The sequence below is a fragment of the Caloenas nicobarica genome, chromosome 10 (genome assembly GCF_036013445.1).
Source record: "Caloenas nicobarica isolate bCalNic1 chromosome 10, bCalNic1.hap1, whole genome shotgun sequence".
In the NCBI taxonomy this organism is placed as follows: domain Eukaryota; kingdom Metazoa; phylum Chordata; class Aves; order Columbiformes; family Columbidae; genus Caloenas; species Caloenas nicobarica.
In genome coordinates this window covers 23,004,534-23,056,491 of record NC_088254.1, presented here as the reverse complement: position 1 = coordinate 23,056,491, position 51,958 = coordinate 23,004,534, and the positions used below count along the sequence as shown (strand labels likewise).

General features: G+C 53.5%; 1 long non-coding RNA gene across 1 annotated transcript; it reads left to right on the top strand.

Annotated features, from left to right (window-relative positions):
* The first annotated feature begins 12,315 nt into the window (after positions 1 to 12,315).
* On the top strand, positions 12,316 to 23,203 carry LOC135992779 (uncharacterized). Its single transcript, XR_010606769.1, has 4 exons — positions 12,316 to 12,500; positions 22,754 to 22,810; positions 22,886 to 23,042; positions 23,149 to 23,203. It is a non-coding gene; the product is annotated as an uncharacterized LOC135992779 (long non-coding RNA).
* Positions 23,204 to 51,958: the final 28,755 nt, after the last annotated feature.

Here is a 51,958-nt window from a genome sequence, read left to right as displayed (position 1 = left end):
AAATATCTCTGAATCCTGGAAGGTTTATAGAGATTACTGCTTTTTAAATCTAATGCTTGTATTGCTCTGCCAACTCAGAAAATGAACTTTTAATAGAAAAAACATACATGTAATTCAGTCACAGCTATTAGATCAGATGGATTTTACATTAAGTGAAAAAGATGTTGAGCGTTTAAGGACCATTAAATTGTGAAGCTTTTTACTGTTGCCCTCGTAGCCTTCAAGCCAGCACTCCGCTGTGAAGAATATTTATTTTTACATTTGCAAAGTACGCTAGATGATGGGAAGGGAATACATTTTAAAGGAAAATAAGACATGAAAATGTGATGTTTTTCCACTTTGTGAACAGCCAGTTTTATTTCATAATAATTAGTTTTACACTTCATTAAATGTTGGAGGTTTTGCTTATATGCTCTTAGAATACAGTGGAGAAGACTTTAAAGATTCTCAGCAGGGCATTGAGTTAGAGTTTTATAATCTAATGGGGACATTTCAAAGTAAGATGGGATTTATTTTTTAGAAGTTCTTCATATCTTGAGGGTCATGTGTAGTATAAGAATTATTTTGAGTGCAAAGCTGGTGTCTTGTCTTGCCATACGACTCGCTGGAGTGTCGGCCGTGGAAGATATTGATAAACTTACAAATGATGAGTATAGATGGAGTAAAGCTGTAGTGCGATCTGGTCGTGACAGACTTGGACAAGTGACTCCGTCTTCAAGCACAAAGGGGCTTGGTGGGTAGGAATACTCATGTCTTTGGTTTTTTAAAAGCATAAAAGTTGTCTATAAACATCATGGCTATGAAAAAAGGTGATTTTTCTGGCCATGCAGGTATGCTCCAACCTGCAAATTCCTCTGAAAGAAGTTGGGAAGGGTTTTTCAGGGAAGCAAGGATGGGAGAGGTAAAGGAGATGATCTTTTTGTCAATGAGCAATTCGCTAAGAAAAAGCCAGAAGAGAAACTTGGGGGAAATAAAAAAGTGCCAGTTGTGGGATACCAGGACAAAAATCCTTCCAGAATAAGAAAATGGCTCAAGCTTCAGGGAAACAGCCAAGGCTGGGGGGGTGTGTGGTTGATTGTGTGTTGTGGGGTTTTTTTGGGAGTTGGTTGGTTGGTTTGGGGGGTGTTTGTATAAGAGGCCAAGGACTTACAAGAAGTACTTGCTGCAAGCAAGAATAATGGACAGGGTTTTAAAAGAAAAGGGTTGAGAGATACCCATTGGGTATTTATGGGCCTGACTTGAAATGAAGGAACTGGAGGGTGTTCCAGCAGGTGAGCTGTTACAGGAATGTCCTGGCAGTGGCAGAGTGGGTGGTGAGGGATGAGATTAAAGCTACCAGTGCATGGCCTGAAATCGGAGAGAACATCGTCCTGCAGGCTTGAGAGCCACAGCAAGGAGAGAGCTGCCTGGGGGTGGACGCTTGCGAGTTACGTTTGTTGAAAAGTGTTAATTTTAGCTCAAAGTAACACAAAGGCAGTGGGCGCTTTGTGCTCTGCCCGCTCCCCACGGCGATGCTGATCTCTGGGTGTGTTGGGAGATGCTGACCTGCCAGGGTTTGAGCGGCCGGGAGTCTCAGCCGAGATTTACCTGGTAACACATGAAAAACTACTGAAGTCTTCAGTTTCTTTCGGTAAGCCAGGGAAGTAGAGACACTTTTGCCTCTTATATTTCAAATCTGAAGTGAAAATTACTCCACAATATCTGCTGCTGCTGCTGCTCGGAGGATGCTGACAAGATAAATGCACGAGTGCTTTGTAATGCTGGTATGACACGTATTGAAAACAGCTACAAAGCAGCTGGGTCTGCGTCACGCTGTGTGCTTGGCCGAGCCACAGGGCTGGCGAGCGCCGTTCCTCGAGATGTGCAAAATGACCTTGGCTCCTTCCGGGAATCCTGGACTGCTCAACAGAGTTGTCAAATTCCTATAAATCCCAATAAAAGACAACTGTGTCTACGCATCTCAGCTCTTAAGTCCGACGCTCTCAAGCTGTTGGAGGTTTTTCTCGAAGTGCTGTGTCGGTGTTTTCCACACATGGAGGAGTGGGTGTGATGCTCTTGGAAAACATGGGACCTCTGGTGTTCGTGGATATTTTTGTACAAGAGATCCGTGGCAGAAATCCAGGAACCCTGTTCCAGCAGCTTCTCCCAGCCTTGGGCAGTTCTGTCTCTCACATCCTACTAAAAGGTAAAGAAAATCAGCGGGTGTCGAATAATGACACACTGTGGTAAGAGGGAGCTCTGGTAAAAAGCAAAACCTTGCAGGACGTTGGGTCTGAAAAATGGGTAACGAAGTTCTCTTGGACTTTCATGTTTACCTGGGGAGAATGAGGGAAGTACAAAATACATTAATTTGGGCAGCTTGGAAGAATCCCGGCAGCCTTGTGCTTTTTTTTTTCTCCTCTCTTCTGAATGATGGTATAGGAAGAGCTGAGGGAGGATGATGGTGCAATTCTGTGCACAAAGGGGTTCCTGAGCTTCCTCAGCTGCTCCCTGTGCACCTGTGGGGACGCTGTTGCTGGGAAGGGGGACAAACAGTTGCTCCCCACTCCATGAGGGTCCATAAGGAAGGAGGAACCACACCTGGTGGTTAAAGATTTGCCCCAAATGGAAAGGATGAAGACTTGCTGCTCAGACCCACTTCGGCAGATCCCCAGATTCAGATCGTGCACATCTCTCCTGTTCTGCTTCATGGAGGCTTCCTCTGGGTCTCAGCCCCAGGGGCTGCAGGGTTCACCCTTGTCCTTGCCAGAAATGTCACCTTGGAAAGCCCGAGTGACATTATCTAATGCCCCAGCACCCCCTGTGCCCCCAGTCCCCGCAGCCAGCTCTGGCTGAGGGTTTGCTGGTGGCGTCTGATGGAGCGTGTGATTTAAAAACTTCCCAGGTCACCTTTGCAGTATCTCAAATGCGATTGACGGGGAATCCAGGGACACATTTTGAAGTAAATTACATGGAACAAATAAACCAATCTGCTTCTGAAGTGCTCTTGTGCCTTTGAAAACACTGACTATGCGCTGGGTTTTTTAAGGGTATTTTTATTCATTCTAATTGAGTTGACTTTAAAAAAAGTGATGACAACCAAAACCAAAATACCCTGTGGGGTAGGTGTCTGGTTAGTAGATGTCTGTTTTAATTGCAGACAGCCACAAGGGTCGGGATGTTGCAATTCCTCCCTCACGAGAGGCTCCGCTGTCCCCAGGGCCTGGCTCTCGGTGGCCCTGGGACGCAGGGCCGGGCGCTCGGCCCAGAGCAAGCGCGGAAACGGAAACGTCTCTTCAGAGCCACTTGTGCGGTCGTCCCCGTGCCAGCGGGAGGACGGGCAGCCCACCGGAGCATCCTTGTGCTCAGGGCCACCTCCACCGCTCTTCGTCTTCCTCCTTCTGAACGTGGCCGCGGTCTCGTCCTCCTCGCTCTGCAGAGAGGCCCCACAGCTCGGGGGGTACGTCTGTCATCGGTGCGCGGGGATCAGGCAGAACCCACAGCAATCGCTTTGCGCCGTGGGCCCCGTTCCAAGCGTTTCCAACCGTGGGTTAGCGATCGTTAGCGGCGTGCCTGTGTGCCACCACATCACCTGGCAGGACACATTTGTCTACCTCGAGCGTGACCCTGTCACCGTGTTTGTCGGCCTAGCGGGAGCGGGCAGCGCCGAGCTCCCGCTGGCGGTGCGGGTGTCGTGCCAGCTGCGGGCTGGCACGTGGGGCCGGCTCGGCCACAGCCGCTTCTCTGGCTGGGGACAGAGGTTACCTGGGCTGGCACCGGGCTGCCGGGACAAAGTTAATGTGCCAGCGCTTCTGGAGCGTGTTCGAGCTGGCTCGGGGAGTTCAGACTGGGTCAGCGCTTCTGGGCTGCGTGCTTACGGTGTGTTTTGTCCTGCGTCACACACCTCTGGGCTGAAAAGTGATTAAAACACTTAAAAGAGGGTCTCTAGTGTAGTCCATCTCTGGCTGTTGTGTTGCAAGCTGGTTTTATTTCTGTTCTTGAAGCTGGGCAAGGTTTGGAGATTGTTTTCTCCTAAGCAGGTCTGGCTTTGGCCATGTGTTTTGGTTTTTTTTCCTTCGGCAGTTCTAGCTTTTGAGCATCCTTCCCGGGCACAGAGCGGGCTGGGCACAGAGCGAGGGAAGGCTGGATGGTTCTCTAGGCAAGATGAAGAACCAGGAGGGTCTGTAGACCCTGCCTGGTAAATGACTCTTGGGGGAGAGGAGGCGTCTTGTTTGTCACGTCAAGGTTCCTGTCAGATTTACCTCTGAAAGATGCAGACTTTCCCCTGTTAGTTTCAGATGCATTTAATTTTAACGTACTTAGAGAGCTTCTGCCTGTAGGCTCTGGCAGGGATGATGTTCTGCCCTGTGGCTCCCAGGTTTTTTGTGCCAGCTGACTTTCCTAATTGACAGCGTTCACTCTGCACTGATACAGCAAGTCATCAACTGTGTAACGAGTGTTACGGGGGAGGGAAAATAGGCGAGAGGATTCTGGCTCTACCTTGATACAAAACACTTACCTGGGAATGTGCTTATCTGGTGTCTTCCCATCCCAGGCATGAGATGCTTTTGAATTTCTGTTGCAATAGAGCTGCCCAGGAGAGTTTAAAAATGCTGCAGATGGACTTTATTTGGCTGCAAGAAGGTACGGTGCCACCCATGCCGGCTGGCTTGCCGCATCAGGACAAAATATGTGACTGTCTCCGCTGTCCCCAGATCCTGGGAGTGTGCTCCAGGGGGACAGGAGAAGCAGCCGTGGACACCACAAACAGTCCGGAGCTGGACAGTAAGGCGGAGCTTCAACTTCCGAGCTGGGTCCACGTTTGATGTGTGGTCTTGTGGTGTCACAGGAAGCTCAGACTAGTGCAAGCCTGGCTGTGTGGGCGCTTTCCCAGATTAGCAGCTCCTGAAAAGATCCGCATGGTTCAAAGTCCTTTAAGTGTTACCTAATATGAATATCAGACAAATGCGGAGGTGGCAGGTATTCTGACTGCCACCAGCATCCAGGATGGCCCAACAGGAGCCCAGTGCCGCTGGGCAGCAGCATTGATGCTGGACTGTACGGCATGTTCTGCACCCATGGCCAAAGGGCATGGTGAAGAGACGGTTCTTCTCTGAGTGCTTGTGTGGGCACTTCTTCGAAGCTTCCCGAGCTTGCTATGAAAGAGTTGTGTGGCACAAAGACAAAGAAGCGGAGAGGAAGGGGGAAATACATTCTTTTAAAAGCAGCAAGTGACTTTAGAACTTCTGTCAAAATGAGGATTTCCATAAATAAGTAATTTAGGGAAAGAAGAACTTCTGAATAACTTCTTTTGAACAGTTTCTTCCCCAAAGGGCTGTGGGGCATTGGAACAGGCTGCCCAGGGCAGTGCTGGAGTCACCATCCCTGGAGGGGCTGGACAGACGGACATGAGGTTCTCAGGACACGGGGCAGTGCCAGGGCTGGGGAACGCTTGGACTCGATGATCCTGAGGGGCTTTTCCAACCAAAATGATTCTATGCTGTATAGGCTGGGAAACAGAAATAAGCGATTAATTATTATTATTTTTAAATAAGCAAACCACCCGGATTCTGTAATCTGCTTTGGAACCTGACGAGCAGCAGATGGCTCCGTGCTCTTCGCAAGCATCCATCCACTCCATACCAAGGAATAACTGCATCATGTTGTTCAACAAGCCACAGAAAATAATATTTTAATCCAACCTTGCTTCCCCCTTCTCCCTCCCACCCCCCTGTGGTTTGTTGTTCTCTCGGTAGCTTGCCATACCACATTTCGTCCTGCCCTGATTGGAAACACAAGATGTGGCTTCGTTACAAGGTCCATGGCTTCCCCCTACACTTAACATACCGTACAAATTGTTTGCTCAACTTTGGCATCTTGCCTCAGAGGAATTTTTGTCATTTGAAGGTTTTAAATCAGCTATTTGAGCCACTCATGATGGTAAATAATAGGCTATTAGTTTATAAGAGACACGCTCGCTGGCATTCAAACCTCTCAGAGGGATCACACTGTCTCGGAAACCCTGTAATGCCTATGGAACCGAGCACTGTGAAAGAGAAACCCCAAAACACCGCCCTGGGAAAATTCATTTATAGAAAATAAGTGAAATGAATAGACGTTTTTAGCCACATGTTCCTCATTTTCGTTTTATTGCTTTAACATGTCTTCACTGGAACACGTTGCCGTGGGGCTGCGGTGCCAGCTGTACACCTGGCTCGAGCGGAGCGCGGAGCCGGGCCTTTCATCTCTGCTGCTTTCTGTTATGGTTGGAACCCGCGATTGGCCCCAGATCAGACAAAGGGTGAGCTGAAAACCATCCTCGGAGCCGCTTTCTAGAGGAAGCCTTATAGGGCTGGGCGGGGGGGTTGGGGTTTGGGGTTTTTTTTCGTTTTGGAGCTCTTGTATCAAGTTTATATGCTGGCAGAGGCAGGAAACCATTGTGTACAATATGGCAAACAGAGTGAGCAGGCAGCCAGGCCAAAAGCTGTAAATTATTATTTTAATTTCTTGGTTTATGGTTTCTCATTGACTCCAGATCAATAGGAAAAAGGTGCGTTGAGCCACTTCTTTTAATTAAAGGGCTGCTGTGATTAGGCTTCAGTGAGGGATGGAGACAAGTGTGAAAAAGATGTGCCTGGAAGCAGCTGCTGGTTCCCAGTGCAGAGTGTGCTGGTTCCCAGTGCGGGGGGTGCTGGTTTCCCCTTTGCCAGGTGAGTTGCTCATGTTTTCTGGAGCCGCAGCCCAACTGCGGTGCAGACGCTCCCCCAAGTTTCCTCCCAGCCTGTTCTGTGTTTCCATTCTCACATCCTAAGCCAGGGGACCTTGCTTCCCACCGAATAAAAAAGCAGCGTGTTTTGGTGGAATCTTCTCCTTATTTTAAAACAATTTCATTTCACCCTATACTTGGGACACTTTCCCCGTGGTGCTGAGAAATCATTAGCATTTTGCACCCAACAGGTGCAGGGGGATTTTTCTTTCCGAAGGATTTCCAGAGCGAATTGCACATCTGTAACAAAGCTTGTATTTTTCTGCTCATCGCCCTCAGACATGGCCATAATTAAATGCAGATATTAAAACTGAAGCCTAGTTTATGTTCCATAATTCTTAGGAGAATGACCTATAGTATGATACTTGTTTGAAGTCTTCGTTAACCTTTAATCATTTGATGCTGAGTCTGGCTTTGATTTTGCTGCAGGAAAAAAAAAAAAGTGTATTTTGCAAAATCTTCGGGGAGGAAATATGCCAATCCTGCGGCATTTCTCATTGTGCTGGGAATGTAACGTTTGAAATCTCTTAGGTGATAAAGCCTCTGGAATGAAGGCTTCTTCTATTTCCATACTTGGGCTCTGCCTCTTCTAAGGCCGGTATCCAGCACCGGAATCTTAACTTCGGTGCTGCTGGAGCTGGTATGTGCGATGGAGCCCAGGACAGCTCGGTGCAGGTCTCAGATGCAGAATTTCCTCAATACTAAGCTATGCTGAGGAGATACTTGAGGAAACACAGGTGTTCAGAAAAGCAGAACTAGAAATGTGAACTCTTCAGCACATTCCGCGATAAAATCAGAGCCAAGAGCTCTCAGCAGCACCCCTGTTTGGTTTTGCCGTGCGGGAGGTGCTGGTGACCTGTGCTGAGCCCTCGGATAAGGCAGCGAGGTGCAGAATCCCCCCGCCCGCTCCCGGGGTGGGGGCTGGAGCTGGCGCCTCTTCACGTGAAAAATCCGCTTTGCACGGCGGGTTTGGCTCCGCGCCGGGGAGCTGGGCGGCCCGTCGGAGGTGGAATCCCGGGGCTGTTGTTTCGGTGCTTGTACAAGGTGGGCGAGGAGCCGGGAGCCAGGGTCAGACCAGCCGGGCTGCACCCACCTCCTGAGCAACCCGGGGTTTCCAGCACTCCCCACCTCCCGAGCTCTTCATCCCCATGCCAGTGGTTGCTTCTCACCGCAATTCCTTCCCTATAACTCTCGCAGCTGTTTCCTTCTCCAAAGAATGAGAAACAAAGCCCCTGAGCTCCAGCCAAAACCTGATAACTGCTGGTAAGTGGCTTGTCAGCAGGGCCGGGACCGGCGATGGTGCGAGTGAAACGGTGGCTCGTGGAGGGACAGACGTGCTGGAAACCTCGTCCCCTCCTCGCGCCAGAGGCTGAACCCTGCCGTGCCGTGGGGCAGGTAAAGCTGCCAAGGGGAGCACGGGGGGGCCTGGGACCCCTGGGCCGCGGTGACGTGCTGGGCTCCAGGTGTTGCCCAGAGGTTTGGCCACAGGGTGTGCAGCTGGCGGGCAGATCAAAGGGATCGAGCATCCCCAGAACGTTTTCTTCCTGCCATGTACATGAATACTTGGCCAGTTCACTTGCAGTTTGGACAGAACAGAGAGCGGTATTGAGAGGAGGGGAGGGGAAGAACAGCATTCTGGGCTTGACTGGGGGAATTCAGGCTTTAGAAGCTGGTCCATCCTTTCCTGCTGGTGCTGGTTGAACCTCAGTGGGGCACCTTTCAGCCCTGGCTTACAAACGCTGTCACGGGCCTGCTCTGGCCTGTGAGCACTTCCCCGGAACCCTGGTGAGCGCTGGGCATGTGCCCAAGAGCGTGCGGGATCAGATCTATGGCCCCGTAAGGCTCCTCGAAGCCATCTTAAGCTCTCGTGCTTTGAAAGCGTTTACTCACCCCGTGTGAAGGATCTGCCTGGGCAGTCCTGGCTTCCCTGCCGCAGAGGATTTCTGCAGGGTGAGCGGGGAGCTGGGGGGACGCTGGGCTCTTTGGACTTGCCACAGGCAGGTTTCAGTCTGCTCTCCAAATCTGACTTTGCTTCAGCTTTCTGTCTGCACGCTGATGATAAAAGCCCTGCTGTGTCTCTCCAGGGGCTGGGGAGGATAAACACAGCGGAGATTTGCGAAACATCCAATGTAATAGAAATTGGGACTGGCTAATGCTGAGAAAGCTCTCTGCTGACGTCTCTAAGCACCGCGCTGCCCTCTTCATATATTCTCTTATTAGTTTTCTTTTGCTTCCCTGAATGAACTCGGTGGAGAGATTCTCACGTTAACAGGAGACTTGGGTAAGAGTCTCTCTCACTTTGCAGCATCCTGTGCTGGCGGGCCCGCAGGTACCAGCGGTCTGCTGGGGTCGAACACACAATTCTGAAGATCCTTGTGCTCCCCGTGCCCCCTTGGCTTGTCCCCTGGGGAGGGGGTGCAGGGGCTGCGGGTGGCACTGTCACCCGCGGGTGGCACTGTCACCTGCAGATGGTGCCAGTGCCATGGCCCAGAGCAGGCTGGCTGCTCCCACCGCTCTGCCCGGCGGCACACAGCTAATGCGGAGATAATGCCGGGAAGGAAGGGGAAATCGAGAGGAAGTCTGTACCGACAGTGTTCTGAAGTTCAGGGAAAGCTGTTACAAAACCTGCTGCTTTAGGTGATGGAGAATATTGCCTCGAAGCAGCAGAGGCATTGAAAGCAAGACTGAGGTGTGGAAAGCGTTCTCTACTTCTATAAAAAAAATCCTTTATAGCTTCTTCATTCTTCTGCATGGTGTCTGCTCTAGCACCAGTCAGGTCTGGTCCTGGAGCCTGTTGGTGCAGTGCAAGGTGGTGGACATGAGGGAAGCAGCAAGGTCTGCACATCAGCTGCACGGTGCAGGGTGTCCAAGGGAGCTGCACATCAGCTGCACGGTGCAGGGTGTCCAAGGGAGCTGCACATCAGCTGCACGGTGCAGGGTGTCCAAGGGAGCTGCACATCAGCTGCATGGTGCAGGGTGTCCAAGGGAGCTGCACATCAGCTGCACGGTGCAGGGTGTCCAAGGGAGCTGCACATCAGCTGCACGGTGCAGGGTGTCCAAGGGAGCTGCACATCAGCTGCACGGTGCAGGGTGTCCAAGGGAGCTGCACATCAGCTGCACGGTGCAGGGTGTCCAAGGGAGCTGCACATCAGCTGCACACCAGCTCGCTCACCTGCCCTGCCTGGTGTTTCGGCTGTGCCATGAGCATCTTCCCTGGTTCTGAATACCCTTGAAGATGTTTTCATTAATCTCTCAATCTGAGAGTGTTTAACGCAGTTTTTTAAAAAAACCCTAAGAATAGTCAGGCAGGCTATTGAATTATTCTTTCATTGAGAAAACAAGGCTGTCGGGAGAGCAGCGGTGTATCTGCCATGGTTCATAGCTATCACAAGGCTGAAATACTTGATCTCTTAATTTCCAAAGATGTCAGACTGACTGTTTGTTTCCCTGTTAAAGGCACTTGTAGTTGATAAGAATTTGGGGTCAACTACAGGTTCTAACAAAAGAAATCCCCAGTCCCTCCTGCTAGGGGATGTCTGCTTCCAGCACAAGCCTGGCCTAAGAGCTCTGTTCATACTGGAACCAGTGGATGTGCCCAGCCAAGCAGAGTCTCTCATGGAAGCACTGGCTGTGCAGAGCTGGGATAAATCTTCCTCTTCTGAAGGAGGTGAAGCCTCCTGCAGTGTCCCCAAGACCAGAACCTCTTCCCGCTGATGCCCAGGAGCAGCATCCTCGGAGGATGCTGGGACCAAATGGCTGCTGCACATGGCACTGGGTGAACTGGTTGTGGGTAGTGCCCAACCAGCCTCTGTAGACTTGGCTTTCTTAGTCCAAACCCGCTTGCTGGCCGTGCTCTGCCATGCCCCGTGTGCCCACCACGCCGATCCCTCGGCTGGATCCTCGCTGCTCCGGCCGCGGGTGACAGGGGTGCTGGACACAGTGACTGACTCTCCTCTGGCTTTGCAACAGCCTGTGGACGGAATTTCTTTTTGGTGGCCAACCCAGCTGGCTGCCGAATGGGGCAGCGCGGATGGCATTTTCCTTTTCAAGTTCGGTTTCTGTGGAGACTAGTTTCTTTGTAGGTGATAACTTTACAGGAGAGACTAATGACCACCCGTTGATGAAATACTGCTGGGAGCACATCTGGAGCTGCCCTGCGTCTGCGGGTAACAGCTGGTGAGCAAAGGCAGCAGAGGGAGCTGCCCCAGCAGAAGTGGAAGAGGTTGACCCCTTTTCTCTCTGACAGGCCTGTTAGCTTTTTAGGATCAAAGCTTTTCACATTTGGTCCCTGTACTTGAAGAAGCTCAAGTGTTTCCACTGCAGACATTAGTGATTCTGGCTCTGCTCCCTGCCACCCATCCCCAGATCCACTTTGCAAGCTTTCTCCTTGAAACTGTAGTTTACAAAAATAAAACCTAGATTAAAGCCAGTACAGCTGCCCTGAGGTTTGAATCAGTGCTGGTATGATGTGTTGCCAAAGAGAGAATTACTCAGGAGTGTGGATTAGAGCTGTTTGTCTCCAGGAAGACCTGGTCTTCAAAGCCAGGGAATTTTCCCAGCTATAGCTGGTGTATCTTCAGCTAGGAGGCTCTGGTGCTCTTCTCCATGGGCACTGGCCTGTCAGCTATCTCATTTTTATCTCAGCTTCTTCATCTTCTTTCCTTCTGTCTGGTTCAGTATCCTCCCATGCTCCTACTTGGGCCAGAATTTGCTCGCCAGGACTGCCCTGCAGCCTTCCCGCTGCTGCCTCTCACCAGCTGTAAAAACTTCAATACTTTGAAAAATATTTTTCTTCCTGTTGGGAGAGAGGTTAGGTTTTTTTGTTGTTGTTTGCTTGTTCTAAACAACCCACGCTCCTGCAGCACTGCTGAGGGTCCAGTGCTCAAGGAAGGGTTAGAAACTCCAGTTGTTGGCAGCTGCTGGGGCTGGGGAAGGGATGCCGAGCACTTCAGGAGGCGCCTGGCAGCGCTGGTGCCGCACGGCAGCAGCTCCAGCAGCAGCGCAGGGGCTCGTGTGCCCCCCTGCCCCCTGCGCTGGGCACCGGGGAGGCCAAACCGCGAACCCTGGGGGCAGTTCTGGGCCCTCACGCCAAGAAGGCCCTTGAGGTGCTGGAGCGAGTTGAGAGGAGGGAACGGAGCTGGTGAGGGGCTGGAGCACAAGTGTGATGGGAACGGCTGAGGGAGCTGGGGGTTCAGCTGGAGAACAGGAGCTGAGGGGAGACCTTCTGATCTCTGAGCTGCCTGAAAGGAGCTTGGAGCCAGGGGGGGTCGGGCTCTGCTCCCCAGGAACAAGCGCCAGGACCAGAGGAAACGGCCTCGAGTTGCGCCGGGGGAGGTTGAGGTTGGATCTTGGAACAATTTCTTCCCCCAAGGGCTGTGGGGCATTGGAACAGGCTGCCCAGGGCAGTGCTGGAGTCACCATCCCTGGAGGGGTTGGACAGACGGACATGAGGTTCTCAGCACATGGGGCAGTGCCTGGGGTGGGGGAACGGTTGGACTCAATGAAATTGAAGGTCTCTTCCAACCGAAATGACTCTATGATTCTTTGAATTTTGCAGGTTTGCAGGTGCTCAGCACTGGCCCGGTTGCTCAGTTTTCATGCTCGGCTCCTGGGGCTCGAGCCGAAACCCCGCCTGGAGGTTTGGAGTCCTGCTTTGAACTGAAGCTCGTTGTTGGTGTCTAGTGCTGGGGCACCCGTAGGGCAGAAGTGAAGGCTGGACTTCTGACTGCAGCTTAGGCTGGACTTCTGACTGCAGGTGAGACCAGATGCTGGTAGCAGGAGGGCTCAAGGTCCTCGGAGTGGGCTGGTGGGAATGGTGCAGAGGAAGGGCTGGGGGACTCTCCAGTGTGTTTTCAGAGAAGAAATGATTGAGGCGGCGGTGGGTGTTTTGATGGATTCAGGCTTTATTTATTAATGTTCCATTTTTGGCTTGTTTGCCCCTCTTCTTAACAAGGTCATGGCTGTAAAACAGAAATAGCATCCATGATGGATCTCAATCTTGCCTATTAAATCCCTTTAAAAAATGCAGTCTGGATCTTTAAAAGAAACTCCAGCCTGGCACAAGGGAAGGGTGAGCCACCAGATTCCCCACTGAATGGAGCATTTCTTCCAACAAATGGGGACCTGCTTCCTTATGTGTCAAGACCCCAGGATGCTTTAATTTCTGTGTCAGTGCTAATTGATTGGAAGCAACAATTTTGCCAGACAAAGCTGTAAATTAGTTTCAAATGGGGGAAACAGGCCACCCACTGCCCAAATATCATATTGCAGTAACAACATTAAACACAGAGCAAACCATAACCCAGGGAAGGAAAACCCAAGTGAAACCAGATTTCCACTCATTCCCTTTCCCCAGGAAAGTGGAACCAGATGGTTTGTGGCTTTGATAATAAGAGAGGCTGATTCTTTCAGATACAGCTTAAGCTAAGTATCACACAAAGGGATGGGCTGAGAAGCAAAACCTCACAGGCATGAATTCTGCCTCTGGAGACCATCGGCATGTGAAACCCTCCCAATAAAAACATTACAGAAAATTGTCTTCCTAATTGCAGCTGAGCCCTTCTCGCTTGGACGGCCCCTCTCGTTGCCTCGTGTGAAATACCAGCGCCGCTCCCACAAGTTTCAGCCGCAAATGCAAATCCCTCCTCGCATTTCATGGGTGCCCGCCCTGCCTGGGAGCGTTTGCAGTGTCTGAGCATCGGGGCCAGTGTTGGGGAGAGGCTGGCGATGCTCCCTCAGGCAGCTCTCCCATAACCGGCGCCTGCACCCGACCTCTGCAGCCACAGTTTTGGGCCGAGGAAGGGATGGTCAGGGTGCACGGAGCCATGGAGCTCCCAGGTTGGGCTGCAGCTTGGTGGTGGAGCTGGGCTGACTCATTATCTCAGCTAATTGGAGCTCTGCAGCCCCAGAGCCGTTTCCTGCAGGGCTGCCTGGGTCTGTGTTGGCAGCCCCGGCTCGGGGGGGCTGCGGGGGTTTAACCGCAAGCGCTGCGCTCTCATGAAAACCCACGTGTTCTCGGTTTGCCCGTGTTAAAGGATCAGCTTTGTCAGTCTTGTGGTTGTGTGACTCTCAGGAAACAACCGTCAGGTCCTTCTAGAGACCAGGTGGGCTGAGTTGAGCATCCGCACACCAAAACCCTTATCTGGTCCAGGTCTGGTGCCTTGACATTCAGGAGGTAAAATTTCTTCTGGATAAAGATCTGGTTTGTCTTACCGTCCCCTTGTGAAGCAGAAGGAAGGAGCCCATCATGGTCTTTCTATCATGCCAAAGACATCCCTGCCTGTGTTGCCCTGCCTGCTTTGTCCATATGTCCTTCCCTAACAGGGACACGCTGGCAGCAGCAAATGCTGCCGTGGGTGAGGAAAGTCCCTCCAGGGACGTGAAAGCGTGAGACCTGCTTCCAAGTTTAGTGTAATTATGTAATTATCCACGTATTCCTGTAGCATCTAGTGCCCTGTTCCTGGGGCAGCACACCGATGTGCTGGGGACAGATGAAAAGCCTGAGCCTGGTCTCTGCCCTAATAAAGCTGGTGGCAATTCCTTGTGACTTCCATGGGGTTTGGTTCTGGGCACAGAAAACCTCGTCTCCTCTGGGAAGCCCTTTCTCCAGGCTGGTGCTTCCTGACTGTGCAGCGATCCAAGGGAAAAACTTTCTGCTTTCTTCCCATTGTTTGGTTTTCAAATATTACTTTTCTTTGGGCCAACTGTCCCCGCAGCTGCCTGGGGACCTGCCTTGGTGGGGGCGTTCCCTGTGCTGGACGGGTGCAGGTACGTGGTGGAGCAGAGACAAGGGGCTTCTGTCGGCAGCTTTGCAAGGTCTACAGGCTGCCTGGTGATGGGTTCAGGGGAGCTGTGTGTACCTTGTGCTTGGATAAGGGCTTTGAAAAACCATCCACAAATAATTGCAATTTCCTCTTCACCTTGTGGTAAGGCTAGATCCGAGCCTGAGAAACCGCTGTTGCTTGCTATAATGATACACAAAACAGAAATCTCCACCTAACCCTGTACAAAATGCTGCGCAATCACTTCTAAATCATTGTGGGTTGCTTTAGCCACAGATGCAAAGTCTGACATCCAAATGCACAACAGAAGGTGGGTAGGAAGTGCTACGCAGACCTACATATGTGTGTGTGCTGGTCTCTCCTGGTTGCAGAGGGGTTTTTCTGTCTCTTGTTCACCCAGTGTAGTCAGGGAGAAGTGGAGTTTATTTGTGCATAGATCTGCTGGGCTTTCTGCCGTGCGGTGAGGTGCTGAGCGATGGGCGAGGCGGGAGGAGGGCTGGCTGAGCAGCCCCTCAGAGGGATGGACGGGGTGCTGGAGCCTGGTTTCTGCCCTTGGCTGTGCTCGTGCTGCTCTGTGGCGTCACTTGGGTCCCGTGTGGGTCACAGGCAGGACACGGACCCTGCAGCAGGAGACGGCTCCAGGGCTGCACGTGGGCAGCTTCGAGCAGCAGTGGCTGGAGAGCGGGTGATGCTCTGGCTGTTGCACCTCCTGCATCTCGCACCTCCTGCATCTCGCACCTCCTGCGTCTCGGCCTCTACGCTACAGCCAGGTCATGGAAAGAGCCGCATATGAGTGTGTTTGTCCTCATGGCAGCTGGGGCTGTGCCTGACAGGCGGCAAAGCTGTTTCTCTGTTCCTTTGGCAAAGCACTTGTGAAACACAGGATGACACAGCCGCAGAGATGGGTAGGAAATTCCCATCGCAACTGGAGAATACCCTGTGGTCCTTGAACTTGTGAGGACTAGCAGCTATCATTATGCATGCAGCATCTTCCCCTGGGTGCCTACAGAATTACAATGCTGGGTTCTCCCAGGCTAATCACTGTTTTGAACAACAAGATTGATCGCTTTCTCTTTTAATTATTTGCAGATCACTGAGACTTTGCAAAATGCTCTAGGTGACATAAACCGCAGTTTAGTGTGTTAGCATTTGCCCATCCTGGGGATTTTTCAAGCTTAGCCACCAGCAGTGCTGTGGGAAAGGAGGAGGCAAACATCTCTGTCCTCTAATGACCTGCCTGCATGCATGCATTATCCATGCATTATCCATGCGTTATCGTCTGTCTGCCTTAATGGGAAGCTTTGGGGAGCAGACTGGCTGTCTTGTCCCTGTCCCAGATCCCTTTCTGATTATTGTGGATGAATCCAAGCACTTAACAGCTTTTGGCTGCTAATTTGCAGCTCCAAACCCGTCGGTAGCAGATTAGATTGTGCCCGTTTGTGTGACACCGACAACCTGGATTCAGGCTATTCCGCACCTCCAGCACCATCTGCCTGAGGTTTGGGGTCTTGGCTCGTCCCCGCTCCCCCTGTGTCTCTGTTGGAGGGTCACTCGTCTTCCTTCATCTCTGCTGACCTGGAAATTGTTTCTGCGAGTGCTTTGTACATGAGTTGTCTGGCAGCAGCTCTGCCTGGGAGTCTTTGTGGTGTGCTATTTAAACCTCACAGATCTCTGCCTTCTTAAAAGGTCACAATATCTGCATAGACTTTTACAGCTAAAGCTGCTGGAGGGCTGGGGAAGATATTGTGCTTGTCGAGTCACATTCGGCGGAGAGCAGCTATTCCCGTCGTCACACAGAAATAGCTTTTCTTGTTCTGGGGAGGATGCTTCGCTCTCGGGCTCCTTCGCCTGCCGTGGGGTACAGAGACGCCGAGTCAAAGCGCGGGGCTCATCGGAGGCTTCAAAGTCACGGCAATGTGATCTCCTCCGGAGCTCCTGCTCAACAGCACGGTGGTTATTCAACTGACCCCGTCTCTCCCAGCGTCTCACCTCCATTTTCTGGCTCTAAAGGCTCAGGAAGGGGCTGTGCGGGGACACAGCTGTCTCTGGGGTGGCCCCAGCTCTGTCCAGGGCTGGGTAGGAGGGTGCTGAGTCCCACCTTGCCCACTTGACGGATGATTTTTTGTGCTGAAGAAAGAAATGAGCTGTAAGGAAATGCGTGTCTGCTATATATTTCCAGTTAAAGCACAGCTTGGTGCTGACTAGGTCTAGAAGTTACGTCAAGAAAGGGGAAAAAAGTAAATAAGCAGTATTTTTTTTGTTCCCCTTGTCCTTTTGACAGATGGAGCTGTGCTGATTAGATTATCTGATCTCTTTCTAAAGAACAAATTGTTGATGGGAAGCTATCTTTGTGGGCTCACAGTGCTGACTGCTCCGGGATGACGCTGTGTTTGCTCCCTGCACGTTCTGGGCACCGTCCCCGCACCCGTGTCGGCAGCCGCCGGCCTGGTCTCGGGCTGGCTCCGGCTGCGTGCCCGAGTGAGGGTTTTCTTAAATGAAATCACTTCCTTGGAGTAATTACATCAGCTAATTAGGGACCTAATTGGCTAATTAGAGCGAAGTGACAGTTTCTTCGCTGTGCGTGGAAGGAACACTGTGTAACGGCAGGAAATCTGCAACGCTCCTCGCTGCCAGCACCGAGGTGGTGGGGACCAGGGCTGGAGCAGGTGCTGGGTGATGCTGTCAGCCCGGGCTGCCCTTCATCCTCCTCGGCAGCCTGGTCTGGAGGGACACGAGCTCCAGGAGCTGCCCTTGCAAGCAGGCAGCCTGCTCTGCCCGCCGGGGCTGGGGAATGCAGGCAGGAGCTGTGGGCTGGGGGCAGAAGGTGTCCTGGGGCAGAGGGACGTCGGGTGCGTCGTTGGAGGCACCTCAGTCCGCTGGGCTCGGCTTTGCTGGTCTGCCTCCTGGGCAGAAAGGTTTGGGAAGGACCGAAGGGAAAGGAGGGATTTTACTTTCATTGCTTTTTTGTTTGCTGCAGACAGATGGAGGCACGAGCGCTGCCCGGTCTGTGGTGTGGTTTGGCCGCGTCTTCGGGAAGCCCTTGGATGTGGTTTGGTTGTGGAGGGCCTGGGGTGGGAGCTGCAGACCTGGACGCCGTTCTCTGCCCTGGCACTGGTTTGGTGTGGCCTCGAGCACATTTCTCCACAACGCTGGGCCACTTTTTCTGCTCTTTTGCTAGCCTTGCCTTAGAAGTCGTCTTCTTGGAGCAGAAATGTGTCTGCGTGTATCCACAGCAGAGCTTTGATCTTGTTTGGAGCCATGTACACCCCATCTCAAAATGACCTGGGCATCTAAATACTGCCTTGCTATTTCTATGAGCGTCCAGAGCTGACGTTGAAGTTCTTGTTCATGTGTGATCTAGCAACCAAAGGCTGATAAAGTCTGGGCGGTGTGTGTTTCTGCCAGTGGTGTCCCTGGGCACCGCGATGCCTATTACCTGTTACTCCTACTACATCTGAGTCCTTCGTGTGTTGAATAGCTTGTGTCTGTCTCCATCTTGGGATGCACAGATTAGATGTTTCTCAATCCTCATATCCAGGGACTGTGGTTCAGTAAGATCTAAGAGGGCCAGGGTGGTGGGTACCTTCCTACCCACCGCGGGTGGCAGCACGCACCCGGGCAGGCAGAGGCTGGACGCGCCAGCCTAAGACGCCTCCGGGTTACGCTTTGCATGAAAAATTATACATGACCAAGGCCAGAGACTGGCCCAGCTGTGCGGGGGCAGTGGGGAGCCCTGGCCCCAGCCTGCACCCCAGTGCCTGTTCAGCCTGGCAGGACCTGCTGCTCAGGGTGGGTCCCTCTGCTCAATGCAGCAGATTTTGTGTGCATATGTTCTTCTCCTCGGTGTTGCCCGCAGAGCATGTCGTGGGTCCTGCCTGGTCGCCGCGGGGTGGACGCGGGCAGGAGGCTGTGGTGGAGCCCCGTGTGCTGCGGCAGCAGCAGCTGCCGTCCCTCGGTGTCCCCTGCCCTGTGTTGTGGTGGGAATCACAAGAGCGTGGTTGGTACCTGAGCATCCTCTCGGTGCGGCGGGCGTCTTCCCGCACTGTCCTCTTTGGCAGCACTGAGGATTTTCAGGTTGCATGGTACAACCCCATGTCTTCCCGCATCAATGCATTCTTTCATCTTAAAGCTCTAAACAAGCCAAAATCACAGCCCAGCAAAGCCAGAGGTGCTCCCAAAGTCCATCTTTCCATCCCTCTCGTTTCCTAGAGCTGTCCCGAGCTGCGTTGGTGCCCATTCTCGCCTATTCTCGCTGAGCAGAGGGGAGCTCGGCCGGGGAGCAGGATTGCAAATGGGGGTCTCCTGCTTTCTGGAAGCCCAAAGCCCCAGGCAAGCTTGGTTGCAGCGACTAAATTTCATGTAAAAACACTGCAAAGTGGAATTTCTCACGATCTTCATCCAACGATAAAACCAGCAGGCTGAATTTGCTCACAAACCAGCTCCTGCGCACCCCGTGATGGGTATAACCTGAGATTGCAGTGTGGACTGAGGGCCAACACCAAGAGAATTTTGTATGGGTTTAAGTTTATTGTGAAACATTTCACCAGGTTCTAACATATAGTTACTTGTTCTGGTAACCGCTTATTCGGTATTTAAATTACAGCAAAGGATACTCCCTCTGACGCTGTAACACTGGCTGCAATTTTCCTCTTGCTTTATATATTTACCGCGCAGCAAGGCCATGGCCCTCAGGGGAAAAGTTCAACCTGCTCTGAGATGTTTTTGCAGCTGGAAGAAAAAGGCCTTGTAACGCTTCAGGATAAATTGCTTTCAAAGTATTTTTGTAGCGCATAAAATAATATTTTATATATATAGAACAAAACAGGCAAGGAAAGGATGTTAAATTCCTCCAGTAAATTGCTCAGGGAATTTTTGTTTGGCTCTTGTTTCTACCGGAGGAAAAATCTGACCGCGATCACAGTGTTAAGTGCCAAGTAAATGCCTCGACCGAGAGCCAGGGCTGCCTGTGGTCACCAGGGGCTCAGGGGTGACAATGGTCAGATCTGGGTGCTGCCGTGGGGGGGAGCAGCATCCCTGGGGCAGGCGATGCCCCCTCCGCGCGGTGCAGCCCTTGGACCCACGGGGATGGCCCGGGGGGTTCCCTTCGTCTTCACAGGATGATGGGAATTAGCTCTGGAACCAGCATCTTCCTGGCAGAAAATTTTTTGAATGAAAAAAAAATCTTTCTTAAAAGTGGTTGTTGACACAATTTGGGTTTCCTGGGGAGTTTGCTCAGCTAACCTAGGAGAACGCGGTGCTCCTGAACAAGCCTTTCTTTTATCTCTCTTGCTTGAAATATAATTTTGGTTTCTAAAGTAAAACAACAAAAAAAATCAGTTTCAAATCGATGTTTTGACTTGAAATGTCATTTTGTTTTTAATTGAAGAACCAGAGTGAAATGACATTTTAAGTCAAAATGTTAATGTTTTGTTTAGACATCTCCCATGGGAATTTAAATGTTTCATCAGAGCTGACATTTACCAGTGAAAGAATCCCAAAACCCAGGGTTTTCTCCCAAGAGGGGTGGGGAGGTTTTCCAGGCGGGGTGTTTGAATGATGCGGATGCTGTGCTGGTTAGTGCGGGTGTACAGGGCTGTCCCCGGGTCTCCATCAACCAAACCCGCTCCAGCTGCTCCTCCGAGCAGAGGAGGAGGGGACGAAGGCTCCTTCGGCAGCGGAGAGTGGGTCACCGGGCTAATGCCGTGCTATTAAGCTGCTGCATCTCAGCGAAATCCTCTGGCACTTGAAATAACGAGCTCTGCTAATTCAGTGTGTTTTATACGCCCTTGCTTCGTTGGAGAGATCCCGCCTTTCCTCTGCTCATCGGTCCGAGCAGTTCACCCCCAAACCTGGGGGTTTCACTAATTATGTTTCAAGGAAACGCTCAATTAGTGCAAAGTGAAGGTCTGCGTTGCTGGAGAGCCCCATCGGCAGAAGCACCCACTTGTGCAGCGGCGCGGTGCTCCTCCGGCCGGGCTGCAGCTGGATGTCGTGGCCATTTCCAGGGAGAAAGGAACAGAAAATCAGACACAGTGAAGATGATTTCTTGCCCGCATCACCAGAGTCGTGTCGGTGGTAAGGTTTCTGAATCCTGTCGATCTCCTGTGGCACAAAGGCACGATTTGCTCTTGCTCCGGAGATTCCAGTTTGGAGCTGGAATGGATGCTGCCAGTGCAGAAAAGCACCATTTCCCACCCGTGCTTCCCAGCCTTGCCCCGGCTGCGCTCATGCCTGGCCCTGGCTGCTTCCCAGCACGGCGGGAGCGTCGTTGCCCTCTGCTCTTCCCAAAACACAGGTTTTCCACTTTTCCTGGTTTTGTTTTGTGACACTAAAATCTCTGCACTGCCGCAGAGCTCTGCAAGCAATCCCTGCTGCTACAGACACATCAATCCACCCCGCGATCCGAGGAGATGGTGTGGTACTTGGTCTTCACTGTTTAGTTTTGAGGTGTTTACAAGTACTAAAATGATCTTTAGTTGTTGCTCAAAACCAACCAAACACCATCTCCCGTGCACAGAGAGCCCTGCCGTGCTCGGGCGCTGTGCCGCCGTGCGGCGCGTCCTCGCTGCCAGCGGGACCGAAACCCCGCAGGGGCCACGCGAGGGAGGCTTTGGGCTCGTCACTGTGCTGGGTGGCTTGTCAGGCTGCTCTGCCTGTCTGTTTGCATTCGCCGGGGGTTTCTCTCCCCCTTCCCCATCCCCTCTCGGGGAAGCTCAGAGGAAGGTGTTGGTGTGACAGCGCCAGGCGAGCGCGCAGCCCTGGGAGCAGCGCAGTGTGTGCTGAGCAGAGGGTGAAGCCGAGCGGTTGGTCCTTTTGGCGATAGCACACGTCCCTTCGTGTCACTTGAAGGTCCCTGCGAGCAGGCGCTGGCTGGGGCTGCCGGCACGTGGCCGTCACCTCGTGTTAGCGCGGCGGGGCTCGCCAAGGCTCCGCTCCGCGGGGAGCATCGCGGCTCAGCCTCTGCAGAGCATCCTCTGCGCCCGGGCGAAGGGCGACGTTCCCAGCTTCAGCTGGACATTTCAACTTTCCCATTACCTAGAGAAACCACAGACCCGTCTGTACTTTGGTTTAATTGCTGCTTTTCTGAAACACTTCAAAGAATGTTTCTAACCGCAGTATGTGGCACATATTATTAGATTTGTTTTTAGAATATAATGGTAAACTGTTGCCATTATGGAGGTAGACATAATTATCTGAAATCTATTTTAATCTATTCTGCCTTTTAAATATTCTATGTTCCCTTTTAATAAGAGGTAGCATCCGCCCTTTGATGTTATAGCGGAGGTGTAGAAAGCTCTCCTCTCCTTGCTGCAAATGTTAATTGAATAGCCTCCCTTTCTCTTCATTAGCTGCATTAGCTTGCATTAACACCTTTTAATATCTCTTTAAAATCTTGTTCAATTTACTTTCTTTAATCTTTTCCTTTCCCAGAGTGTTGCATCACTTTGATCCTCATCTTCTTCTTTTCTTTGATGACAACTTTGAGTTTAATTTGTATTTGAATTGAAATGGAAATTTCCTAATTCCTCAGAATTCAGCATGCATTTTACAGGGTTTTGGCATCTGTATTAGCATTTGGTGCTGCCGGGGGAGGGAACAGTGCAACCATCCAGATTGCTGCCCCAAAACACAGCGGCTGCCCTGACGTCCCCTCCTTGCGCTCACACAGAGACGAGCGGCTTTGCTGTCAGGTGCCTTGAGGATCACAGCCGAGGTTCACAAAGGCCTTTCTGCACTGCCCTGTTCTCCAGGGTCTGGCTCCCAGGCTCCAGGCGTTCTTGGTGGTGCCGTGCTGAGCTGTGCTGAGCTGTGCTGCTGCTCAGCACCATACAGAACATTTCCCGGAGGTGCCGGTGCAGGAGCGACCATCTGCTCCCTGCAGAGCACCAGCGCCCGCGAGCCAGACGAGGGCTCCCAGGCACGGGCACAAACCCATCTATCGCTGCCTGCCCTGCAGACACAGCAAGGAGAGGCTTGGTGGAGCCTCCAGTGGGTTTTTGCAGGGCAGCAGCGTGGGTGACGTGGGGCTTTCCCCCCTGCCAGCCCCTTCCATGCTGCTCTCTGGGGCTGGCGGAGGTTTGGGCAGGGGAACCGCTGCAGAGCTGCTGGCAGCACCGCGGATCTCCTGCCTGCACAGAGGCACCTTCATCAGGTGTGGGGGCTTTTGTGGCCTGAGACAAGCAGTGTGACCAAGGGCGCTGGCTTCTCCCCTGTCTCCTTTCCCCAGGCCAAGTCATGGAGCAGGACCTGGGATGCCCTTCAGCCGCCTCAGCCTTGCTCACGAGTGAGTAAAGTCTCCACTTATCTGTCAGTCCTGCACGTGGTGTTGGGGAGCAAGCGGTAGCAACTTCTGTTTCAGTGCTCAGGAACCTTTCTGCGCTGTTCCCCTCATGCCTGGGGATTCACTCCTGGTTCATTCCTGGAACGATGGAGGATCCTATTCATTGCTCAGCACTGGGACCAGCTGGCATCGCTGCATCCCGCCCGTTCTCCGGGGAGGGATGTGTTTGTTCTGGGTATGTTGTAGACTTTCAATAGAGGCATTGGTATCCTTGCTGCAAGTTCTCTTAGCATCGGTTCTTCCCAAATTAATTACAAGCTCTCTCTGCTGTTGATGAGCAGTCTCAGCCTGCGCCTGACGCCCAGATAACGACGTGGTGGTTTCCCACTCCTCCGTGGATCCAGCGCCCGTGAGCCCTGTTCTGCTGAGGTTCGGCCTTGGGAGCTGTGCACAGAACTCGCAGAGACCTCGGCCATCGGTGAGTGTCACTGGGGGCTCGTGGCCACCACAAACTGGCATCTTTCTCCCTCTCCTTCCACCGATGGGTACCCAGAAATGGGCAGCTCCTGCTTGGACCTGGGGGCTGCAGGGAGTCACATGCAGTGATCCTGAGACTCACCTCAGGTTTTTGGTGGTTTTCTTTCTTGTTTTTCCCACAGCCAGTGGTATTTTTTTTTTTAAGACTTAAAGTATAATATAATAAATCAGCTTACTCTCTAGACAGAAATATTAATTTTTTAAAGACTTTGTTCCTGATGCTCTTCATCAGAGCACTTGATACCTATTAAAAACAAATTGGTGTGGATTTTAACAATAATATCGGAGATGAATCACTTTCTTCTGAGTGCTTTGAATAGTACTTGTTGAGTCCAAAAGAAGAGGTTGTTGATTGATACATTATTCACAGGCTTGATTTCTTGATTTTTACAAGAATTTTCTTTCTTTGTGTGCATTCACCCAGTCTTTCAGATGAATAACTTCGATATGGGGAAGCCTGTTGCCGGGGGCTGCCGGATTACACGGCTTGGGTCTTGTTTAACAGCGGGTTGGTTAGTGTGCAAAATTAATAAGGAGCAGAGATGAGTCTGTGATCCTCCCCCAGCCCCAGTGTCAGCAACATGGCCACAGTTTCTGGCAGTGCCAGGCAACGCCGTGTCGCTGTGTTACCCATCCCTGCGATTGCCTTTGACTTGTTAGCAGGGCCTGTCGCGATAGGATGAGGGGTGATGGTTTTAAACTAAAGGAGAGAGATTCAGGCCGGACACAAGGAAGAAATTGTTGCCCTGATGGTGGTGAGAGCCTGGCCCAGGTTCCCAGAGAGGTGGTGGCTGAACCATCCCTGGAGACATCCCAGGCCAGGCTGGACGGGGCTCTGAGCAACCTGAGCTGGTGCAGATGTCCCTGCTCATGGCAGGGGGGGCACTGGGGGGCTGGGGAGGGCCCTCCAACCCAAACCATCTCTGATTGTATAAGGAGGGACCAGCAGCATCCTCAGGACCCTGTCACCGTGTGTGTAATCCCGTAGGTACAACCGCAGGAGCGGTGTGACCCCGAGCTCAGCTGGGTGCTGGACGTGCCCCAGCCCCTCCCTCCAGCCCCGTCATCCACCTTCAGCCTCCCGGCCCTTCCTCGCAGTGTGCTGGGGGGGCTGCTGGACCCCCAGACCCGCGGGGCTCGACACCTCCATCACCGCCACCGGCAGGTCGGAGCACGAGCCCGTGCCAAGCGCTTTCAGCAGAGCTGCAGGGATGCTTGTCAAATGAAGCTGTCTGCCTTCGCGGCGGCTCGACAGCGGGGAGACAACGTTGTCCCTCTTAAAGCTGACAAATGATCTGTGTCTCCCGTATGGAAATGAATTGATCTCAGCTCTCCGGGGAGAAGGCGTCACGGTCGCGGAGGACGGTGCCACACCGTGCTGCCCTTGTCAGACGGCTGCGCGCTCTCGCCTCCGCAGCTCTGCCTCGGAGAGATGGGAATTCATGAGATGTTTTGCATCTTTTTCCGTTTTAATCCCTGTAAAGGAAGCTCTGATTTTTGAAGCATTGCTCTTTTCCTTCTCATCCTTTTCAGGGAAGAGGAGCTTTGCTTGGAGGCTCGCGTTTTGCAGATGCTCCTGGGGAAACGGGAGATTTGTCACTTCCAAATCGCAGCATTTTCCCCCGCTCTGTGTGATCCTCCATTTAAACTAGAGGCAGCATCTAAAAGCACTTCCCAGGCTGGCGGAGAAGAGCTGTGTAAGATGGAAGGATACAGGGAAGTGTCTGGAAGGGATCACAGCTTATTAGCAAGGATAATAAATTCCGTGGCTCGGGAGGTGCCTTGATGTCAGGTTACAGAGCATGACCTTCCCCCAGGCACCTGGCCCTGCCGTGGCAGAGTATGAGCATGTAGCAGATGCGATTGTGAAAGAACAAGACAAACTGTGCCTGAGAGCCAGAACTTCCAGGGTTTTCTGTCCTTTCTCAGCCAGGGACCTGCTCCCGCTCCTCGCCGTACCTGGAGCGCGGGCTCTCCTGGGCACGGGCGGCCTCTCGGGTGAAGCAGTGTGAGATTGTCCCCGTGTCAGGCTGAGGTGTTCTCCCCTCTTGCCTTGATTTTTGGGCTGAGAAGAGCCAGGGGATGTTTCATGCCATTTCATTCTCGAATTTGGAATGAACCCCGTGCGTTCAGTGTGCTTTGGGCCACTGTGGTCCTCTCTGTGGCTCCAGATCCCCGGGAGAGAGAAATAACCTGGAGTGTTGTTGGTTTTCCTCTGTTCTTATATCCTTGGAGAGATCTGTGTGTACTCTGTGCTTGATTGAAGTGGACTTTTATCTTCCTGCTTGTTTTTCCAGTTTCCACCCCACTTGGAAAGCCTCGTGGTAGAAACCTCCAGCTGGAAGCACCAGCACCGGGGGCTGCTTTGTGTGCCCGCTGGAAAAAAAACCCTGCCCAGCGTAGCTTGTGCAACGTCCCGTAACAAATTAGTGCAGATCCAAACCCCAGCCCAGGAGTCTCCCGTTCCAAACACGTCGATGCCTGACCCTGCCCGCCGGGCCCCGGCGCTGCGCCCGCTCTCCCGGGAGCTCTGTGCTGAGGAGACCGCGAAATTCAGAGCAATTTCATGATGAGCGTTAAGTAAAGGTCTGATGGCTCCATGTCGTGAGAAGCTCTCCTTGCAATGTTTACATTGCTGTTGAGACTGTGTTGTGTTTTTACACTCAATGGTATTTCTCTCAAGATTTCCAATTAAAAAAAAAAACCAACACAGAATGTGAAAACCTTCCTAAGTCAGGTTTAATTAGTTTCTAGATTTGAAGAACGAAAAGCTCCGAGGTGTTGAGGACCACACTGAGTCACAGCCTTGCTGGCTGTGGAAGCGATGGCGGGGAGGCGGCGGCCGGGAGGTGCGGGGAGGTGGGGGACAGGAGGTGCGGGGAGGTGGGGGACAGGAGGTGCAGGGAGGCGGACGGGAGGTGCGGGGAGGTGGGGGACGGGAGGTGCGGGGAGGTGGGGGACAGGAGGTGCAGGGAGGCGGACGGGAGGTGCGGGGAGGTGGGGGACAGGAGGTGCGGGGAGGCGGACGGGAGGTGCGGGGAGCTGGACGGGAGGTGCGGGGAGCTGGACGGGAGGTGCGGGGAGGCGGCGGCCGGGAGGTGCGGGGAGGCGGCCGGGAGGTGCGGGGAGGCGGCCGGGAGGTGCGGGGATGCTCTCTGCCTGCAGCGCCTGCCCTGCGCAGTGTCCCCCGACGGGGGGCGACAGCAGCGGATGCTGCCGCCTGGGGACAACAGGGGTTCACAGGCTCCAGAGCCGCCCCCGGCACGGGGGCGATGGTGAGGGCCACCAGCTTATGCATCTCGGTGCTGGTTTGGATTGAAAAACAGAGCAGGATCGTTCTGTGCCCGGGAGATTTTCAGTGCTGGGAGACCCGTGGGCCTCACTGTCCTGGGAAGCCTTTGGGGGAGGCTGGCTTGGGGACCTCTTGAGAAAAGGCTGCAACAAAGCAGCTCCTCAATAGCTTTTAAAAGGGTAATGAAAGGAGATGTGAACATTGCCATGAGATTGTGCCCATGTGAAGGGAAAATAAAGCCAGTATTCCATGTGCTTTGGTCCAAAAGGCAGTGAGCATTCAGCACAAAGTCTGCTTTGCTGGAGAAGGATGTCTTCTACGAGGGTGGTTTTACTTCAGAGGCGTATGCACAAGAATGAGGAATATTTCCCATTATTAAATCCAATTTTATTTGCTTATAACTTTGCAGTTAGCTTGAGGGGGAAAACTTTCTGTGGGCAATGTCTGCTTTAGGGTGAAACTTTGTATTTGGGAAGTTTTGGCGAAAACGATTTAACCACATCTGAGAGCAATGGGAGGGAAGCAGTCTGCTTTGACTTGTTTAAAAGGCAAAATAAAACACACGCAACAGCGCCGCTGACACGCTCGTCTGCACGGGCGGGCGCTTGGCTGCGAGCTCTGGGCTGGGTGGTCGGGGGGGCTCGGCTGCCCTGGCTGGGGTCCCCTCACAGCGGGGACATCCCCGTGTGCCACCCTCGGTGGCTTCACGTGCCCCGGCACGGGACAGAGGGGCTGAGGGGACTGTCCCCGTGCTGGGGGCTGGATGTGGCTGCAGCCGTCCTGTTCAGCATCCACCCTGACAGCGCTGCTGGCCTGGGGAGCCGGGGATCCGCAGTCACAGCGGTTATCGGCTGCTGATACCTGATGGGAAGCTGGGGGTGGAGGTGCTCCGGCTGCATCTAAACAGGAGCAGATCACTGATTCTGAGCTTATTTCAGCTGTCCCAAGCTGCTTTTCCTCCCTCTGCTGCAGCTTGGTCCTCCCATTAAAAGTTGGGCTGGGTTCCTCTGGGCTGCGTCTCTGCAAATGCAGCCCTTGCATTCATCTGAAAGGCTCATTGACCAAGGAACCATTTCCTTCCAGATACTTAAATGGAAATCCAGTAGGGTTATTAAGCAGAGAGCAGTGAATTTATTCTGGTCATTTATTATTGATAGGTAACATGACACTATTTTAATAACGTTCTCTGATCCTGCTGCAGCACAGCGGTGTGGGGATGAGAGTGAGCCCGGGGGGACCAAATCCCTTTCCCGTGTTGCTGCAATGTGCTGGTTCATCTGAGAGCCCGACTGATGCTCCGTGTTGTTCCTTCCAGCTGCCCAGGTCGGGGTGGTTGATGGAGCGAGCAGGGGCTGCTGGCAGAGAGGGTCCTGCCGCCCTGCTGGGCATGGCACATGGCTCAGAGCTCTTGCACAAGAGCCCATGAGATGCTGCAGCCTCCTGGGCCCAATCCTGCCCCAGGGTGCTGGGTGGGAGCTGCAGTGCAGCCCTGGCAGAGGGGCTGGGGAGCTGTGGGCACGGCGCGTGAGTCCCCACGGCTCCGCAGTGCTTCCTCCCGCCCGCCGGTACCCTGCGGACAGGCTTTGTACCGCAACCGCTGCGGTTTGGGCAGAACAGGCAGATAATCCCGCTGTTGGGCTGGGGTCTGGCATGGCTGAGGGGTTGTGTGTGGCCCCGCCAGGGGCAGAGGAAGGAGGAGGTGCCCAGGGTGCTCAGACACAAAGCCTCAGCCCTGACCAAGCGGCGCTAATCAATTTCTTAAGCCTTGCTAAAATAATCAAACCCTCTGTGTCTGAAAGGGCCCCCCGTCCCTGCAGAGCTGGGTGCTGGGCTCGGCCGTGCGTGCAGGCGCTGCAAACCCCGTCCCGGCAGCAGCCAGCCCCGGCTGCAGCCCTTCCTGTGGCAGCCTGGGCAGGGAGAGGCTTTGGCAAGACACCAGTGAGGCCTCATTTGTCCCACGGATTTGCTTCTCCTCCCATTCTGTGGCTGGTTTGCAATTGTCCCTGTGAACAAGCCACAGCCCTTGAAAAGCATCTGCTGCTCCACGGTTTGCATCAGGCTTCCTGGCGAAGCAGGACCCGCTGCTCTGCGAGGATCCCGGAGCCTCTTTTCTGTTTGATCCCCTTATCGGGAAGCATGCTGCCTGGCAGCTGGTGCAGTGGGGTGCAGTGGGGTGCAGCGGGGTGCAGCGGGGTGCAGCAGGGTGCTGCGGGGGGCAGCAGGCACAGGGAGGCACAGGCACCCTCAGCCTTTGCCCCTGCTCCTGGCTACATGCGGAGCTGCTCCCCGTCCCGCTGCCAGCCTGGCTGGCTGCCCCACAGGTGTGTGCTTTGGGGGCAAATCCTTTCGAGATGAACAGAGATACCCCCAGAACTTCTCACAGCTATTTATTCTGAGGCCGAGGTGCAGCGTCACTGTGCAGCTCTGCGCGGAGTTTGCTCTGGGTTATGATGTACAGGGGTCTGGAAATGAAAGGGAATATTTTACCTTTGAAAAGAAGAGGGATCATGTCTGCTCTGTTAAATTCAGAGACCTGGATGTGAAAAAAATGCATGTGCGTGTGATGAAAAGCTTCCTGTGAGTTCATCCCATGTAACTGGGATGAGAGCTCTTGCGTTGTGCAAAATCATGATGTTGGTCGCAGAGGGGATACGCGAGTGGAGGGGCATGCGGAGAGGCAGCCTGGAATGTTGTTTGAACACCGCCTGCAAATCCCAGAATGGGCCATTAGAAATTAAAGAGATGCTGTTAATCTGAGTTGGAAATAAAGCAGGACACACATGAGCTCATCTGGTTGGTCTGGGCTGCTGCTGGTGTCAGCTTCAATTGGAATAAACAAGTGTTGCTCGGCTGTGCCGAGCTACTGGAAGGCAGAGCATTGCTGGGAGCGAGAGGCTGCTCCGCTCCCAGATGAGAACCACTTGCCCAATTTCTGCTCATTTTTAAACACAGGCAGTTGTGAAACCGAGAGGGTACTCAGGGGTACTCATTACCACTTCTTCTTTGCAAGAGTTTTCCTCCAGCGCCCATGAAAACACTTCTCACTCTCACAAGGGATTCCACATCAAATATTCAAGGCAGATTACACCAAGAACCACACAGGAGAAAGGGGAAGGAAAAAAAAGAAGTCTAAACTGTTCAGTTGCTTTAATAAAGGAGCCAAAAAGGTTAACAGAGAGAAAGGGAGGTGGGAGGGTGGGAGGGAGCAGCCCCCGTTCCCTGGGGCAGCTGCCGCTGGATGCTGCGCAGATGGGGTTTTGAAGCGGGTGCTGCTCCTGCTGCGCCAGCTCAGGGCACAGGTTATTCCCCGCAGCCCAGAGCTGGATCCTCGGCAGGGACAGCGCACATGTGGCTGCTCCCAGAACCGCCGCGCGGTGCAGCTTTCATTAAAAAAAAAAAAAAAAAAGGATGGTGGTATTCCTGCCCGGAGGTGCTGGTGGCCTGTTTGAACCGGGGTTGTTTGCTGTTGGTCCGTGCGGAGGGGTTGCGGCTGCCGCTGCTGCGGGGAGGTTTTGCGGGGAAATGTGGGTGTGAGCATGTGTCTGGGCTGGGGGGGTCCTGCCTCGCACCGCTGGTTGCACCGGGGCAGGAGCTGGCCCCGGGGAGCACCAGCCTTGATTTGGGTGGAGCAGGTCAGCAAGCGCCCCAGCCCCAGCCAGCTGGGCCAGGAACCTGCCATGGCTGGTCCTCGCTTCGCCCCGCGAGGTGGGCAGGGGGAGCAGGGCATGGCGGAGATGCTGAGCAGGGGCTGGGGCAGCACGGAGGGTGTTGGGTGACTCTGATTTCCCAGCCGGAGGTGAGGAGAGGCCGTATCTCTGATCGCAGGGCTGTGGCTTCGCCTGGCAGTGTGGGTTTTCCCCTGGTGATGTAGTGCCGCAGTTAAAACATTCAAAACCTGTCAAAGCTCCTGAGAGTACATTTTGCTTCACTGATAACATCTTCCCCCAGAAACATGCTTTGCTGTTTCTCTCGCATGTTTTATCTACCGCATAATTGTTTTTCTCCTCCTAATTGTGCTGCAGAGTGTAACGCCGGCTCGCAGGGTGGAGATGCTGCGCGGTGTGAACCCAGGGCCTGGTTTTGGGGAGGCTGCGCCATCCTGGCTGTCAGCAGGGAGCAGGTGCATGCCTGGGGGTGCATGGGGACGCGTGTCCCCGTGACACTGAGCAGCACCCGGGGGTTATTTTCCCTTCTCACGCAGCCTGGAGGGAGGGTGCGTGGTGCACGTGTTGCCTCTGGGCCTTTCCCACAACAACCACGTGTTCATTAGGGGATGGTTTGCTGTGCCGGTGCTTAGAGCCGGTGTATCTGTGATGCCCAAAGCCACCCAGACCCTCTCCAGGGCTGCCCGTCTGCCTTCAGGGAGATCTCTGGGGAGCGAAAGCTCGGGGCAAAGCCACCAAACCCGCCTGCGGTGCAGAGTTGTTTGCAGCAGATGTGGTTTGGGCATGGTGACGAAGAGATGAGCAGCCCCAGGGGAGTCATTTTGCAGTGTCCCCACAGCCTTCCGCACCACTGGTGCCTCGCAGCATCATCCAGCGGGTGACAAGGGCTGGCCCAGGGCAGGCACGCGATGCTGCACCTGTTTGCTGTTGCATGAGCGTGTCATGGGGGAGCCAGCGGGGATCCCCCGTGCCCTTCCTGGGGCACACGGCACCTCCGTGGGGTCTCGGCTGGCCAACAGTTCCCACCTCTAATTGCTCAGGATTTTCTTTTCCCTCTCCCAGTGCCTGATTGCTGCTCTCTCCCTGCCAGCAGCACCTGTAGAGCTCTGCAGCTCGTGAGTCACAACCCACCCACGTTGAGTGTTGATTCACCCACAGGGGAAAAGCACCAGGCTCCCAGAACGCTGCATTCCAGGAGACCCACCCAGCACCGCTCCAAGGGGTGCCGGGTCCCGCAGCTCCGTGCCAGTGGGGGGACGCGGGTGGCCCCGCTCCGTGCTGCCGGGGCCATCCCTGAGCCGCTGCTGGGGCACAGCTGGAGCTCCGCAGAGACATCGCTCCGTGGTGCTGGGGGGTGATGGACGAGGGAGCCCAACTGCAAGCGGGGGTGCCTTGGGAGGGTAAACCGGGACTGGGGATGGCACCTGACACTGCTGTCCCCTCCCGGGTTGTGGTGATGCAATGGCTGCATCCCTGTAGCCCGGTCTGTGAGGGCTGAGCCCCCTCGCAGCTGGCCCCGAACAGAACAAGGGGTCCCAGCATGGGGGGACACGGGTGGCAGGTCCCAGGGGTCATGGCAGCGTGTCCCCGGGCAGCGCTGCTCTGTGGTGGGGAGAAGTGGGGGGCAGATGGTGGCACACGGTGGCACACGTGGCCCTGAGAAGCAGCATGGTTTGCTGTGGTTTTGCGCTCATCAGCAAATGGATTTGTGGCTTCAGTGGACTGAGTCATAGCTGAGGTGTTACTTGGCAGGTTGAGCTCCCACCCCCAGCACCGCTCTCGTGCGTCCTCGGTGGCGAATAACACATCACGAGCGACAGTTTAAGGCAGGATGTGGCCGTGGTTTCTTTTCCTTTCTGTTTTTTTGGGGGGGTCTTTTTTTTTTTTTTTTTCTACTTCAAGCTGAGATCCCCTCTGAAGAAAACACATCTCTGTGGTCGGCAGCTGGCAGTGGTCCCAGCGTGGCAGCGATGCTCTCGCTGCTGCCGCTCCCTGCCGCGGCCGCAGGTGGGTGCGAGGGCTCCACGGCGATGCTGCTGCTGCGGGAGCAGCAGGTCCCACTTGTCCCATGTGCTGCCAGCTCTGGGGACACAGTGATGGGGACAGGGTGCTCCGCTCCCCCGGGACTGCAGAGTGAGAGGCAACCCGGTCTGCGGCTGCTCAAGGGCTCACTGGAATAAAGCTGGTTTCTGTTGAGTAATTTGAGAAACTCGTCCAGGTGCTGAGACAGCATCATGTCCCACTGGGTGCTTGGTCCTGCCTCTCCTGGGTGACACGGATAAATCAGGGCAGGAGCCACTGGTGATGCTGCTCTGGGACAGCTGGTGGCCGCAGGCTCTGCCCTTTTCCCCGCGGTGCGGGGGTGATGCAGGATGAAGGGCAAAGCTGGGTGTTTAACAGGGTAAAATTTCCTCATTTCACTCCCACCTGTCTGCGCAGGGTTTTGCTGCACCGTTGCATCAGCACGGGAGCGCCGGGCCCACCCCTGCACGTGTGCGACGCAGATGAGGGTTTTGCCGGCACCGCGATGCCGCGTCCCTGCTCCTGGTGGCTGTGGCTTTCAGCAGGAACGTGCTCATCGCGCGCGCTTCACTTCCTTGGTAATTTCTACAGCAGCAAGCTGGACAAACCTGCGGGATTTCTGCCCCGTGCTCTCAGTTTCCTCCAAGCATCCCTCAAGTTCTTCCCCATTCTCTATTGTCTGCTCTAAATTTCCAACCCCAGCTTTTACAACACACCTGTGGTGGAGCGGTTGGGATTTGGGCTTTGCCTCCGCGCGGTGGGAAGGTTTTGCAGCTGGGGAGCGGGGCAGGGAGGAAGGGGAAGGGGAAGGGGAAGAGGAGACAGAGCAGCTGCGGTTTGCAAGGCCAGCAGCTGACAGATCCAGCGAGGTGCGGCACTTCCCTGGCCACAGTGAGCTCTTGTGAAACACTAATTCTGAGTGCAAGTGTCTGGCTGGCTGCGTCTGGGGTGGCCGTGCCGTCCCCTGGCCTCACCCACTCCTCCTGCACCCCAGATCCTGTTTGTATGACCCGAGGGTCTGTTTTTTCAGGGAAAAGCAAAGAGCAGGAGCGGGGTCGGGGGCAGCAGCCGTGGCTCGGGGCTGCCGGCCCAGGGCAGGCGGTCTGTGCTGCTCTGTGCGCCGGGCTCTGTGTGTCCAACAGGCGCTTGGATTGTCCTTTGGAAAACACTTTCATAAACACACTGTCTAGTGATGCAGAATAGCAGTTCTTAGCCTTTTCCCACTTCAGTTTTGCACTGGCTCTTGTAACCACCATTTTAAATAGTAATTGATACAAGGTAAACGCCTTGCACGTTTCTGGAGTAGTAATGCACGTTTCTGGAGTACTAATTCACGTTTTGCTTTGATTTACACTCACGCTGTTTGGATTTGGTTGCCAAGGCTGTGTCTTTTTAGGTAACCTTCTCTATTTTAACATAAACTCTACTGCTCGTGAAGGGCAGGGCTCACTATTTGGAAGGAAGAAGCTGCCCGCTGGCAGCAAAGCCGGGGCTGGAGATGCTCAGCGCCGCGTGCGGCACCGGGCGGGCTCCTGCCCTTTGATTGCACCCCGGGACCCGCTGCCCGTAACCGGGAAGGAAGTGGTTTGTGGAATGGTGGCAGCGACGAGCCGGCTCAGAAATGTGGCTACGGCTTGAGGTTTCTGCTCTGGAAAGCTGACTAATTTGCACCAGAAGCAAGGCCACAAGAAAAAAAAAAAAAAGTCCCAAGAAATGCCTGTGCCACTAACCTTCTGACACAGAGTTTTGGAAGAGGCCGAGGGGCTGGGCGGGGTGGGTGCCCGGGGCTGGCAGCACCTGCTCCGCTCCCGCAGCCAGTGCCGGGCTGGGTAACACCGAGCCGGGGGTATAAGGTCTTTATTCCTCCTTATTTGTGTTATACCGGAGCAAACCCAGGCGCTCAGCTCTCCTTCCCCAGCCAGCACAGCCTGTCCCTTGGCTGCTGGGGCAAACACGGAGACGCTGGGAATCGCTCCCGTCCCGGAGAGCTGAGCCCGGGTGCACCCAACCCCGCTCGCCCTGGTCCATGATGCAGCATGCAAAGGCCTCTGGTTTGACTTTTCAGGGTTTTTTTCCTGAAATGCTGTATCTTGTAGCCTGCCAATGTTATCCTCTAGCACACAAAATGTCCCTTGTTGGAATTTCGGGTTGGGTTTAGTTTTATTATTTTTCTTTTTAATAGAAGATTCAGATAGCAAAGTATCAGGATGACATGAGAAGTGGAATGAGCGGTCCCTTCTGCGTTGCTGCAGCCGCTGCCGTCAGCGCTGTCCCCCGACGCGAGCTGGACTCTGTGGTTTCTTGAGCAATTGGCCACGTTGTGGCTGTGCCAGATCCCCAGCTGGAACCTGGGAATGTGTCTGCTGGGGGCTCTGGGGAGGGGCCGAGCACTCGGGAGGGTAAAACGGGCTGGTTCCCTTGTCTTCTGCACCGGGTCTGCGCAGGGGCACAGACACCGGCAAATGATCTGGCTTTGCCATGAAAAGAACGTTTAAAAAAAGAAAGATTCTTGCTGAGATGATGTTTTCCTTTGAGCTAGTGCAGAGAAGGGGAATGTATAAGGGAGCTCTAAAAGGCCCCCACTTACACCCTCCCAAGACTTAAAAACACAGGCCCTAATGACAGATGCGTCCCCCTAATTTCTTTCTTCAGTGCAATTTAGTTTCTTGGGTGGCAGGATGCAATTTGTGTTTGAGTTTGGCTTTCTAGCGAAACTCTTGGCTTGTCACTCTCAAGGCACAACATGCTCCTTAAATAGCAGGCTAAATTTCTCCACCTAGCCTAAAAAAAAAAAAATACTCCTCTGCCAAATGAAAGGACATATTCCAGTATTCTTTGTTGTTGCAACAAATTGGGTGGATACTGTCAGACTTCTGTATTCTGGGAATACTTCCAGAGCCGCTCTTTGTGTGCAAGTCGGTTACCATGTAATTGTCAACTTAAATTGCAGTGTTGGATAACTCGGCTTCAGCTGTAAGATAATCTGCCTCTCCTGCGACCGAGCACAAGGGCAGTGCTGGGGCTCTGTGCAAGGGCTGCCTGTGACGAGAGGGGTCAGCAGAGCTGGGGTTTGGGGTGGAGGGCCCTCCCCAGCCCCCCAGTGCCCCCCCAGCCACGAGCAGGGACATCTGCACCAGCTCAGGTTGCTCAGAGCCCCGTCCAGCCTGGCCTGGGGTGTCTCCAGGGATGGTTCAGCCACCACCTCTGGACAGATGCTGCTCACAGGCCGGGCGCTGCCCGCACGGACCGCGGCGGGGGCAGGAGGGACGGGTGGTCCCTGCCCGCTGCCGTCTGCGGCGGCGCAGAGAGAAAATGCTGCTTTTGATGCGCTGGGAATTGTGTTTGCCCTCTTCTTTCCCCTTTCAAATTGGCAGCTGGTTTCGTTGTGTTTGTTTTAGCCTGAATCCCAATGACAATTAGTGCTAGAAGGCTGGATTCAGCTGTTTTTGCTTGTTTTCTTTTTCACTTTGATTTCAACCTCCTCCAAATTCTTAATCCTACTGAATATTTCATCTCTTGTAACTCCATCAATTGAAAGTCTCCCAGCGGGACATGCAGGACCAGCACTATTAGAGCTGCTTTGCTTTAGCTAATGCTTCTCAACGCTGGGCCGGGTTTGTTGCGCAATTTATTTCAGATGAGGAAACCACAGCATCCGCTGGAGCGAGAACCGCACGAGCGATTTGGGAACAGGGCTGTGCAATAAACGAGAACTTGAGTGGCTGATGAGAAAGCAGAGCACCCCTCGTTCCCATCTCGCACCTTCTCCAACAGCAGGAGACTTTTACAGGTGGGAAACCCCTCGTGTGGCCACGAGCAGGAGATCCCACCATCGGTGTAGGAAACGTTCTGCCTGCAGGTGGGGGGTGCGGTGGTCACCTGGCTCCCCGGAGGTGGGTTGCACCATGTGAAAGGGGTTTGCTGAGAGGTGATGGTGAAAGATCCTGCCCATCTGTTTGTGATTCCCCATCAAAAATTGCACTTTTGCCTTTTTTTTTTTTTTTTTTTCTCTGACATTGCTTTCTGGGATGCTTTTGGACTGGGTGTTGGGGCTTTGCCCTGCACTTATGTTGTTGACAAAAAACTTTTCACATAGGGAACTTTTTTTTCACCTTGTCAAAAAGGCCTTTTCCAGCTTGGACTCCTCTGGGCCAGCTCTGTGCAGGGCTGCCCGTCAGCACAGGCACCTTCCCACTTCTGCTGTTTTCTCCTTTTTGCAAAGGAAAACCGGGGAGGTGGTGCAGGCTCCCAAGATTGAAGCTTTGCAGCTCTCCGCATCCTCTCTGATTATATCACCCCGTCTGAAAGTGTGGGGTGGCCGGTGTTTGTACCAATGCCTTTTACCACCCAACTCGCCCCTTGCTCCACAATATCCCTACAGGTTCGCAGGGGGGGTTCTCCAGGAGGAGGCTGGCTGCCCACACGATGTGAAGCAGGGACGCAGTGGGCTCTGCCAGCAGCTGCTTTGCAGCTTGCAAAGCTCCTGTGCTCTTCAGCCGGGCTCCGCGTTCCTTCTTGAGAGCCCCAAATTCTCTGCAGCCTGGATGGGAAGAGCTCTCCCTGAAGCACCAGCAACCGGCTCCAACAGCCTTTGCCAAGGGAGCGGCGGTGGCATATGTTCGCTCTCAGAGCAAGGTTACACTCTTGACTCATTACAAGTTACTTTTCTCGTTTTGGGGCATATGCAGAAGAAGCCGGTGCCAAGCTGGCAGCGCGGGCGGCGGAGCAGGGAGGGCTCCGAGAGGCGCCGGGGAAGTTTGCGCTTCCACTTCTGTCCTCGGTTATTGTGGTTTGAAAGCAGCACAAGCTCAGCCCTGAACGCATCTGCCGCCCCGCGGGGCTGTCCTGCGGGGTCTGGCACCCCCCAGCCTGACCCCCAGCCCAGACCTCTCCCAGGTTATTCCTGCAGGCAAGGAACAAGGTGTTTGCTCTGGAACCAGGTCCCAGGAGCGGTGGGATGGGGCAGAGACGGGGAGGGGACGAAAGCCAGCAGAGCCCTGGGACCAGGGGACAGGGAGTGGGGGTGGCGCGTGCTGTGGGCAGCCCCGGTGGCCGATGAGCTGCCCTGGACATGGGTCATTCAGCGCATTCCTAAATAATGCGTCTGGTGGTTTTGCAGGATCCGTAGCCCACACTAATGGCTCATTGCTGAACCATAAGTGGTTGCGTTATACTTTGGATTTATTAGAGGTCGAGGGATTAATTTCCTGAAATATATGGTCATGATGTTGAGGTTAAATTAAGATCTCATTCAAAAGGATTCTTTTTATTGTATTTAATTTGTAACTGCTTTTCTATAGCCATTTTACAGCTATTCCTCCCCCTCCCTTAAATGTTCAGTGTCATGTTTCCAGGAAGAATCTTATTTCATGCAGACTAATAGCATTTTTCAGTATAACCTTTTACAGTTCCTCACCATTCGAGTTACTCAAGTCTCAGTTGTTTATACACAACAAGGTCTTAAATCCTCTCTTAGAAAATAAAGATGTTGATGCAAAAGCCACAAGAGCTTCTGGCAGAGCTAAAATCCATCCGTTCCCTCCTCCTTCCTCACATGCCACCCCCTTCAATCTGCTGTAACTAAAAGCCCTTTTACTTCGGCGCTTGAGCACTTTGATAAAACGCATGTTGAGTAAATCTTACATGACATTTTTACTCTGGGTGATATGTATATGAAGTTGAGCTGGCTCAGTGCTAGCCTTGCGTCGTTCTTCTCGATGGTGCTGTTATTAAACTGATAAATTAACTGTGGAAATGGGTGCTGGAGATGCTGGAGGTGAGTGGGAAAGGGGATGGTGCTGTCGGGAAGGACGATGCTCAGGATGCAGCTGCGGCTGAGCAGGGAGCATCCCCCGGCGCTCCCCCCGCTTCTTGTGCTTTCTCTGCTGCTGGGCGATGGGGGATGAATCCCGGCTCTGAATCACCGCTGCTGTTTTCAGTGTGTGACCGGAGAGTGTCCCCGTTCTGGGGTGCCGTGCGTGGCCCCTTGGCACCCCAGCTGGCAGCAGTCCTGCCCAGCGAGGAGTCCCACAACAGCTGGAGCTGTGCTGCCGGCAGGAGCCCTTCTCCAGGTCAGAGCCATGAGTTTGTTGGCGCTGCTCCCCCGAGCGCTGGCGAGGTGTGGGGAAAGGGCTGGTTCACTCCAAGGGCTTGTCTGGCCAAGAGGGGCCTCGGTCCCGGGGTCTGGGTGAGGGAGAAGGACGGGCATTGAATCTGCCCAAGAGCCCAGAGAGGCTAGCTCCAGAAAACACACCTGTTAGTGCCCGGATCTAAAGTTCCCACTCGGGAGAGAAAACTTCAGCCCTTTTCTGAGTGCTTGAATTGTCCCACAAATGCTGTACAGAACGCCCGTTCGTGGTGGGGGAGCAGGACAGGCGTTCGGGAGCAGGGAGATGTGCTGTCGGTTGTGCTCGTTGCTGTTTATGGCTCTTTGCACGTCGCTGCTTTGCTGGTTGAGAGCAGCAGGGTGAGATGCTCCCCGGTTCCTCCGGAACCCCGGCAGGTTCAGGCTGACACCCCACGCCCCGCTGCGCTCGCAGGGTCTCCCCGTGCGGACCCCCCGCATCCAGGTGATATGGGCACCTTGCAGGTTGGGAAACAGCCATGTCCCTCTGTTTGCCCAGGGGAATTTTCCTCCCCTGCCCTGGCAGCCAGAGCCGTACATGAGCGCCCCTGAAGGCAAGGAAGGATGAAGCAGCAGTTTGGGAGGAAAAAGGGGGATCTGACTGACAGTGGCCCATGGTGGAGGAGGTAACCCCCAGGTCTGGGCAGGCTGGGGACAGCGGGCTGAGGGTGACACATGAACCCCACAGAGCAGCCTGCCGGGGCAGCTGGAGCGGGGTGGGGGGCGGCAGGGACCCCCAGCAGAGCATCCTCCTCCTGCCCCCAGTTCCCCCAAGACACCCGAGTTTGCCCTGGATGTCCCTCGCCCCAGTTCGGAGGCTGTGCCATGTCCCACTGGTGAGGGGTCCCAGCGCGGGGCCAGCATCGCCCCCGAGCCCCTGCATGCCTCCGGGCTTGTGCAGCACCAGCACCGCCAGTAACCCCATTCACCGTGAAATCCCAGCCCAGCCCAGCTCCCGGCAGCTCCCCGCCCCGCGCTGTCAGCTCTGTCTTCTGCTGGGATTTTCTCTCATTTTCTGTTGGTTTGTTTTTTTTTTTTTTTTACCCTCCAGAAGTGCTGATGGACAAGTTGAATAACTGTATCTGCTTGTTACAGGACATCTTGAGGCTGATTGCGGAGGTCAGGACTCAACTGGAAAGACCACAGCGGGTTGCTGACTGGCATCCATGGTCCAGATAAGATAAAAACAACTGATGACAGCGGGGAAGTGAAACAGTCATCTCAGCACTTGGATTAGTGCCCAGCAAAGAGGAAGGGAAAAAAAACCAACGAGGAGGGCCGGTGGGGAGGGGAAGGGGTGGAATATATATTAGAATAGAAACTCTGGAAAAAGCTATCGGGAGGCAGCAGATTTGGGTGTTAAATATTTATGAATTAGCAGCACTTGTCGTGTTCTCTCTGAGCCACGAGTTTCCAGGACAGGCTGCAAACCCATCACCATGTCCTGGCAAATGGAGCTGTGGTGGGAAGAGCAGAGGCACGGAGTGGCGGTGGCAGCGGCAGGGAAGGTGACCGGCTCCGGCGGGTCTGGCGGCGCCGGGACTCACAGCGGTGCGGGATAAATCCAGATGAAGAGGAGGAAGGATAAATGAGGTGCCATAAAAATGACTATTGCTATTCAGAAAATTCTGCTGAAGAGCATCGGAGTAATTAAATCATAATTGCTTATTACTCAGCTGAAGTGACATTGTAAGTGGCTGAAGGTCCGTGACGAGGAGGGGAAGGGGGGTCTTGGTTTTTCTGCTGTGCTGCAGGTTCGTCTCCATCACTGTGCATCCCCGCAGCGCGAGCAGAAACCCCAGCCCATGGTGAAGGTCGAGAGGCCCCAAATGAGCCCATAAAGCTCATTTGCAGCATGGCACCTGGACAGAGCCCCCCGTGAACGCTGCATTATCAGCTGCTGTGGGACAGGGAGCTGGGAGCAGCTTCACCGCCCGGGGCAGAGATGCCCGAGCACCGTTGGGCTCACCCAGCCCAGGCTGGTGTTTGTTGCTGGAGATGAGCACCTTTGGGTCAGGCTGACCCCCTAAACTCTGACAGCATTAAAAGAGCCGTTCCCTGCCCTGAAACAAGGAGCCTGCAAATCCTGTAAGCACTTAACTACACAGGGATGTTTATGGAACATTTTAAAGGGCTCATGTAATCTGGCAGCACGGAGGAGATATGGTGTTGAGGTTTGGAAGCGTGAGCTTTCCCAGCTTCCTGGCTTTCCTTTTGCCAGCCAGGATGGGATGATAAACTGTATTTTCAACTTCAGGTAACGTGTTCCAAATTTTGGTGGAGTTTCCTCATTCTCGTTTCAAAGTCACTCTGTGTTTCACATTCTGAGACGAGGTCATTTGGTGAATAAGTACAGCCCAGCATCTCCTTTTTTTTTTCACCCCGTGTTGCTGTCCCCCTTCCCACCCTCCCTCCTTCACGCTGCCTTGGGCAGGGAGAGCTGCCCGTTCGCCCCCCGTGTCCCCCCTCCCCTGGGAGCATCCGTGCTGGAGGGCGAAGGACCAAACCACGGCTGCATCCCGCCGGCACGCTGCGGTGGCACGGCTCTGCTCGGCACGCCCAGGTGAGCCGTCCTGCTGGGAAGGGAGAAGAGGAGAAGGGCCCGTCGCTGTTGCTGGCTGCTTGACTGAATTCTGCTCCAGTTGCAGCTGGCACAACAAGGTCTGAGGTTCAGCACTGAGAACTGGGCATGTTTGCTGGGAAAAATGCTGGAAATGATGGAAAAGAGCATCCCTTCTGTGGTGGTCTCCAGGATAACCCCGTGTTCGCTGTGCCACGCGCTCGCGGGAAGCCTCAGCCTCCAGCGCTTCGAGGAGCGGAGAAGCGGGTTACATTTCCACCAGGCGTATTTATTTTTATTTTTTAAATAGCTGTAAAATGAGTCACCTGGCACGGCGGCAGAACGCAGCCCACCAGCAAGGAGCACATCGCGGAGCTGCCAGGGAATCTGCTGCCAATAAAGCACTCGTGGCTTCAGACAGCCGCTTGTTTTGGGGCTGGCGGGAGCCAGCTGGGAGGCGAGAACGCAGCGGTGCCAGCGCCGACCCCTTCGCCGGACCCGCCGCGCTCGCTGCCAGCCCCTGTTTTGTCTAATTACACGGGGCTAATGGGGAGACACAAAAGCTGCCCCCCCGCCTCTGCAGGGAGAGCCCGGCCAGGAGACACCAGGGAACTTGTGCTCCTATAAAAATATATATATATTTTTTTTCTTCTTGCAGCAAAGGCATCCCTAAATGAGAATCATCTGTGGGTTTCTTCCCATCCTGGTGCACAACCCAAAAGCTTCATCCCATTCCCTGTGTCCAGGGGCAGTGGACACAGCATCACCCGGAGCAGCTGGATGCCCCTGGCTCCGGAGCAGCCTTGGCAGGGGTTAAACAGCTGAAGGAGAGAGAAGAGGGCTCTAGTGATGCAAACAATAAAAAGTCTCCACATTCCACTGAAGTTTCTTGAGCAACTGGCATTTGCCCATAAATGTACTTAAGCAGAAAATCACCAGAAAAGTGCTATAATCTGACAGATTTTTCACAGGCTTAAATATTCATGAATTAAAAGAATTGGCAGTATTTTCTACATTATTAGCTTTCATCATGGCTACAGGAGCAGTTGGTGCACTGGCTGCTCTTCAAAAACTATTAATCTAGTCTGTCATCACAGCAGCCATTTTTTAATTAGCTACTTTACTGAACGATCTGGTGCAGTAGTGAGACTGGAACATTTAAACGGTATTAAAGTTTTAAAGGTGCCCCTTTCCATTTTTAAACAAAGTTCTGAAACACAGCAATAGGGAAAAAAATGCAGCAGCAGGTTGCTTCATTTCAATGGTTAACTTCTTATTTTATTTTGGAAAAAATCAGGTCTTGGAAAAATGAGCCCCTTCTACCAGGAGAAGAAATTGCAAGAAGTAAATTGTTCTTTAAACTGAAGTTCCCAACATTCCTGCCTGATGAAATCAAACCGAGATGTTTGTAGCCGAAACACCGCGTGCAGAGGCACTAACAGGACGTGGCACCACATGCTTCTGGCTGAAGTTGGTTTTTGATCCCGAGGTATTTGAGCACAGTGGTGTAAACTCTCCCCCAGCCGCACAGGACCCGCTGCTGCATCCCAGCACAGCGCTGCACGCCTGCGGGAGCATCTCCTGGGCTGGTGGAATGTGAGGGCCCCCATGTCACATTGGCTTTTACCACAACATCCATTTGAGCTTTTTTCTTGTGCACAAGCTGTTAAGCATTTTGCAGTGTGTAACCCAGAGCTCTGGCATGTTTGAAGCGGCTCCTTCCAAAAATCAAGGGCCCTGCGGTGAGCATGTGTGGGCTGCTCCTGCATCCGTGGAGGATGGTCCTGCATCCATGGAGGATGGTCCTGCATCTGTGGAGGATGGTCCTGCATCCGTGGAGGATGGTCCTGCATCCGTGGAGGATGGTCCTGCATCTGTGGAGGATGGTCCTGCATCCGTGGAGGATGGTCCTGCATCCATGGAGGATGGTCCTGTGTCCATGGAGGATAGTCCTGCGTCCGTGAAGGACGGTCCTGCGTCCATGGAGGATGGTCCTGCATCCATGCAAGCTGCTGTGAAGCACATCTTCAGCCCCATCTGGGGACCGTGCACAAGCTATGAACTCGGTGCTGCCTTCACAAGGCACTGGGGCTGCAGCAATGCTGTTGGCATTAAATCTCTCCACACCCCATGGTCTGCCCTGGCCTTGGCTGGTAGGTGAGCTGGATTTATAATTGGCCTTTTACTTTGGATTCACCAACCCCATGATCATTGCACATGTGGGCTCTGAGCTGCTCTGGGGGAAGCAGCTCTGGGGTGGGAACACCAGCCGAAATGTCCGCTGGAAGCACCTCCTGACCTGTGAGGTGCTGCAGAGCTGGGGCTCAGCAAGAGCCGTGGAGGGTGGGACAAGCCCCTCTGTCCCCAGCTGTCCCCAGCTGTCCCCAGCCCCGGGTGCTCGCTGGCTGGCGGTGCTGGGGTGGGCACGGTCCGGGTCAGCCCTGCCGGTGAGGGGTCGGCTCCAGCCCCTGAGCACAACGGCCTACGTGCTGCATCTGAGCTTTGCTCTGCCTCAGCTTTATCAGCCCTGCACTTGGCTCTGCCGGTTTTGAACCCTGCTTTGTCGCCTGTGCCAGAAATGCTGCTCTCCTGGCTTATTATTTGCATGTGAAAACACGGAAAAATTTTGTCTTCATGGTGGTTTTAAATGTGCCTTTTTTGGCATCAAGTGGCTACTTCTCCGATCTCCGCTGCTTGTTATTGCCAGAGCCTTAATTTGTGCATTATAGTGCCAGTGTCCTGCTGACCGGGGAAGGGAATTGCTGTATGTTCAAGATTTTTCCCCCTATTGTCATGTAAAGCAACGAGCGTAAAGAAATTGGCAGCTGAACTGCCAATGCTGCAGCTATAACCTTTCAAGAAGTTGCTCTTTGTCAGTCCTTCTACCATGAGAAGTCATTTTAAAGCAGGTTTTTCTTTTACTTGATATCGTACTTACTGTCTGCAAGGACCGAGACAGGCTCTGGCGGGTCACCAAAGGGGATGTATTAAAAGGCACAGACACGAACCGCTGCCCCTTTCCGCCCCGTTCACAGCTCCAGCTGCAACACCGTGTGAACCCCTTGAGCCTGCAAAGCACTGAGCTTCTGGGGGTTTTTGACGTTGTGGAATAGGGAAAGTCTAAAATTCAGGGGGGTCAGGTCGGGGTTAATGCTGTCTGTGAAACTTTTTTTTTTTTGAAAGTGTGCTTGCACGGGTTAAGTATTTTAGTAGTGAACAGGCACAACTTGATCCCCCGTGAACCTCAAACCACGCACCCTGATTCTTGAGAAAAAGGGGAAAAAAACCCCACTCTATAACTTCAAGGGAGGAAGAATCGGGAAATATTCCCAGAAAATCTCTTGTTGACAGTGAGTGACTTTTCTTGGAGTTCCCCCGGTCTGTTTGGGCTCGTGGTTTTGCTTGTTCCACGGTGAAGTTTCCTGCCCGTTGCCGTGGGGCGGTCGCGCATCCCCCGCGGAGATCCGGAGCCGTCAATGGGGCGGTCCATGGCTCTTTAGCACCTTTTGTCTCCCCCGTCCCTGTCCCCGCCTGCACAGCGGGGCTGGTGCCAGGCTGACAGTCACCCCCGGGGGCTCCTCACGGTCACCTCCCCCGGCTGGGGGGGCAGGAGGGGCGGCACCCCCGGTCAGTAGAGGGTCTTCCACAAAGGAGGTGCCCGGAGAAGCTGAGAAGTCTCTGGACGATGCTGTAGTGACCACAAGCCAGATCCGACCGGGCTGGAAAACGGGCCCCCGACCTCCCCCTGGAGGGGTCTGGGAGCTGCGATCGGAGCCCCCCGGGATCGGGGCCCGGCGGAGGAGACTCCCCGGGATGGAGCCCTCGCCTCTTTGGTGAGTGATTTATTTTCCTTCTGGATCTCTCATGGAGTGAGCCCTCATCCCCCCGACAAGCGCTTATTTTCTGCTGGGTACCCTGGAGTGAGAGAGGCCTCTAGTTCTGGTTTTTGTGAGCGGATGCGTGCACGATGCGGATCATCATTATTCTTATGTGGTCGTACAATAAAATCCCCAACTGGTATCCCAGCCTGTGCTTTATAGGGCTGTCAGAGTGAGAACTGATTTGGAAAACCCCGTTTCTAGTTGATTTCTTGGCTGAATTGTTCTGGCCGTTTGGAGCTTTTTGTCGGCCTAAACGGACTTTTGGGGTGACACCTCCGTGACGTGTCGTATGGGTTGGAGCAGTAGATCCCAGCAGGATCCGTGGGGGATCTGGCAGCGAAGCCCCGTGGAGGGGTTGAGGCTGGGGGGGCGGGTTCTGTGGCTGCTCCCCACGCAGGGATGATGGGGTGCAGATCCTGCTCCCCACATGCAGACACGATGGGGTGCAGCTCCTGCAACCCCAGCCTCTCCAGAGACCGATTACCACTCGAGGGTGCACATGGCATGGGTGGAAGGATGCACCTTCTGTCAAACTTTTTCCTTTAATGCACAGACCGCTCCAAAGGCGAAGGTTTAACACGCTCAGATCTGGTGTATATAACTGTATATAACTCTGCAGCTACTTTTCCTCATGCCACATGGGAGGTGGGGAAGAGCAGGAATCGCTGTGTCAAAGCCAGTCACTCTTGCTGTTGTTAATCATTATGATTTTTTATTTTTTTAATTATTTTTTTTTACTCTACTTCATCACGTTTAATATGTAGTCACTTAAATGAGGCACACACCCTTCTTGGCAGTTATTTGTAATTGTTCCCTGCAAGTTCTTGAACAAAACACTCTTTATTAGTACTCAAAGCTTCCAAAAGCACTGCAGATCTGATAGCTATACTCTATTCAGCAGGCTGCGCCACATGCTAGCCCATTAATTAGATTTGCTAGATAGGATAATTTATTAGAAGAATATACTCAGTATGTTCTTTAAAATGTAGGGTTGGGCCATGCTTTCTGTTGTGTAATACGTGGTTCTGCTATCTGCTATTTACATTTGGGGATAAAAATGAGCCTTTACATTTAAATTCAAATGAACATCTGAACGAAATGACAGGGTTTGTGGCAGATTGCCCCACTGAAATCTTATCAGCCTCCTCTGTGGTTTTTGCATGGTTTGAAGTAGCTGGAAAGGAGGAAAATGCTGTGGAAGGCTGTGGAAGTGACGGGGAATGGCGAGAGCATGGGCTGGGCTGGGCTGGGTTTGGAGGCAAAGCTGCTGCCCAGGGTGGAGCTGGGATGCAGCTGGGATGGAGCTGGGATGGAGCTGGGACGGAGCTGGGACGGAGCTGGGATGGAGCTGGGACGGAGCTGGGACGGAGCTGGGATGGAGCTGGGATGGAGCTGGGATGCAGCTGGGATGGAGCTGGGATGGAGCTGGGATGCAGCTGGGATGGAGCTGGGATGGAGCTGGGATGCAGCTGGGATGGAGCTGGGATGGAGCTGGGACGGAGATGGGACGGAGCTGGGACGGAGCTGGGATGGAGCTGGGACGGAGCTGGGATGCAGCTGGGATGGAGCTGGGGCGGAGCTGGGACGGAGCTGGGAGGGCAGCTCTGCACCCGGGTGCGAAGCGTGAGCTCCGGATCCCCTTGGGATGCAGCCCTGGATGGTACCGCAGGGTCTAAAATAACTTACACATCTATTTAAAAAGAGAAGAAAAGAATGGCTTTATTTTTCTATGTTTGAACAATGAAGCCATATGTGTTTCTTCTCATTAAAACCGATTTTTTTTTGAAGGAACTCCACTGCAGAAACAAGCATGGAAACCGACATAATTAAAGGCTTCTTTTTCCCCAGCCGTGGTCCTCTGGTCTTTGAAGAGCTCGGGGATCCCTGAGGAATGCTCTGAACTCGGCAATATTTTGATAGCTGCAATAACATAATCAAAAGATGCTTTCATGAAGAGAGCACCTTGTGTGAATTGAGGCCGCCCCCTCTCCCCCCACCAGTCGCCGATTTAATGGGGTCCAGAGCTGGAGCGCAGATGGGGAGCTGTATTTTCTGCCTGTGGTTCTCCAGGGGTGCTGCCTGGCGCGATGCTCGAGTGCTTTTTTGGTAAGAACCAAAGCGTTTTCCTGCGTTCCTGCGCGGCTGGTGACCCTGGCCGAGGCTGGGGCCGATGGGGAGAGCGGGGGCTGCAGCCCACCCTCCCGCTTGGGCTCTGCTGCCCTTCAAATTATTGCACACAGCAATTCTCATCTGCTTGAGAGTCCGCCAGGTTGTTACTCATCCTGAAATCCTCATTAAAGCACTTTAATTTCTCCCTTTCGCTAGCTAACTGGCTCATCCATTTGCATGAATCCTTCTCTCTGTGCCTGCGCTCTTGAAACCCTGATTTTTTTTCCGTGTTGTCTCTACAAGTTGCAGCCCCATGCGTGTCCACTCCACCTGAGTTTTGGCAGCAAGGGCTGTTTGGAACGAGGAAATTGGGGCATTTCTTCAATCATTAAGCTGGAATCATTAAGCTTTAATCAGGCCAAATTACGGTTTTGAATCCCGCCGCCTCACATCAGTCTGTAATTGTATGAACTCAGTCACTCTTGAAGCCAGGCTGTCCCGGGGCTCTGTCCTCCCCAGGCAGGGAGCAGTGGGCACGGTGCCGCCGCTGTCCCCTGCGGGACCTCGCAGCTCCGATGGCAGAGATGCTTTCGAGCCTTCTCGGTGCTACAGGCTTGTCCCTGCCGCAGGCTGGGGGGGGATACCCCTGCAATGGGGGTCCCGGGGCTGGTCCGTGGGTCTCCAGAGCATCGTGGCAGTGCTGGGGTTGCTGGGTCCATCCCACCAACCTTTCCTCTGACACTGAGGGGTTGAGAGGTTATGTTTGTACCGCAGAAGCTGAGCTCACTCCTCCTCCCCACTCTGCGCCAGGGGAGGTTGAGGTTGGATCTTGGAACAATTTCTTCCCCCAAGGGCTGTGGGGCATCGGAACAGGCTGCCCAGGGCAGTGCTGGAGTCACCATCCCTGGAGGGGTTGGACATGGAGATGAGGTTCTCAGGACATGGGGCAGTGCCAGGGCTGGGGGAACGGTTGGACTCGATGGTCTTGAGGGTCTCTTCCAAGCAGAATGATTCTCTAATTCTCTGATTCTATCCCTACTCACCACCACTCTCGGGTGCTCCTCTGGCAGCCCTGGCACGAGGGGGAGCAGTGACGCATGGTGACATCTGTGCCAGTCGTCTCCGCTCTGACTAGTTCATCACCTCTTGTCTCCCATAAAAGCAGCTATTCACGACATAATGTGAATGAATTCTCATTAAAGCCTGCTAAATTACTCCAAGACAAAGCAAGGCGCCAGCGCGCGGGCTGCTTTGCCAATTCTTCACGGCATGTTTAATTTACTGCAGAGTCCTCGCCTTCCAGATTTAGGAGGGTGCTGCTCAGCCCATGGCTGGTGCAGGGGGCTCAGCTGTGTTTGCTGGCACTTGGAACCCCAAATCCTGCCCTGCTTTGGGGAGAACGCAGCCGGTGAAGTCACGGTGCTGTCTGCCTGCAGCCCTGGTCCCACGTTTCACTTTTGCTCACACGTTGCTGCGGGCAGGACCACGAGCAGGTGACAACCCTGGAAGTCACAGCACCGCTGAGTTGCCAGCCCGAGGGGCACATTCTGCCTTGTGCCGCACTGACCAGTGTTACACCATCTGGGCTAAAAGTGAGCCCTGTAATTCTGTTGCAATAAAAGAGCAGAATACACATTGCTGAATATAATTTCACAGAATTTACCCCCTTTTTTTTTTTTAATACATGTATTTCCTCACGCTTTCTGATTTCCCGTAGCTCAGCTGACTGTGCTGACTTTCCTCCCACTCACACGTTTTTATCAAGACAACGCAAGTGAGAGGAGGACGGGTCGGTTTTGCCCCAATAGCGTTTCCCCAGCACAGCTTGTACAGCTTGGGGAATGAAATATGGGGTTTTTATAGTTCCTCAGAACTTCCCCCAAAGCATCTGAATCTTAATTTATCTGGAAAATGGCTTTTCTTTACAGCCGGTGCCCTAGAGGTGACGCTTTGGAGACAACTCGTCTGGCTCGGTTGTGACCCCGTGATGGCCAACAGCTCTCTGGTGGTGGTGGAGGTGCTGGATCTGGATCTTCTCGTACGGAGCAAACCCCAGGGAGGTTTGGGGCTGGTAGGAATGTGCTGCCAGCAGCAGGGGGGTGGGAGATGAGCATCTTTCCTGGGGGCATCCCCCACCCTGAACCCCCCATCATGCAGCTGGGTGGCCCAAGGTGCCCAAATTGAGTCTGCCCAGCACAGGGGACAATGACAACCCCCTCGTCCCCATCCCGACTCACCCACCCGGCTGTTGTGGATTCTCACAGATCGCTTGGCATCGGGCCGCAGCACGGTATCGGTTTGAATTATAACCTCTTGTTACAAAAGCCTCCGCGTTTCTCTGGATTGTTGCGCCTGTTATCGTTTTTCCCACAATGCGCTTGCATGATCCTCTCTCAGACTTAACCACATGGCAACCACATCACATAATGCAACTTCTGTTCTGAGATTATTCATATTTTTTTTCCCCCTATTGTTACTTTGCCAAGTTTTTCTTCTAATTCTGAGAAGCTGAATTTAAAAGAGCAGTGTCTCCGGTGCAAGGACATGCTTAGGAGGCAGCGTGAGCAAATCAACTCGACAAGTGTGTTCACAGGAGTCAAATCGGGGGGGAGCTGTGAAAAAGCAAAACAAAAGCCCCTCCAAAGGTCTATTTTTATTTTATTTCGTTTTCTGGAATGTCTCATCACATGAAGTAACAATGCATCCTGGCGAAGAGACTGCAGACAGGCTCCAGTGAAAGGGCAGCTGAGGAAAAGATTGTTTTATAAGTAGGTTTTTATATGCAATCTATCACAAATGCCAGTTCCCAGCAGAACGGGATAAACAACAACAACAAAAAAAGGGCTGCGCTATCTGGGATGTGTGTTTGCAGTCGTGCTGAAGGGAGCAGAGCACACAGCCAGGGACACAATGCCCGTGTCCCCCGCCAGGGCAGGGGACAGTGTGTGGCAGAGGGGCTGGGACACGGGTGCTGCTCGGGTACCACTCTGGCTCCAGGTCCTGCATCCCAGGGGGATGCGAATGGCTCGGAGCTGGGGGCGGGAGAGCGAGTGGGGTCCGGGCAACATGACGAGGGAAGATGGAAAGAAATGAGGTTGGTTGGCCTGGAAAAGAGAAGACGGCAGGAGCGGGGGGTGTTTTCAGGCCCCTCAGCTGCACAGGGGCTGCGGTATGGAGGAAGGGGCTGATGCGGTTTCTGTGCCCTGGGACACCAGGAGCTGCCACAGGCAAGCTCTGGCCTCAGCACCGCCGAACCGCCACCATCTGAGCCCCATCGTTCTGACAGGCACTGGGACGATCGGGAAGTGCACCAAAATCCTGGCATTTCTGCCCAAAGTTTCCCATCTGTGGCAGCTGCCAAGGCATTGCCCGCTTCTTGACATGGTTTCTGGTATAAGTACTCACAGAGGGCAAAAAACAATGAGGATTTCAGCCCTGCCTCCACTGTAGTTCAGTACTTTACCTAAAATTAGAGCTTTCTAATGAATTTCCCTGGGAGCAGACAGCTGATGTGCTGGCGTTACACACGGGTGCCTTTGCTGCACTGGCACGCAGGATGCGCCGGGGCCCGTCGGTGCAGGGGGTGGCAGCAGGTGCTTTCTGGGAAAGACATTTCAATCTGGGGTTTTGCCTAGGTTTGATTGTTAGTAATTGTGAGCAGGCATCAGCTGTTGCTAAAGGTCCTGGCCCAGGCGTCCTTGAAGGATCTACTGCCATCAGAGACACTGGCAGATGCGCCGAGCGTGCACCAGCATCAGAGGTGGAGAGGGACCACCATTCCTGGAACACCTTCCAACTCAAAGATTCTTTTTGTCCCTGTTGCTTTTACTTTACAGCTGCTGCAAGCTGGCTTTGCTTAGGGCCAAGAATTTCCGCTTTGCATCTTTTTCCTTATAAAACCACTCTACCTTTGTTTTGTCTTCATTTCTGCATCTTTTAATTCTTGAGTCATCAGCTGTAGTGGCCAGCTTAGCATAAGAAATGAAATTAATTCTCATGCTCAGGCTCCAAATGTAAATTCGTTTATTAATAATTTAAATAGATTTATTTATGCAGTTTGATATTTTTCAGGTTCAGGGAAGCAATTCATTTTTCTTGCGTTGATGATCGACAGACACCATCATTAAGCTCTTATTCCTCCCTCCCGCATCCTCTTCTTCCATCCTAGCCTGCTAAACAGATAAAAGATGGGAGTGCGCTGGTCTCAGTGGGCTCCCAGGGAAGCTTTCCATGAGCTAATGTAGGTAAATAATTAACTTGACTTTCTCTTCTATCTACTTTAGACATTTCCCCCCCTGAAAAGGGATGGATTTTCCTTCCAAACGTTTCCAGTCACCGCCGTACGAAGAGCTGCTGCCAGATGCGTCGAGCCTCCAAGGCAGCATCCACAACACACGGCGGCGAGGCCGGGCAAGATCATACGGTAAATGTTGATGTGTTAACGGCAGCCACAACATTCTATTCCTATCCAGATCGGGATAAATGGTGAAGCCGCCTCTGTGGGATGTGGTGGAATATTTTAAGCAAGAGTCACGTGCATTGACTTAAAATTAGATGTCCCCGAAACGAAACCCTTCGTCTGAAAACCCACAAGCCCACCTCATGACGGCTTTTTGCACCTGGTTTTCATCTGTATAATAGGTCCACCCAGCCCTCGGGGTAGGGATACCACAAAACCCTGGGAACGTTCGACGTTTAGATCCGTTTCCTTGCGGTTTGGACCCCTCTGAGACGAACTGAACTTTCTATCAATCTGGATTTGCTTTTTTTCTGCGAGACCGCGTCCCTCTGCCAAACCCTTCAGACGTGCGTGAGTCTCGCCAGGTTGCACTCTACGTTACAAATCTGAAATGGTATCACAAAGACTCACCATTTTTTGCCCCAAACTGCTGAGCGAGCCTGATTGAGTCAGGAGCAGCTCTTGGTCTCTGCTCGCTGAAGCACCGGGGATGCTCGGGTGC